Below are 72,089 nucleotides of genomic sequence, written 5' to 3'. Positions count from 1 at the left end.
CAGCCATTGGATTCCCAGTGCTCTTTACCATATGAAAGTAGAAAAAACAAATAGCACCACTGTCAAAAAATACAAGTGGAAACAGCTTACATGTATGAGTAGACTCCATGCATCTTTGAATGTGAAGATTTGTTTCTCCAGAATTAGAGCCTGGTGACAAATGACCACCATGATTAATTGCTCATTTTCAGCTAAGCACAAAATTTTGAGTCATAATTTGTTATAAAGCAATACTCCCACAGAATACTTACTCAACTGTGAAAAGACTGTTTGTCATCACTCAAGACAACAGCCAGAGTAATATAAATGGATTGAAAAGCAAATAGGTATTCAGAATGGTACATTGTCCTCTCATCAGTATCCTCCACATACATCAGTTGGTATTATATCTGATATATTGATGGCAGGGTTATTGTTGCCCACATGTTTATTAGTTTCCACAGGATTCTGTCTTATTAAAATACCAGCGTCAATAACAGTTGATAGGATTTAAAAAGTCTTGCCCTGCCAGTTTACCTTTTAGTCCAGCTCCGACCTTGAATGTTTCGCCATGTATTGTTTTTCAAAACCTAAATGACATTTAGCTATGTTGTGGGCTACCTAATTTTGACTCATCTGTGCTTTTAAGAAATGAGTGCAGTTAATGTTTGCAATAATATCATGTATTAATTTCTCTATTGTGTTTAGAGCAAATAGCCACAGCAAGGCAAAAATTGGAAGGATAATTTCAGAGCTGGGGCAGTAATTACTTTCTAGTCACCTTCTGAAGATGAATGAGTTTTACACAGTTCTGTTGACACAAACAAGCCACAGAAAATATATAAGGCAAATATCAAGCTCCCAGTTGTAGATGTTCCAAATTCAATAACAAAATCTCACATTACTACAGCATCTTTCGGAAGGTACTACATTTGCTTAAAGGCTCTATAGCACTTCTTAAGTATTCCTTTCCTCATAACAAAAAGTCCTCTCTTTGAATAAGCAAACAGACCCTTCTCTGACCTCAAGCTATTACACTGGAAAGCATGAAACAGATACGTGAAAGAAAGAAACTAGTACTTTGGCCTTATTTCAAGCTGACAATAATCCTAAGGCTTTGCTGTAGGCTTGAATTCATTTCAGTCACATTCTTAATGTTTATTCAGACTCTATCCCTTTCCTTTGGTTGTTCATTTTCTGCTTCTTGGTGGCACCTCCTTTTTCTTATGCTTGTCCCACACAAACACGCACAAAAACAATACCGAGAAAAATCTTCTTGATTTAAATGGCTACGGGTGCTTATGTTTAAATTGAAGGCTGCAAACAACTGGTTTGGTTAATGGATTCAAAAGAAGCTTGACTTTTTCTTAAGTTTATCAGCAATGTAGGGAGCAGCTACATTTTCCTCAATAGAGACTAGCTAAACACTACAGTGGTAAGAAGGTGTAGGATGACTGTAGCATACCAGGATCATGCAGTACTGTGTGTCTCATCACAACATGGATTACTCTGGGCTTTCTGCAGATGGATGTGGCCTGCCAGTGTCAAAAGAGAGAAAGGCTTCCTGCAATCCACAGGGCTGGTTAGATGGGAGACATAAATTTCATTTGGATCTTCTAAACATTTGGCATCAATGTTTCCACTCTGTTGGGTGATTATAGCGCACAAAGAGGTTTGTTTCATCTATTATTCATTAATATGGCAATAATCCACTCAGAATAGCCTCAGTTCATTTTTTTTCGTATTTAAATTCTGTTCATCCCAGGTGTGAGTTTAGAGTGGTGCCTAGATTGACATACGACACTTTAAGCTGTCATCTAGGTAAAACAAATTACAAAAGCAGGTGTTACAAGAAGTAAAACTAATAGCATACAGATTTTGCAATTCACTTGTCTGAAACACAAAGGCCACCTTCTGTTACATCAATTTCATCATTCATTGAGACCAGTATTACTGAAGATTTACACAGGTATGACTAGGAACAAAATCAATTCCCTGATTTTTCACATCAGTTCAGGAAAAGTTAATAAAACAAATTTCTTATCTATTCCACTGGTTCCTAGATCACCTTTCTGTTAATGCCAAGCATCCCATTTATTTTAACACAAGTTATAAAATACCTGCACAAAGCTCTGGAGGATGGAAATCCATCACAGTATTTTGTCACCAGAGAATTTAATACTCTCTGATGTGTTTTCCTTGCTCAAATATTTTTTTTGTATACCTTTTGTCCCAGATAACACACAGGAAAGACATTTTTCTTTACTTCTACTGACAAAACCCCCAAATCAGCTTAATTTGTATGCATCATAGCTATGTTTAATGAACTAGTAGATTTCTGTTTCCAGAATCCATCAGAAAGTCTATGCAAACTAGCCATGAAACATTATTCTCTATTTCAATAAAATGGGGACTCCACCTAGACTTCAAATTAGGGTGTCATCAGTCCCTTTCATGACCCTTCAGTTTCTTCAAACAGCTCCACCACATTTTTGCCTTAGTCACTCACATGCCTATGTGCAAGATGGGGTAAGTCTGGGTCCAGATCAGCTGCATGAGTATTTTGAGGATGGGGAGGAAAAGTTATTCAGTAAATGCAACAAATTCCCCCAAATCAAAACTATTAGGCAATAATTGATTCTTTTTTTTTTTTTAATTATTTTGGTTTGGTTTGGTTTGGTTTTAATTTAACAACTTCAGGCAAGCATGCCCTTTGGACAATTTCAAAATGACCTTTTATTGCAAACTTTAAGTTAATATTAGTACTCTAACAAAACAATAATTCACCTTGTTTGAGACATTTGTTAGCTCTCCTGGTTTCAGATTGTTGATTTGTTACTTTTTTAATATCTAGACAGGAAGGGAAAACAAGACAGCACAGCCACTCTATGGTTTCTTCAAACTATTATGAGAGAGACAATACTGAATTCAGTGGGTCAGTTTTCTACTTGATCCCGTATGGCATGTCTGACATTCTTAATAAAACTTTTCCCACCATTATTACTGAGAAGCTCTTTAAAAACTGAAAATTAAAGAAAAACGGCCTCTCCACTATGTTACATTTGAGACAAAGAGCCATCAGCCACAGAGGGACCAGAAAGGGAATGAGTTTAATCTCCATATCCAGAATGAGGAAGAGCATGGTTTCTTGATATCTAGAGATAAAATAGTCATACTTGCTGCAAGCCAGCATGGCCCTCTGTGCTATGGGGTACTTCTAGCAATGGTACAGTCACTGGAGTCTCAAGAACCAGCCTGACTAGGAGACAGACTTTGGGAACCAGCCTGACTTTGGCAATGGTGCTCAGATGTCTGTCACCATGAAGTCCCAAGTGATGAGTTCTCCTTTTAAGCCAAGTAACGGATTCTTTCTCTTCCAAGATGCAGTTAATTAACATTAATGTTGTCTACCTTCATGCTGAGAAAGGGCATACACAAAGTCATGTAAAGACCAAAATATAAAGTGAAGACAGCTTTAAGCTCACATTCAGCAGTCTTTGGGTTTAGATTCACTACATGTTTAGTCACCCAGAGTTCAGAGCCAGCATATTTGCTGCCTTTCAGATGAGGAGAGTGTGGCTTGTCTCCTCCTTGATAAGTTCTGTACTGTTCTCTTCAGCTGGTCATATCTGATCTTTCAGGTTTGGTTTTGTGGGTTGGGTTTTTTTTTTCCTTTTTACCTCCTCAGTCAGAATACTGTAAACATTTTAGAATCTCTGCAGGCATCTGTGTCCAATATGTTGCTTATGCTCATCAAGAAATAATAACGCTGCCTGCACCTTTATTGCTGAAATGCGCCTTATGCACCTTCTTTTTGCAGTTCGATAGTTAGCAAACTAACTATGGCGACTCAGCAGCATGTGCCTAATGATGGAATGAGGATGCTGAGTGGATGAATAACTGGGATAATGTGATACCAGCACTGGAGTAAGTGTCCATAGTCCTCCTCTAACATTCGGCGTTGCCCCTAAATCAAGTTCAGAATAATCTCTGCTTCATATTTCTCTGTGAAACACTTCCAGGATCACAACCTTATGAATAAGGACATACTCAGTGGTCTTACATATGCTATCTATGACCTCACCCATGGCTTTCTCAATCTCAGGCATACTGCCTACTGAGCAACAGTAGAATAAGATAGCAGTGTTTCAGAGTGCAATCAAAGCACTTTTCCCTGTTAGCAAAGCAACTCTTGTCCTGTATCTGTGCTGAAGGGCTGGAGCAAGCTCATCATACAACTTCAAGAATGTGCCTTTCCACATTCGAATGTTCTGCAACCACTTCTTTTTATTTAAATCACCATTACAGTGTGATCCTGCCACTCAGGAGTTTTTTGCTGTTCTCAAAAATGTTGCTCAATGAAATGCAGTAACCTGCCATTCTTCTGACGTGTTTGTCCTATTCATTCATCTCCCTTAAATTTTTTTTGTCTATGCTTCATCACACCCATCATTCGAATTTCTAATCAGGAATAATTTAAGTTTCTGAACACAGAGGGAGAAGATAGCCAATCTACAAGAGAGATGCAGAATTCCCTCAAGGATCCATGAGTAAAACAAGATGTGTGAAGATACTGAAATGTGCGTATCGTCACAGCCAGCTACTGTGATGTAGAAAGCATTATGAGATGTAGAATATAAATTTGGAGAACCTGACCCTGAGATTTAATACTCTCCTGAACTCTCATGATGCTATGCAAAAATGCTCCAGAGGCAGGCATGTAAATAATATAGGTAAGCAAAGGGAAAATGTCAAAATCTGCAACATCAAAATCTAGAGTTCAGAGTTCTGCTATAATCAATAGGAAGTAACAGGTAACTGCAGAAAACCACTGCTTTCAAACTACTGCTCCTACAGAAGACCAGATCTGTCATGCTATAGAAGTGATGTAGGTATGTTAAAGCCTTCCAAAGTTAGGTGATATAAAATTCCACCCACTTGTGATGCAATATGTTATATTTGAGACAGGAACTGACACAGACTTTTGTGGTGAGGACACCTAGGTACTGCAAAAGTAACCAAAAGTATAAGTGCTATGACTGTGGTTGAGTCCTCCTCAGAAGCTGTGACAGAGGCGATAACACGTCTAACCATGGCCTGATTTACACACGCAGTTATTACTTGGTAATAACTATTTTATATTTTCTTAAGCACTGATTGGTTATTTAAAAGTTAAATACACAGTTCTTAATTCATCTGTGATCCTCATACTCCTGGCTATGCATGAGTAATAAGCATACACTGAAAAAAGGATGTATAATAAATTGAGCAGTTGAAGCTTTTTAACCAGCACACATGACAAGCTTCATTTCACTCCCAAAATATTCAAACAAGCAAAGAGAAAGAAGAGCATGAAAAGGCCCTTCCCATCCTTCTGTTCAATAGCCAAATCTACTGAAAATTAAATTTCAGGAAAACCAAAGATTATTTCAGGTTCTGCCTTTCTAACTGCTTTAGGGTATAGTTACCTTCTCTGCACCATTAATATCTATAAACATAACTCAGCCAAAAAAAAACCCAAAACAAAACCTCTTTAAAAATAACCATAAACACAGAAAGAAAATCAGCTATGTTCTGCATCACAAGATGAGGCATGTACTTTCCTTCTGCCTGGAATATCTGTGTTTTCAGGAACACCCAAGCCTCCAGAGGCTCCCAAAGCTCTTGCGTTGCTACATGAACAGTAAAGCAGCCAACATTTGGGGCCAAAGCCTGGTTGCTTTACTCATATACATAATCCCACAGTATCTGAGGGCCGAATTTTCCTTTCGGTGTCTCTGGAACTCCATAGGAAGTTAACTGACTTTTGTTCAGACATATAGATACACTAGGTCATAATTTACCCCTTTGGGAGCATTGAAAAAAGAAGAGCAAGCAATATCCTTATAGTCTGCATAATTAAAAGGCTCCCTTTTTTTCTCTCATCAAATTTAAGGAAAGAGAGTTATCTGATAATGAAAGCAAAAGGAACAACAAGCACATGTGATGATGCTAATTCTTTTTCATTTATTCTGTTTCAGTCTTTCATGGTAATGTTTCCTAAAATAAAGTATATTCCTATTGACTTTCTGCTGTGAATATTCCCTGGCTTAGACAAAACCACAATGTTTCCTCTAGATCTACTTTATTCTGTAAATTCAGTGCACTTGTATCAATCCAGAAAAGGAATTTAGCAAGTTGACTTTGTTTGAATTATATAATTTGATACCTTGTACTTTGTTTAAATTATATAATTTGATAACTTTAAATTTTCAAAATTGATTGAGAATGATTAGTGTAATACCAGGCATTTGACTAACATAACTGAATTTTGCAATAGTAACATTCAAAATCAAAGCAGAGGTACAATATGTGTCATGAATATCAAAAGAATAATGATCAAGTCCTCCATGTGAAGTGTTATGAATTATATTTAATAAACAATGTACTATCTGAGTCCCTAAGTGTCATTTAACTACAGAGTTCAAGTTCTAGTTATGAACTGGATTTTTTTTCCTGTATAATTTCAGGAATTTGCACTTACTGATCGCACTTAACTCATTTTCTGCAACTTTAGGGCAAAGTTCACTGTTTTAACATTAAGTTATGAAAATATCCTTTCCTACCTTTGTCCATTAGAATAATTTAAAACACAGCTTAAGTGTGACTGAAGAGAAAACATATCAGTGTACTGGCACTTGGGTCCAGAGAATAACAGAACTCAATGAATTCTACAATCCACTTTTGTGTTACTCTAAGCCTCGGAGGGATTTAGCTCCTAGCACAGGGAAAAAATCCACAGGCATTTCACACCTGCTCTGGTTAGTTGTAGTACATTTAAGTTATGATCTTGACTTTACCCCAATGTCCATTCTCTATGGAGAAGCTGTGGAAGAGCTGGTACAAACAACACTACTCTCTTTCTGGCAAGCTAAGGGTTCATCCATCAAAGTCTTAATGTTTTCTGCGTTCCTTCATGTTCCAAAGATGTGCCATTAAATCCTGGGCAAATTTGACCTTCAGTTTTGAGCAGATCTTGTGCCACTCTGAAAGTGATAGCAATGAAGCATGGAGCTTTAAGACTTTTGCAATTCATCAGGATCGTGTCAAATCATGTTAACAGTCTGTAAAAACTATTTGCACTGGATGTGTACTCTAGGTTAGCTGCTTGTCTTTCCACAGTGATGATCAGATGCCCAGTGTCGAGTAAAAAACTGTGATTGCAGGTCATGGGGGAAGGGAAACGAGAAAAAAGAAAAAAAAAACAAAACACCAACTCCCACGTCAAAAATTTGGGCTAATCTCTTTTGACAGCATATAAAAAAGATACTGTAATAGTTTCCATTTATTAAATGCTAAGTTAATCCTTTAATAATGTAGTGCAAAGACACCTATCAAAGTGCATGAGTATGTAAGAATGCAGTGACTGTTGGTCTGAGAAAACCCTTCTGTTAAAAAGGAAGGATGTGATCATTGTTTTATTCTCCTGACCGATGGATTGCGCTTTCATGCAGATTGTCGCAAATCATCTTATTAAGTGTGATTATGTTTGACTGCATTGTTCCAGTGTCTCGCCAAGCAGGCCAGTAATTTCCCCAACTAACACAAGCATTTTGTATAATGAAAAGACAGCCCTGTTCCCCAGCAGCCTTAGGGCATGCTGGGAAGCAGCAGGTGCATCCCAATGAAACCCAGGGAACCATTAGGTATCATTAAAACTGTAGAATATCTGCTGACTATATCAGGTCTCTTTGAAGGTGGTTCTTTGTGGATGACTAATACAGCTCATGGTCTGGGTGGACTGACTCCACTTCGTGGATGTCCTGTCCCCATGTGGACGAGGCAAATTGCTCACTATTCATCCTTGACCACTTCTCAGCTGAGCTGTTTTCCTATTGCCAGAATGCTCTGATGTCAGAACTTGCAATGAGCAATGCAGAAAGAACGCATGAGCATCTTTCTCCTTGCTGAAAAGCCTTTGCACAGAATTGCAAAAATGCTGGTATCAAGTTTATTTTTGAACATCTACAATTTTAAATTACCAAGGCTAAAAATCTCTCTAGCACCTACTGCCCTGGAAGGAAAAAAAAAAGACAGCAACAGCCATATGTTATTGGTGCATTCTAATGCTCCCCTCCCACAACAAGTGCTTTGGCATGCAAGTAATGTACTTTTAATATCACTTTCAATAAAAACATTTTCCAGCCCTCTGTCCAATATACTTTGTCATTATTTCTCATAGAGAAGTGATATCCCACTGATTCAAAATGCTATTTCTAAGGCTTCATGATAAAATAAGCCATTTTATGAACTTATCTTGGAAAATATATTTTCACATCATAAAATCATTAAATTGTTTGGGTTGCAACAGACCCTAAAGATCATCTAGTACCAATCCCCCTGCCATGGGCAGGGACACCTTCCAGTAAATCAGGTTGCTCAAAGCCCCACCCCATCTAGCCTTGAAAACTGCCAGGGATGGGGAAGCCACAACTTCTCTGGGCAACCCATTCCACTGTCTCAGCACCCTCACAGTAAAGAACTTCTTCCTAATATCTATATAAATCTACCCTCTGTCAGTTCAAAGCCCTTCCCTCTTGTCCTGCAACTACATGCCCTCATAAAAAGTCCATCTCCAGATTTCATGTAGACCCCCTTTAGGTACTGGGAGACTACTATAAGGTCTCCCTGGAGCCTTCTCTTCTTCAGGCTGAAAAAGCCCAACTCTCTCAGCCTGTCTTCATAGGAGAGGTGCTCCAGACCTCTGATTATCTTTGTGGCCTCCTCTGGACTCACTCCAACAGGTCCATGTCCCTCTTGTGTTGGGAGCCCCAGAGCTGAACACAGTGATTCAGTTAAAGTCTCATGAGAGCAGAGTAGAGGGGAAGAATCACCTCTCTTAGCCTGCTGGCCATGCTTCTTTTCATGCAGCCCAGGATATCGTTGGCTTTCTGGGCTGCAAGTGCATACCGATGGGTCATGCTGAGCTTCTCATCACCACCAAGTCTTTCTCCTCAGGGCTGTTCTCATCATTTGCTGTAGACTGTCAAACAGACAACAAAAATGCTTAAACAGTAAGAAGGTGCTAATCATGAAATAGTTGTACACAGATATCTCATTGCAGCTAGGGTCCAGTTGCTTTAAGATGACCTCCATCTCAAAGAGCTTATATTGTAGAGGTGAACAGAGGGGGAGTGATATTTTTAAAAGTATTTAATTGCAATGATTTGGGGAAAATGCTACACTGATCTTACCTCCCAGGCACATAGTTTGGGAAGTGCTGTTGATTAGCCTTTATGTGGATAACTGGCCTGTGGCGGTCAACCATTCATAGTGACGTCACTTTTTGATCCTTTGACGTCAGCTCTTCCTATCATTGTGAAGCAGAATTCATCAAGTGTTGGCTTGTTCACCCACTAATAGGGAACTTGAGCTGGGATTAGACCGTTGTGAGACAGGTTAGTTTTACCCTACTGATGATGTTGTTGCAATAATAATCCTGCTCAGTACGAGAGGAACCGCAGGTTCAGACCCCTGATGCGTGCACTTGGCTGAGGAGCCACTGGTGTGAGGCTACCATCTGCAGGCTTATGACTGAACACCTCTAAGTCAGAATCCCACCTAGATGCTTGTTGTGCTATTGCATTGTCAGTCGCTTGTGATTGACCCAGGAGATGACAATCTTGTTCAGAATGCGTGAGTAAAGCTCTTCCCGAATCTTCGCTAGCGAAGACAGGCCTTCCTCATAGGAGAAGGAAAACTCCTATCTTCAAACCCGGGCTGATAGAGCTCATCTAGCCTTGTAAGGTCTTCCATCAAAGAGAAAGACACTCTTACAAAACCTACGACTTGTGGACTTTGCTGTCACCGTCCTAGCTAGCTAGGCCGTGGCAGTTAAACCTCAGGTGTAAAGGTGGGGCCAGCTCTGCGCAAGCTGCGCCTCACCTAAAAAATCCACTGCGCAGGCTGGAAGGGCTTACTCTCACTTGTCTGTATGGACAGGTGAGGATCACAACAGTAGGTGACAAGGTGCATGGGAAGCTGCAGATCCAACCTTGCATGCGGACGGACCAGTGCATGGGTAGCTCGAGATCGCTCAGGAGATGACAGTCCTGGTCGGACACTTCCTGTTTGCCTAAGCACCCTCTTTTTCCAATCAGATTTGCATATCTCACTTGCCCTTGGTCATCCTGCTTGTAGTAAGCGTGGTTAAAGCCCTTCCCAAATCTTTGCTCGCGAAGCCAAGCCATCAATCAGTGTGGGTATGTGCGTACAAGTAACAGACACTGGTTTTTGCAGTTATTTGCAGTTGTCTTGTATCAACAAATCAGAAGTGAAGGCAAATAACACAGATGAATGCTTCCTACTTCTTTTTAAGCCAGATGAGAAGTCATGCACAGAACATTTAAAAGCAACTGAGTGACATCTGCCCCTGAGCACAGTTCACAACCTGAGGGTGCAACCATCAAAAACTTCCAGCAATATGTCACAATTGACCCAAGAACATTTCATAGTCTCTTCTTGTTTTAAGCCTTTTGCAAGATGCCAATTAAATATATCTATATTTATAAAGTGCTAAGTGGCCTTAATGCCTCGAAAATAGAAATCTTCTCAGAGAATCTTTCCCAGAGCAGCTATGTGGAGAAGGACTTGGGGGTGTTGGTCAATGAGAAAATGAACATGAGACAGCTTCAGTGTGAGCTCACAGCCAGAGAGCCAAGCATATCCTGGGCAGCATCAAAAGGTGCATGACCAGCAGGTCGAAGGAGGTGATCCTGCCCCTCTACCCTGCTCTTGTGAGACCTCACCTGGAGTATTGTGTGCAGTTCTGGTGTCCTCAACATAAAAAGGACATGGAACTGTTGGAACAAGTCCAGAGGAGGGCCACGAGGATGATCAGGGGACTGGAGCACCTCCCGTATGAAGACAGGCTGAGAAAGCTGGGGCTGTTCAGCCTGGAGAAGAGAAGGCTGCATGGAGACCTCATAGCAGCCTTCCAGTATCTGAAGGGGGGCTATAGGGTTTGCTGGGAATGGACTCTTCATTAGGGACTGTAGTGATAGGACAAGGGGTAACGGGTTAAAACTTAAACAGGGGAAGTTTAGATTGGATATAAAGAAGAAGTTCTTTACTGTAAGGGTGGGGAGGCACTGGAATGGGTTGCCCAAGGAAGTTGTGAATGCTCCATCCCTGGCAGAGTTCAAGGCCAGGCTGGACAGAGCCTTTGGTGACATGGTTTAGTGTGAGGTGTCCCTGCCCATGGCAGGGGGTTTGGAACTTGATGATCTCAAGGTCCTTTCCAACCCTAACTATTCTATGATTCTCCGATTTTACGAATGTCAGTAAGAACTGAAGTGAGATAAACTAGTATTTCCTTCTTTCTTTCGTTTTTTCTTTTTGTTTTTTGTTTTTCTTTGTGTGTGTGAAAAAGCTTGTTCATTTTCATGTATTCATTCCTTTTACCTTACAATCACCAGATTTCATGTCTGTGTATTTCCTTTGCCTGGGTAAATGTTTCCAGCAATGTGTATCTCTGCTATAATTAATTTTGAAAGAAGAGCAGACATGCAAATTGCTATTCGCTCTCAGTGGATTATCTAGACTCAGGCTTGCTACACAATGAAAAGTTGCTTCTGATTCTACCACATATCAAATAAGACAGATGAATCTAACACACAATGAGGATTCGCTGTGTTTGACGTAGGCCTGTAAGGATTTCAAACATATATTTTCTCAGTGAGGATGATTTCTTGTTGTTCATTCCCAGTGCTGCTGTTTTCCTTTGCATTGGTTATCGAACCATCATAAATCATACCAGAGTCTCCACCACTAATCATATCAGAATTTCCCCTGCAATGGGAAACAAACTAACAAACAAAGTATACAGGGCTAAGGTAAGACAAAGCAAACACTTTGAGACCAACGGCTCTTACAACTTTCCTAGCTATTGAATAAGACGAAGCTAGGATTTCCAGCAATAAAGACTCAGGAAACCTTGGCATATAGCACAACATACTGTGAAGCATATGTACAAGATGTACATCAGCTTTTATTTTTATTAATGCAATAAATTAGATAATTAAAAATTGCTAAATAAGCTACAATTAAAATGGGCTTTCAGTCTAGAGCCACTGTTACAACTGAAAGCCAATCTGCTAGCAAGATACAGGTTAAGACGGCAAGGACTCTGATACTTCTGTTACTCTGTGTTTGAGAAATTGTAAAGATAAATCACTGGGAAAAGTCTGAAGCCTGTGCAAAACATTTCTCTCTTATGTTTAACTACTAGTATCAACTACTCCTCTAAGAATCCTTTTCATATTTATCCTTTTAATTTTGTGCTCTGGTTACAAGTATATTGAGTAGGGGCCCTCTCTCTGGTTTTGTTTTGCACGGTCTCTGCACTAAGAACTGTAGGTCCATGGTTGGAACCCATAGAAGCTACAGTATTTCAGATAACTATACCAAGTACTTCAAGCTGTCCTTTGAATTGGTTTTGGACCTTAGGCCTACTGGGGGCTGAGATGTATTAACTTGGCTACACATCTCCTGGATTAAAGCTGACATACCCAGAGCCAGCCTGGGGTGGAACCTACTGAAGTGGGTATACTAAAATTGATGGCATTGTTGTACTGAAGCCATGTCCCAGGAAGGACCACATCAAGGTTACCATCTTATGCTCAAACAACCTAAAAAAAAGCACAGTCTTAAAAATTACTGATTTTTATATAGATAAACAAGAGGGAGAGAGGGAGAAAAGGAGGGAGGGAGAGGAGAGGAAAGGAGAGGAAGAGAGAGAGGAAAGGAGAATGGAAAAAGGGGGAAGAAGGGGAGAAGGGACAGGAAAGGGAAATGGAAAAGGGGATGAGAAAGCAGAAAGGAGAAAGTGGAAAGAAAACCCAGGTCCAATAAGCTCTTTGGATTTCCTAATTAATATTCATGTTCACTACAGTTTAATGATGAATGTACAGCATCATGCAGAAAGTTACACAAACAAAGCAGGAGCTGAGCCTCCTGAGTCAATGCAAACACAGACAGTTACAAATTAACTCAGACAACCATTAAACCAGAACAATAGGAGAGATGCCTTTTGCAACCATTCCACTTCTGGGGACACAAAAATCTGTATAAACTAAAAATAAAATAAATGTTTCACTAAAGCTCCCAATGCATTTGTTAAACAAGACTAATAATCTGTAGCATAAGCAAGGATATTGCAACTCAGCAAGGTAACTTGCTCTGAGGGACTCAGCCTGGCATTGTACAACTGGTCCTTACCACATAAAGCAAATTAAGATTGCACTGCTAGCTACTGTGGAACAACACCTTCAGCAGCTTTTCATCCAAGAACATATTTCTTATCTTCCAGGGTTTGCCCTCACCTACAACACATTTGGCTAAGAGTAATTTGAAAACTCTGAATGTGATAATAGCCTGATCACTCAAAACTTTAGCAATGAAAATTTGGAAAGGCTGTTGTATAAAAAGATAGCTAAATAGAATGGTTTAGTTTGACAGAAATAGAAAATATGACTCAGATAGGGAAAAGAGCTCTTTGCCCTTTAAAAAAAAATCACTTTCATTCTTCCTCTTTCTCTAACACAGGAGCCTTTCAGGGAGAGTCTGGTGATGCTGCATTATTGATGTGATACAGGTCTCCAGTGGAAACAAATGTGGTATGTTTGTTTTCCTCTGAAGTCTGGGCTGAACACAAAGCAAATTACTGAATGTCAGAAGACTTGGGTTCATCAAGACCATTCAAAGCACACTTTTAAAGGAAGTTGTTAAATAATAAAACTTGAATTCCAAGCCTGTTGCATAACCAAAAGTTATATTTGTAGTAAAAGAAATGTGTCCGAAATGATTTTGCCGAGACAAACTGCAAATGACATTAAAATGCATATGTGCAGCTTTAGGATTTGTTTGTTCTCAAACCAGGCATTGGTGAAAGAAACAGAATCGCAGAATTGTTGAGGCTGGAACATATAAAATGTAATCAATTATGCACAATCTCTCTGGCAATTTTCCCAACCTGTGTTGGATCCTTTATTTTTAAAAACAGTTCAACACTATAAATGTTCTCTTTATTGCCCCTTAGTTTCTGGCAAACTGCTTTACACGCAGCATAGCCTTCCCAAGAGATGTCCAGCAGAGGAAGAAAGCTGGTTTGGCCAGGCTAGGTCACACTCCGGCTTCAAGAGGGATCTATGGCCACTGCATAAAAAGACAGGTTTGGTCCATCCAGCCCCCCAAAAACCACACAATGTACGTTAGGAGCAAACCCAAGCCACAGGCTGAGTTTTCTCTATTTACCAAGATACCTGCTTGAGATTTGCCTTTCTAGCTCATGATGGACCTGTGACAAGACTTGACTAGAGCAAACAGCAGTAATCTCCTCTCATGAATAAGAGAGGCAATGTGATAGGACATGCTAGATTTTATCTCACTTAAGTGATAATTTCAATTTAATCAGTTTTTACAGAGCAGCTCAGAAGAGAGCACTGTTTCCCATTTTCTGCTGAAAACAGGAGATCCTGGGTGAAACCACGGACGTATCTCAGCTGCCACTTTCTACTTTTGTCCTTTTTCTTGATGTTTTCACCTGCTTCTTGGCTTGCTTTCTTGGAATTCCTGCAGCCTTGGAGGGAAATAGCCAAAGGTGGGGTGGCTGAGCCTGAAGTTGATGAGACATCACTGCCACTGGTGGAAAGGACGTGGAGGGTCTTCCCGCCATCTCACTACTGAGCTCGCAGACGGCGAGTCCTGGGATGGACTGAGGGAGTCGGGGAGGAACGGCGGATGAGAGGCCGCACCTCGCCCGCGGCCAGACACTTGTCTGACGGGGGGAAGAAAAGGTCAGCGCGCAGGCTGCGGCCGGGCACGGCAGGTCCCAGCACGCACAACATGGCGGGGCGAGGTGAGACCGTGCGGGGCGGTGCCTCGGAGGGCGGTGCCGCCGCGAGGCGGTGCGGGGCGGTGGCGGGCGGGCGCAGGTGCGCAGGTGGCGTTGGCGGGGGGAGGCGGCCGCGGCCATCCTGCCGCAATTTCCCTGTGTCACGGCTCCCGTCTCCTAGCAACCGCGCCGAGTCCGGTCGCAGCCGCGGCAGCCGCGCACCGCCCGCAGCGGCGACACAGGCAGAGGGGCTGGCGGGTGCGCGCTGCCGGGGGGACGGCCCCGCGGCGGAAGGATGCGCTATGGAGAGGGGGCAGCGCTCCCGCGGAGCTCCCTGAGACGGCCAGCGGCGGCGGGGCCGAGGGGGCGCCTAGCGCTCGGCCCAGCCCCGCCGCCCGCCCGCCCGGGGCCGTGAGGGGCGGCGAGGCGGCAGCGGCCGCGGCGGGGCGGGCGCTGCGCGGGGATGCCCGCTCGGGCCGGAAAGTTTCTTCCCCGCGGCGGCTCGGCCGCTTCCCGAGCGGACTTCTCCCCGGTCCTCCTCGGTAAGTGACCGCGTACCCCCGACGCTGCCATCTTGAGCGGCGGCTCCGTTCGCCCGCGACCCCCGACCGACGCCCCGGGGGGGTGTGGTGGGAGCGACTGGGGTTGCCGCCCCGCGGGACTCGGCGCCCTGCCCCGACAGCGGGGAGCTGCGAGGCCAGCCCGGGCGGCTTGGCGCTCCCGGGGGACCCAGCGGCAGCAGCCCCCGGCGGGCGCCCTCGGTCTCGTGCCCGGGCGCGTTTCAGCCGGTGTGCTGGCGGAGGATCCCGACCAGCCCCGTCTGTGGCGGCCGAGGGATGGGAAGGGATTAAACCGAATCTGTTAATACTGTTAAAAATGCATTTGGTCTTTACCGAGCAAGGTCCGGGTAGTGCCTGAGGGCTCGCCGAAGAAGCCGCCGGCGAGGGGTTTCTAGTGGAGGTCGCGGTCAATTCGTGCGAGAGGTGGCTCCAAGCCCCTGCTGCGAACCCCGGGCTGCTTCATTGCGTTGCGGACATTGACAATGGCCGGCTGTCCGGCCGTGCCCTCCTTCCCATGCCCAGCTCCGCGCTCTCCATCGCCAGAACTAAGTGCCAGGCGATGCCGGACTGGGAAGAGCTGATCACCATCTCCCTTCGCCGTGGTAGAGGAGACGGGCTGCTGGCTAGTGGAGCAGCAGAAGGAATGAGACCAGCGAACCGGCAATTAAAGCAAAGGGTGCCCCGATAATTACACTTTTGCGTCAACAAAAAATGTTGTGTGGGTTTTGTTTTTTTTAAATAAATAAATAGTTCAGTGATAGGAAAGAGAAGACAACTCTCTGCTCTTTGTTTTGAGCGTGCAGTACCTTGGAGAGTAATTTAACAATGTCCCCTCTGACAATACCTTTCTTTTTCCGGGGGAAAATACAAATGGAGTAAATGGGACACGAAATTACCGCATACATGGCGAATCTGGGAATGGAATAGAAAAGAAATGAGATTTAGAAGCTGTACGGGGGAAGGGAAGCAAGTTTTTTGGTTTGTTTTTTTTTTTAAGGTGCTTTCTCAATCGACTTTCAGTGCAATTAATTGAACTTTGTAAATCGTGTTATATTCGGTGCTGTCATCTTTTGCTCCCTCAAAGAAAAAATAATAGGACACTCAGAATGGGAAAGCGGAAAGACGGTCCTGCTCCGCGGTAGCATGAATGATATCTTCCAAAAAGAATTGCAACAGTGCAGGAATCGCTCCTACACGCTGTGTTTTGTAGCTGGGATCATTGGAACTGAGAGCTGACTTCTGATGGTCTGGCAGAACAAAAGCCATGAGTGCTGAACGTTTAGCCCCCTGCCAGTTTCCTCCAAGCGATCATTGTCAGTTCCCCGGGTGACTGGAAAGGGTTCACTCTGCCTAGTAAAGATTTGACATGCCATCCCTTACCTGTCAGCCACCATGTCCTCTTTCTGGGGGCGGGGAATTCGCCACCGTTACATAACCGTTACCTGGAGCTTCGCACATGTTCCCAAACCAGGGATGCCTCTGGACCGCAGGCAGGAGATGGATTTCTGTAATATTGCAGATCAAATGCAAGTGGATAGGAAGTAACTTTTGCAGGGCACCGCTTTCCAGTGTACAAATGTTTCCCTTGTGACTTTCCCACTCATTTGAGACAGGCAAGTAATGTATTAACCCTCCCCCCAGTAATATGTTAGTCATGTAATGAAACAAATGGTATCTGTAGATCAAACATGCTGCCTTCGTGCTTTTATTTCCCCCATCCTCTCACATCCTGCATGACACCACTAGCTGCAGTCAGTGTGCAGTGTAACCCCAGACCTTGCTCGGGAGTGGGACTCAGCATGCTCTGAGCTCCAGTGCTTTGCAAGCTCCTTCTGAGACCAACTTTTTGTTTACACTGACAGATACTACTTCCCCTGTCATTTACCTGGAGTGTAAATAAATTAAGTAGCTTTTTGGCAAGAGAATATTGGGGCACATCACTGATTTGATGCTGTCAGTCCTCACACACCAGAGCTGTGTGGGCAAGGGAGATCAGCCTATTTGTGTCAACCCCTCTCCCACTTGTTGAGGGTTTTAATTAGCAGGAGTCTGAATGAGGAACAGAAGAAACACCTTTTGTACTGCACATCTGCCCCTGGTCCTCACCCTTTTCTCTTCTCCTTTTCACTGCAGGAGCTGGAGTGGCCATAGGGAGCAGTGCTCTGGGTAGCCAGCCATGATCGCCACTGGAGGCCTCCTGAGGATCTCAGCTAGGAAACAGGACCCCTTACGACCCCAAAGCCAAGTCCCGAAGCGCAAACGCAAGGCCAAAAAGAAGCGCAAGAATGACGTGGTGGTGGTGAAAGGCAAGCTCAAGCTGTGCTCCCTCTCCGGGCTCATCGCCCTCTGTGGCATCCTCGTTCTGCTGGTGGGCATTGCCTTGGCTGTGGTGGGCTACTGGCCAAAGCCCAGCCAGGTGTACAGAGAAGGCAGCTTCAGCGGAGGCCGGCACCTGGCGCCACAAGGTGGCACCCCCAAGAACCGCTCCCGAAGCCAGGAAGGGGCACAAGCAGGGGGCCATCCAGAGTCATCTCCCAGAATCAACACCTCCACCACTGCTACCACCTGGGGGTCCCCACAGTCTCCCCCCAACTCCTTGTCCCCCCAGGCCTCAGTGGGTTTCCTTTTCCATCTTTTCTCTAGCTACTTGCATTCAGACAAGCTGAAGGTGCTGGGCCCCCTCATCATGGGTATCGGCATCTTCCTGTTCATCTGTGCCAATGCAGTATTGCATGAGAACCGCGACAAGAAGACCAAGATCATCAACCTGCGTGACCTTTACTCCACTGTCATCGATGCCCACAGCCTGCGGACCAAGGATGGAGGCACCCTGGCCTCAGCCCCTCTCAATGGTTTTGTCAACTACGTGCAGTCCCGGAGCCTGGAGCTAAAGCCTGGTGGTGAAGGCCTGGGTGCTGCGGCCATGCTGGCCAAGAGCTCCTGGCCACCAGGGCTGGCTGTCTCGCTTTCCCCACCAGAGCTGGCATCCTCATCACAGTGTTCCTCTTTCTGCACCCCACTGCAGCCGCCCAGCCTCGTCGAGGCTGTGTACAGCATCTACCAGGAGCGCACTGACCTTGCTGGCCATGCTGTCACTAGCCCACCCTGCAGCCCACCGGAGAGCTGGGGCCGGTGCAGCACAGCCAGCTCCATTGTCAGTTCTTCACTGAGTGCTTTTGCCCTCTTGCCCTTGGCACCAAGCAGCAGAGGGGGAGGATGGCGGAGGCCCTCTGGTGAGAGGGGAGCCCAGGAGATACCACGGGGGGAGTTTGAACTGAGCCTGACTGACCTCAGCAGCAGTCACATTAAGGGAGGCTGTGGGATGAGGAGGCACAAGCTGGTTCTCAGGCGGCAGAGTACCAGCTGCTTGCCTGATGCCAGGTGTCCCCTTTCCCCAGAGCCACCTCGGTCCCCTGCTGTCAGCAGGGACCTGGACTCTAGCCTCTTGGTAAAGGCATCTTCTAGCTACTCCAAATCTCTTGATCTGGGGGAGTCGCCCCCCTCATCCCCTCCTGCTATCATCAGGACAGACTCCCAGAGCTCCCAGTCTGAGCCTTCCAGCAACAATAAGGGCTACAGCCACCTGGAGGAGGCAGGCACCTCCTTGGAGTCAGTTGCCAACACCTCAGCCAGTAAAATCCAGGACTGTGAGGAGGAACCACCTGAGAAGACAGACCCCCTCAAGGCTACCAGCAGAGAGCAAACAGCAAAGCAATCCCAGCAAACTCAAAGACAGTACACAAATAAAGAGAAACTGTTTATGATTTCTAGGTCGCATGCTGCATTAGGGCTGGAGGACGGGGAACTGGAGAGTACTGGCATCTAAGAAAAACAGAAGGCACAAGGACACCTTGCAACCCTCCACACCTTCTCCCCCTTCTCCATCTCCTTGTTGACTTAGGAAACCAATCAATATCCAAAGAGCTGCAGTATGTTACCCTTGAAAATTGAATTCCATATAGCCTGTAGATGACTTCAGGAAGAAAAAGAAAATCCTTTCTGTCTGATCGTGATTGTATATTTCATGCAAGCCAAATTGTATTAAATATCCACAGTCCAGAAAGTTCTTTGGATCAGATTAATACAATTTCAGACAGCGTAACTGTGCACTTTACTGTTTTGATTTCCAAGTGCCCCTTCTCCTCTGATTTCTTTCTTGCTGATTTGCCACTGACTGCTTGAAAACTGCAGGCATCTTTTTAAGCTCAAGAGCAGCGTGGTCTTCACATCAAGAAAGATGAGCTCTCTCTTTGTTTTGGTTCAATCACTAAAAAGTTTGCAAGGCCTTAAGGATGACGTACCTTGACAAAGAACGAGTTTGTTTAAATTCTGGGGAAAAAAAGACAATTCAGAAGAGACTGGAGCAGAACAGAGCTCTGATGATTTAGTTAAAACCACTGCATTCCTGAATCCAAAATACCTACTACTATGTGATACTTTATTAAGTATTATTACACATGTATTGACTAATAGCATTAAAAGGTTTTTTTTAATAAAACATTTACAAACAAAACTGCCACACAAAAAAAAAGAAAAGGTGCTTTATTTTGGTAAGTAATTACATAGAAATCTTGTGGTTTTCTAGTGTGAAAGATTATAGAGATGCTACAGGCCAAATGTTTGCTTATGCTTTTAAGTGGGTAATTAATAATTTAGGAGTAATTTTAAAATAAATACTAGTTCAGTCTCTGAGAAACCACACTTCAACCAGAAAATTCTGTCTCCATTTCTAACAGTGTTCTGTGACAGCTGAAGAAATGTGAGATTTTGACACACTAAGAAAAAAAAGAGGTTTGACCTTCTGTTTAAATTTTTTGTAACACATTAATCTCAAGCTGCAGCATATTCTTTCTGAATTTTTCACTTCCCTGATAACTGTTGCATTAAGTCTTTCTGCTGTTATGGTTCCTATTTGTGAATGCATGTGCATAAGTTTAATTTTAAAGCATAATAATAGCCTTGTCAATCTCATAGCAGTTGGCCCTGCTAAAATCAGCGGAGGTTTCTCACCGACTTCAGCGTGGTGAGGATTTCTTCCTGCGTGAGCAAAGCATCAGGTTTCCTGAAGGCTGGAGAACGCCTTGTCTGTAGGCAGATTTTTGGTGAATTGACGAGCTGTTTCATTTTTCTAGCTGCAGCACGGCAGGCACTCTTTTATTTTGCCAAAACAGCTTTGTGTGCTCAGAAGATTTTGTCAATACTTCAGATTTTAAATATAGATATGGCATTTCACTACTATGGGAAAAAAAATCGACATTAAACAAATACAGTATGTAGGCAGGCAAGAGTCTGTTGCAATTAATTTTTTTTCTTACGTTTTCAAGTTTTAAAATGCTTACAAAATACATACTTTACCTACATTACAGTACATGGCAAAATGGAATATATCACTAAATGAAATTGCTGGATTCGTAATCCATCAAAAGCCTTTATTAAATAAGGCTAATCTAAAAGAATAGAGAAAAAATAAAAAATTTGCCATGTTAGAGTCTTGAAACTGGAGAAGCAGAAAGTGCTTATTCTCTCGAGCAACAGAGACATTCAGGTGGCAGTCTCATTCCTCCTGTCAGTGGCAGCCAGTGCATTGACAATATCAACATCAACATGACGTATTTTGCTATCAAACTGCTAGCTGTCAAAAGTACATTGTAAAACTGCCTGGACTGGCACAGGCTGGATTAAGCACCATGTGAAGTGGCAAGCGGGCAGCTCAGCTGGTGCTAGCATTTGCATGGGTCTTTCCTTTCAGTTCCCCATGGGAGGTGGCCCTGCATTTCTGCTCCTCCTCTTGTGACTTCCAGGAATATTTACAAGATGTATCTGAGCAGCATTAGCTGGTGCTGATGGTGGTTACTGGCGCAGCTGAAGACACCCTGTTATTTTCCATGTGAAAACCTTTCGTGGCGATGCAAGGGAAGAGGTGAGTCATAGGGCTACTTGCTGGACCAAGGGGTCCTTGTGAAGATGTGGCAGGGGGTTGTTTTATTCTGAAGGGGGAAGCACTTTTTTATATAGTCTTAGTAAATATTTCTTTAGTCATCGGAAACTGTGTGCTCTGAAACGAAACAACTTTAAGAAAGCCTCTAGGTACTCCTTAGACTGATTTAAAACAAAGCAGCCCAGTAATTCTGAATTCAGCTGAACAGCTTGCTCCTGTGTTGCCAAAAAGGTGTGAAACATGAATTTTCATCAGTCAAGCTGAATTTTTAATAACAGCAATGATTTGTAACATATAGATTAATAAGCAGAGAAAGCTGCCTCTCTCTGTTTACAAGTTACAAAAATAAAAAGCTCTTTTTTTTTCTCTTATTAATTAAAACTATTTATTGAGCTATTTATGTGGCTATGGAGTTTGAGTCAAAACCTTTCGTTTAAAATTCAAGAGTGGCAAGCTTAACACACACATGTTGGAAAACAGCTGAGGAATTGAACTCCTGTGCATGAGCCATGACAGCCCTGGAGAGAAACACAGTGGCTGGTGAGGAGCTGAGGCTTTCCTGGTGATACCAGCAGGTGATGGGAGTGCTGGGGTTCCTGCCTTGACCTGTTCTTGAGTTTCTCCCAGCTGGCCCTGACTGCTGCTCAGCACTGCCAGGCTGCCTCTTGGCTATCTTTTACCCATCCTGTCACATGCTTATGCTTTTTTCTGCAATATAGTCTCTTGCTTATAACCTTCATCCCCAATGTCCCACCATCAAACACTTCTTCCACAGTCCTTGTCAAGAGCCAAGAAGCTGCATCTACTTGCCAGTCTCCACCCGCCTGCCTGTTGCAGAAAGAGATGTGCTCCCACACAAAATGTTTATTAAGGAGTCATTAGGGGTTGTCCCCCCCCCATTTAAAAATTATATCCCTGAAGATATGCTAATACATGGGCATAAATTTTTGTTATAGACAAAACCAGATTTTGGTCCAGAACTGTGTGTTTTGTTTTTTAGCATAGAAGTGCTATGATATTTATATAAAATTTCCAGGGGAAAAGTTAGTTTCTGCCTAAACTCTCAGAATACACCCATCACTATATAGAAGGCTACATCTGATCATACGAGGTGCTGCTTGGACCTACATCTGATCATACGAGATGCTGCTTGGACCAGTCTGAGGACACAGGCGACTGACCTAACAGCACTTAAGTCATGCTGCTGTTTATTACAAAATCCTCAGGACTCTGGAGAAGCTGCTAAAGTAATCATACTGTAACACAGTTCTGGTTCAGGTTTTGCTGGTTAGCAAAGTATGTAAAATCCTTGTATTAACCTGGTTCACTTGGCTGAACTGATTTATCAGACTCGCCAACTGCTGACACATCAGCTGATCTACTACAAAAGGCTACAGCCTGGATTTATTACCCTGTACTGCTTAGATACATTTTTAACAGTCTTTTCAAGAACTGACACTGTCTAACAGTGAGTAGTAGTGCACATACAAACGTCAAATTAGGTAACTGTTAACACATTTGTAAGCCTGCACTCTGAGATAGATAGAACATAGATTTCCATAACATTCAAAATGGTTTACACAAAAGTAGCAACACGACTTCAATTAAGCAATTTTTATTAGAAGTAAGAGATGGCATAATGATAAAGCTTACTGGATTTCAGTAGGAGGAATAGCTTTTGTTAACACTTGTTTTTTTTCTGCCTAAACAAGAATGCATTTATATGGATGCAGTAACACAGGAATGTATTTATAGTGACAAGTGAGAATTACTACACATAGGTCACCAAATAATGCTTTGCCTCTTTAACATATCTCAGTCCCCCAAATTTCTCTCTGCATATCAAAAGAGGGGAAAAGAAGGGATGCAAGAAAACAGAGCAACAACCAAACTCTGGCCATAACCCAGCCAGAAATCAGACCTTGCTACACAAAACCCACACAAAATACAAGTGTTCAGTGGTAGCTGACAATTAAAACCTTAATAATAAAGATATAGATTGGGGGGGTGTGTGTGCACCCACTTTTTTTCTTCTAGAGCAAATACATCGAACTTTCCTCAGAAAAAAATGCAGAGGCGTGATCAGGTGAAACAGCATCAGAGTTTGGATGGGGGAATTAGAGAGGCACTGACTAGATCAGAGAACAACTCAGGAACTGGAGAAGCATGGCCTGTGTTTATCCACCAGTTAGTCTTTTATCTACATTTTAATTAGAGACTATGGAGCCACAATACTACTTTTAAAGTGTTCCTCTCCATTGTTATTCTTTTTTAATTACATTGCAATGAGACAGAAAGCTTGTTTGGTGAAAGTATCAATAGGAATGCAAACTAAACAACTATCATAATCACTATTTAAAACTCAGGCCATGAAGTTTCCTTCACCTTCCTCTGCACAAAGGAGCTTCAGTCTAAGATTTTGAGCATTACTTTTTTCATTTCCCCTTTGTCACCATGACAAATTTGGTTCTGGTAAGGACTGGAAAACAGAAATAGGAAGATTGTTTGGCTTTAGGGAAGCAGCCCCTTCCATGCTAAATTTCATAGCTGAAGTAAAAAATGACAAGTAAAATGTGAATGTTCAGTGTTCAAGTGATTAATATATTATTTTCAGAAAGGTTTAAATGAACTCTAACATGAAAGAAAACATAACCAACAAGGACAGGGTATATTTATTGCCAAACAAAAGTACTGTCATAATATTTACTGAAATAGCTAAATATATTGAGACAAGGTTTTTTATGCTCTGCGAGCTGTAAAGAATAAGAGTTCCAGTACCCACTGTTGCATAAGATGGTACAATGTCATCACATAACCTAGGATTGCTCCTTTTTCATTGCCACTGGTAAGATCTGGCACATGGCTGCCATCCTTCTCAACCTACCTGGAAGGAGGCTGAGGCCACGCTGTACAGCTCTCATTTTGTTGCCATAAACTAAATCAGCCATTTGTGAAGGCGTAGGTGAGGGATACAGTGTGTTTTTACTTCACTGACTTTACAATCAAAACTCATTTTAAAGAAACAAGGTTGGTCTCACTGCCTAATACAACCTATTATTTGAAATGCTTATAGAGTGCCTATTAAAATAGCATCAGATGACCTCACAGTCCTTAATGTATTTCTTTCCAACATGCCTTGGGTACAAAGCATGACTATCTTCCTTTGTGAAAACAAGGCACAGAAATACAGGCAAATCTGTGCACATACCAGGTGTTTTTTTTTTTTAAGGGGAAGAATATAGGCACCAGTATGCAATTATGACAGCATACAAATACCTGCCTGTAAGAGATGTTTCCAAACCACACAAGGAGCCTGAAGCGGAACAGAGCCTTGAACGCTTGTCCTGCAACAGGAGATCCATCCCTTATCTTTAACAGAGCCTCTTTCTGTATGCAAAGCACTGAAGTGCTGACTACTTCCCTGTCTTTCAGGCTCATCACACACAATATTACAAGAAATAACTTTGAAAAAACATAAGGCTTTCGGAAGGTATCCCTGCAGAATATTTAAGGACACAAATGATATTAAGCAGCTGATGCCATTCCATTTCAAATGAGGAACTTAAAATGAGAACAAGTCAAGTCTGATATTGTTTACTAGTTTATTGTGGTAACACTGCATAAGGTGACAATAGTAGCAGCTCCTTGGGTTTTGGAAGTTTAAATCTGTCTGCAGTCCCTGCTAACTTAATACTGCAGACTGCTATGGTGCTTGAAAATGCAAACAGGGCAGTTCTTGTCCTTGTGCCTGTCTTTGCAAGGTGTACAGCATCTGGAGGAGCAGCAGCACAGAAACAAGGGTTGCACCAGTGCTATACCGCTGTATAGCTAGTATAGATACCTTTTTAACAGTCTTTTCAAGAACTGATGCTGTCCAACAGTGAGTAACATGGACCTGGCTGGTCCATGCTTGCAGCTAGCAATCTGGGAGAAGGAAAGTGGCATGTGATGAGGTAAGGAAAGTCAGCAGTTTGTAGCCATCACCAGTTTATAAGTCAGCTGCCAGCATGGCACCTACCGAGCCCCAGGAATTACTCAAAGAGCAAAAGAAGCCAACAAGATCGCAGGTTGCATCATCACTAGCGTTCACCAAAAAGGCACTATTCAAGATGGCAGGCAAAGGAAAACAACAAGTCACTGAAATCTGTTTTACTTGTCCTTGCAGTTTTGGATTGCCAAATGTGGACAAAGAGGAACCACAAATAACTGCAGTTACACCAGCAGTGGTTAGTACCACTCAGCTGCTCCCACCTATAGCTGGCACTGACTTCCTGTAACTCAGACTGCTTAAGAGCCTGTGCAGCTCTATTAACATCATCCTACTGAGACAGAAGCAGGGAAATAAAGGCTTTCCTTTCTTCAAACACGAGAATCTAGTGTAACAGCCAGAATAAACCACCACCTCACTCTCCTGCTATTTTCCCATACATCTGTCCTCTTCCTGAGGAGCTGGACCACAAAAGGGCCATCAAGGCTGCAGCGGATGTATCCTCCTGGCTTGCCACATGCACCCATTCTGTGTAGCTGCCTCTGCCTGATGAACCCAAGGGAGCTGAGGGGCCTAAAGTCAAAGGAAAGTGACACATTCAAAGTAATTACATTTGTAAAGCAATATTAATATATCTTTCATTTCACTGGCAAATTGGTCCAGTTCCCTGCTCAAATGAGCATTTTGTGCTGCCTAATGATTGCCAGCAGGTTGAATTAATTCTCATATAGGCAACAGACTTCTCAATAGCAATGTTTTCCAGCAATCCATATTAGGTATGTATCCAAAATGTTCTGTAGAATATGTTTTAGTATACAGTTGGAAATAAATCTTACTGGCAATTCAGGCAAATAGATTTTAGGTAACTGCTGCCATAGGAAGGATAAAACTATGGTGTTTTTTTTTTTTTTTTCAGAAAAACGGATAAAGAAAGAGACCACAAGTATTTTATTTAATCCCAACCTAGAGAAATGGTTAAGTGGGATACAAAAATCAGACTGGGATCAACAATAGTTCCTTTACTTAAGAATTGCCATTTTACAATTCAGTCTCTTGCTAGAAATGAAATTTTCACTCCAGCAGTGTTCAGAAGTTCCCAGATACTTTGGTAGATTTGAGATGTCAAAACATTAGAAAATTAAGGCATAAATTATTCAAATTATTTAAAAATTAGTTGTAGATTCCTCTGAGCAGTTGGAATGCTTATAAATTGCAGAGAAAATAGATTACACCTAAATACCATTAGATGTTCCTCAAACATTTCTTCTGTAAATGGAATACAAGTAGCAATGCAGGGGATGGAAGAGGTTTCTCCTGTCAGCAGGAGCTCCCAGTAGCCTGCATGACATCCCTAAGTAATAGACCCATTTCAAACACATGCTGATATATGTTCCATACTATGATGCTGGATTGCCTAATCTTTTTTGCTTTTTTCCCTACCACACAAGATTGCAGATTACACATTGGAAATGGGTGCAACATCCAGTATGCAGCCTTCTCTTAAAAAGTCTGTGTTCGATGAAAATAGGGAGTATTTAGTCTTCATGACTGAAATAGTGGTTAATGTACTGTTTTTACTATCTTAAAATATAGAAGTGTTAGCAGGTCATATTTTATCAGGAAGAGTCCTGAGAATTGCTCTTCCTCGTCTATCAAGGGCTATGACTGAATCAGCATTTGTTTAAATTAATAATTCTGTAACAGCACAGAGTGTAAGCAATTGTCACACATGCTCAAATCTGCATACTGCAGCAACGTAACATATATAAATCAGCATGTTTATGCAAAACTAAAATACCTACATTGCCCAGAGAACTAAGCCAAATGCTGAAAACCAAAATTGTGGTACAACACATGGAGTAACATATGCACCCAGCGTAAAACAGGTTTCCTAGTGAGAGAAGGTAATAAGGAAATAGCTGGTCTCATCTCAGCGATTTAAAAGCACAAGCATGGTAATCAGAGCTGTTTGAAACTGAACCTGCCACAAGTTAACTCCTCACCAGTACCAAGTCACATCAGACACATGGAAAAGGGCCCAAGTTAAGGCAGGAACAGTTCCCATGGCAGGGAGATCCTTAGTGTAAGTCACTGCTTTTGGGCTCAGCACCACTGTGGCTGGTGCATCCTTGTATTCTGCATGGATGCCACCCCTCTAGAGACTGGTGAAGCATTTCCTACAATTGCAGGCAGCATTGTAGAGACTGTCCTTCAGTGAGGCACAGCAATACTGGTGGCAGCAGCCTCAGCATCACTCAGCTCACCCTGCAGAGGAGCCCAGCACCTTCAGGAACATGCAGAGACATTCCCTCCTTCTCCATCATTTCCTCCTTCTCCACCCTCATTACACACGCATTAGTACCAGCTGTTGTGTTTACGTATCTAAGGTTGGAGCTAGCCTGAGACAGGACAGCCCATGACACCAAATCCTGCATTTTGCTGCTGCTTCTTTGTGTCATCTGCATATGCTACTCCACATGTTGTACCATAGTTTTGGTTTTTTGTACCACAGGGAGAACTTGTGCCTTTTCTGCCTGATCTTACACCATCGTTTGTAGGTGCTGGTTCTAAGTGCTGCTCTGCAAAACCCCAATGCATGCTTATTGGTACATTTGCTGTAATCCCATTTCGTGCTGTTTCCACTTTCCATTTGCAGTTATGTCAGCATTACACTTGCTCCACCATTCTGAGTAGGATTATAGCCACTCAGAGACTTTGTGATGGCTCAGTGCTCCTATTGCAGCAGGGGCTCTGGAAACCAGAGCAAAATGGGTTTACAAGCAGCAGATTAATAACTGCCAAAGTGAGCTAGAGCAGGGCCTTTACCACCTCATCCTGCCCTCCTGCAGTAGGCCGAGTCATGAAAGCATCCTACAGAAAAAGAACATGGTGCAGCAAGTATTGTCCTTGTTGCAGGGTGCTCACTACCCAGAAAAAGGGAGCAAAGGGTTATAGCTGGAAAACACAGAGACAGAAGCATCCTGGAAAAGACAGAGGTGTGGGACCCCATGCCAAACTAGATGAATGGAGGGAGAAAAAAGCAGGAGTAGCATAGAAAATAAACAGCAGTAGGAAACAGCAGTATTAAAGGAAGATCTAGTGATGGGATAATGAAGAAGCTTTGCAGATTTGTCGTGGTTTAAGCCCAGCTGGTAACTCAGAACCATGCAGCTGCTCACTCACTCCCCCCTCTTCTCCTCCCCACCTCTGGGTGGGATGAGGAGGAGAATCAAAAGAATGTAAACCCCACAGGTTGAGAACAGTCCAGTAACTGAAGCAAAATATAAAACTGCCCTTCCTCCTCCTACTACTGGCAAGGGAAATAACAAAGGGAGAGAATATAAAACTAAACAGGAAAAAATAATTCAAACTAAAAACAACAAACACAAGTGATGCACAATACAACTGCTCACCACCCACTGACCGATACCCAGCCAGACTTGAGCAACAATCTGTGCTTTCAGGGTAACTCACCCCAGTTTATATACTGGGCATGACGTGCTGTGGTCTGGAATACCCTTTTGGCTAGTTTGGGTCAGGTGTCCTGTCTCTGTTTCCTCCCAGCTTCTTGTGCCCCTCCTCACTGGCAGATCATGAGACTGTAAAGTCTTTGATCAGGGTAAGCATTACTTAGCAACAACTAAAAACACCAGTGTGTTATCAGCATTGTTCTCAGACTAATGCCAAAACACAGCACTCACCAGCTACTAGGAAGGAGAAAAATAACTGTTACAGCTGAACCCAGCATAAGATTCTACAAAGATCTGCTTCTGGCGATGGTAAAAGAAACATATTTTCATTTTTGAGAGACATTTTTAACTGTGTAAAAAAGAATTAGGGAGACATGATTTTAAGCACCACCTTCACATGCACTATCACCTGGTTTCTATGCAAAAAAACATTGGTCAGTTAAGCAGTGGCTGTCAATTCATGCTGTTAAAACACCAGAAGAGTGTCACGGCAAGTCCTGCAGGCAAGATGGGTGGCAGCATGGGGGAGGTACACAGGGCAAGGCAAGAGATAAAGTGTGCAGATATACCAAGGAATAGATGGTTGACTCTTGCCCTCAGTTAACGCTAAGACATGGAGAGGGAAAGAAAAAAAGAGTAAGAAAAAACACTACCATGAGGGTGTCCAGCTCTTATTAGGTGAATGGCTTTTCTCAAGGCTTGAAATTATAGAATTACAAGGTAGGTTTCCATCACTTCCTACACATTTCAAGTTCTTCTTGTGCTAGCAAAAAGACAGCTTAAAAATACCCATAAATCCTCAGGATAAAAAAGAAGTCAAAATGTCCTTGGTTATGTCTTAAAAATATGATTTTTTTTTTTTAAGTGAAGTGCAAGCTTTGATGGGCTTTGACCAACAGTGTTATCAACCCTGAAAAAGAAATAGATTTATAAATCCCATCTACTTTGTAAAGGCATTCAGTTATTCAGGCTGAAATTATATTGTCTTCAAATAATCGTTTCTGGTCATTTTATGAGTGTAATTAGTAGACAGAGTCATTTCAAGTATCAGCCTCAGAGGCTGTTCAGCAGATTTCAGTAAAGCCAGTCAAGACCAGGAAGACCTCTTCCACAAAGTTAAACCCGAGAGAAGAAAACCTTGTCACCAGCAGAGCTGCAGAGTCTCCTGGAGCCATCTCATCATCCCAGTGTGCCAGCTAAGGTCCCTGCTTAGGCTGTATTTTCCACCGGTCACCAGACACGAGGAGATAGCACCCCTGGGATAAGAGTCAAGAATCAAGTCCATAGATTTCATAGAGATAAAAGAACCAGTTAGTCTGTGAAGTAGCATGCTCAGATCAAAATAGCGCATATGGAACAAAAAAAAAAAAACAAACCTGTTTTTTGTTTTTACATGTGTAAAACATCCTCACTTAAATTTATTTCAAGCACCATTTCAGTCAATTATCAAGAACAGCCGTTATTGTGCAGCATCAGCAAGGATCCCGATGTCACTGATAGCACTGCCTCAGCTGAAGCCTGAGCAGGATTTAACCTCTTGTCAACTTAATTCTGAAAAATACTGAGGAACCAACCAATATTTAAAGTTTAGCCCTCTTCTGAAAGAGGACTTATCACAGAAAACCATCAATAGGCTTTCAACTTCAGATCACTATCCACAAGTAGAGTTGATCAGTTTCTTTGGCCAAGAATGAGGCAAGTCAAACTTGCCATAAACTTTACATGTGTATTAGGAACACAGTGTAATCACATCTCCCTGGCACATTTACTCAATAAATGTGTCACTATTTTATGCCTATTCAACATTTTATTTCTTATTCAGCATGAACATCAAACTAGATGCCTAACAGCAGATACTAAATACTGGATTTCTGGCAAAAAGGTCTATAAACTACTATCACATACAGGTGATCACCTCTATTCTTTGCATTGAGAAAGTGAAGGCTGAAATGCTAGCAAACAGCCAGGCAGCAATTACTTGGGGTTTCTATTTTGAAGACAGTTAAAAAAAAAAAAAAACACAAAACAACAAAACAAACAAAAAAAAAACACAAAAAAAACAACACAAAAAAACCAGCAATAATAAAAAAAAAGGCAAACAGCCAATTTGCCATTCCACCTCTGATCCAAGAACTGAAATTTAAGATGAGAAACTTAAAATTCCCACATCTTGTAACTTGGAATAAAAAACAACTGAACACTTTTCAGAGCAGTTGACAGAATATTTTCAACTGAATTGAAAAAGTAGCTTTCTAATTGTAAGATTAGAAGCCTATCTCCAGAATGGAAAAGAAAAAGCCTTATAGGTGGACATTCAATGCCTAAATTAATTTGGGTTTTAGAAAGTACCTGATCTCTCTCCCATGAGTGGGGAAAACATGCTCTAATCTAAATATGTAGACTTCTTAGAATCTCTTTATAAGACTTGCTCTGTAATTCGGCTGCAGAGGGCAGTTGCAAAAACCCAGGGTAGGAAGCCAGCTTCAGAGGTGTTAAGCCTGTACAGTACCTTGATTTAAGCCCATCTGGAAGCGGTTTTCAGAAGAAAACTGTAAAATACAATTACATTAAGTTGCTTAGGATTTATGGACCCCCAGATGTGTCCTTCTGGCTTTACCTCTGGATATCCACTTACACAAAAAATGTTTACCAGAGTTTAGATATTACCAGAGAGACAGCTTTTTGAACAGGAATACTCATCAAAAGCAATGTCTTCTGGTCCTGCATCTGCTTTTAGCTTCTTGGCAATATGATGTTGAGAAAGAAATGTGACAACTCTTAACAGAGAAAAATCCATAGCTTTAGTCTGATCCACCCCATCAACACGGAGGAGTGCCCTAAGCAAGCCCCACTCTTAGCTAAGCAATTGAAGTCTTTCAGCTGAGGGGGGGTCAGGGTGATAGTGCAAGATTGTGGGACTGTGCAAGAAACTGCTTCAAGGTCAAGCAGGAGATTTCTCATGGGGTCTTTTTCCTTTTAAATCAGAGGTTATGAGGAACAAGAGCAAATTCTGGTAAATATTTTGAACTGAAGGATTATTCCCTTCCACCTGTAGCAGAGAAACAAGATAGGGCTTTTATTGTTTGGCATACTACCAAGGCAGAAGCCACGGCTAATGACAGCAGAATACACACATGGAAATGGAATGCCCCAAGAAGGTCAAATCACTATTTATCCCTAAAACTACCTGCTCCTAGCTGAAGGATCAAGCAATTAAGATGCCTGCAGCCAACTGACTGTAGGGCTTCGTCCTGACACCACCACCTTTCTGATGGTGCTCAGCAGAAGAGGTTGCCATCTTCCTGAGCTTAAGTGTAGGTAAGCAAGGAGGTATATCTGCTCTCTCCTGCACATGTAGGAAGTATAGGACTATGGGAAGGGAAAGCCAGCTGGACTAACCAGTATAATATGAATTTTAACCTAACCCACAGATACAGGGGTCTTGCTCAGTTGCATCTACACCCTCCTCTCCCAGTCCCCCCATGAAAATGTAACATCCAGAAGCAAGAACTGGCCCATCTGATGTTTAGTGCCTAACAGCAACCAGTAACAGAGTATTCAGGATAAGGTATTTACAGAACACTCTTTTGGCTTTAGCATCCTGTTTATTAGAATAGCTAGTTTAACAAACATCGAATTAAAACCAGCCAAGAAACAGGGAGATGCTCTTGTTGAAGCCTCCTCTCAACTTCCTTGGAAAGCAATCATGATTACAGTGCAGCTCAGCATTTATTTCTTTCCAAAAGAGATCAAAAAGAAAGCTCACAAAGGGGGTAACACTTAACGCAAGTTTTCTCCCACCCCAATGTTGTACCATTGTTTCATTACCTCAAGTTACATTAAAGTCAGTTAGAAGAAATTAGCAGACTGTATTTGTCTTCCATGTAAATTGCTAGTGCTGATAAAGCAGATTACTCAAAGGGAAAAAATAGGCAAGTTAGAGACCCCAAAAGAAAAAAAAAAAAAGAGTAACAGTAAATGTACAGGGATCATAAAGAATGAATCAAACTCTATGCTAGACCTATACTGCAGTGTCATTTCCTTACAGCAAATCCTGTTGTAAGTTGTTCCTTACAGCAAATCCTGTAAGTTGTCCTTTAAGAAAGGACAACTAATCTGCTTCAGCAATACAAAGTTATTTTCACTTCAGAAGCTGTTTCCCACCTTCCCTACTCACATCAGAAGTATCAAATATATTTCAATAACTTTGAATTAAAAACCCACAAAAACATGGAACAAACCCATGGATTCCCATAGCTAAAGCAGAGCATCCACAAAATTCAAGACTTACTATATGTTCTCCATTATACAGCTCAAAATACACAGTTATGATTTAAATGGCATTATAGAAGGTAATTTTGGCTTGCTTATCATTAGAGACTAAAGAGCCAGTTACTGTATTTGGTAGATATTTGGTTTTAAGCACTATTCTAAATTGTCAAGATTAATCACAATGATACATCTTAAGTATTTATTTCAACTTAATGTACCAAAACAAGTATACTATACTCTCAATATAAGTGAAATTAATTACCCTACAATCATCACAATAATCCCAAACCAGAATTAAACTTAATTGGAACCTGCACACATTAAAAACCAACATGTTTTTGAGTGCAAGTTCACCACACATTTGCTACACTCCAGTGCCATCTGTCTATAAAAAGATAATTAACATTTTCAATACAAAGAAATACAGCTTGTTTTAAAGTGTACTTGGTCCTAGGCCGTTGAATCCACTTAAATTCCTAAGATGAATGACAGCGCTGATCCTTTTCTGAATTAAAAAGCTGTTACAAATCGGTTTCCTCACTGTGTGTTTAAAAAGTGAGCTTTTCTGAGAAACAAATTCATGCGGAATGTGCTGATACAGAGATGATCTGTGGAGGTCTCACTCCTAACTACTCCCCCAAATTAACCTTCAGGTCTTTTAGCACTGAGCAGCTGCATTTTGAAGACCCCAGAAAACCTGGGAATAATCACCCTCCAGTCTGCATTTAGAAGACCATTTGAGGACAGCCCTTTGAAAGTCCACAACCTCAGTGGAGTGGCAAAAAATACAAACACTCTGCCAAGCTCTGCAGCACAAGGGAGCTGACACGGACGCTGGTGCTGAGGACAAAGCAGGTTCATTAAATGCAGGGCCTTCCCTTTCCTCCCGCACGGTGGCTGGCCGGGGGAGGTCGTTTTCTCCCCTCCTTGTGAAAAGAGCACAAACAGAGTTTGATTTTTTTCCTAAAGTCTGGTAACAAGCTGAACAGCTTTAAAACAGCCTGATGTGAATTTAACAAAATGTGGCCTAGCCCCTGCGCTCAAGGGTGCATTCCCACACATCACATAGGAAACCAAAACGCTGTACACTTAATGCTACACCGTATTGGGGGGGTGGGAAGTTACTTGCTCACACTTTTTTTGAAGGGCACGCGTTTCAAGGAAATGCTAGAGCTTCTAGAACACTAAATATTGCTTTTCAAGGGGGAATTAGAGCAGAAGGAAGACAGACCTTTTCCAAGGGCCTCCCCCTGCTCCTCACTCCCTGCACCGGCTGTTTTTCCCGTAGCGCCATCTGCTGGTCTCCCGGCCTGAGGCACCGCAGGGAAAATTCCATCCCTATCCCGATCCCTATCCCGCAGGTAGGGCAGGCTTCGTGGGGAGGCACAGCTCACCCGCCCCTTGGCGAGGAGACTTCAAACCCAGCGACGGACTAAAACTCCTAATCTCTTCCCGCCAGAAGTGAGCACTTCTCTGTTCTCTGCCGTTTCCCACTAATTCACATACACATGCGAGACTGCAACATAACAGGTTTAGAAAAAGGCTTGTTCTTCCTCATTTCCTCCTCAAGGCGTTTCACAAAACTAATTCATTATGGATTCCTTTCCTTTATCTAAATAAAATTTAGTGTTGTACCTCATTTAATTCCAAAAATACTATTTCTGTAAGTCGGGTGAAATAATTTTCTCGTTAAGTAGCTACAAGTCAAAGGAAACACACTTTTGTGAAATACGGGCTTAACTAAAATCACCTACCATTTACCAACATGCAGTGAATGATTGTATTGCAATCATAGTTTGGAGCCTTAAGTCAGAGCAGCTGTAGTGATTATGCCAGAAGTGATGTCTTTAGGTATTACCCAGAGAGGGGAAAGCAAGCAGGCAAAGGAAGGAGCAAAGTTGGGGCTGCAGGGCCAGGGCAGTGGGGAAGCAAGGCAGGAAGAAGTGCAGCAAAGGTAGAAACATGTATTTGGGCACCAGAGGTGTCTGGCAACAGGTTTGGCCTGATGCTTTAAATCAGAGTTCATTTTTCTTTACAGTACACATGCTCTACAGTACACACACAGCTATAGTACAGGTTCGTGTTTCATTTCACCATCACAATATTCAGTGATGTTTCCATCATATTTTGTTCTACTTTATTTTTTTTCAGTCTCCTAAAGAGAGCGTTTTTTTACCAAGCTTGAGTTCATCACCCTCCATTTCAGCCTGATGCAGCTCAGCACCACCGTGGCTGTGGGCCTTCACCACCATCACCAAGCATGGGCTCAGTTCACAAATGACTGCAACAGCTTTATCCGGAACTTGTTGGCTCATCAGGTGCATATTCAGTTGCTTCAGTTTTCTGCAAGCTACCATCTGTTATCTCTGCACTTTCTTGTTCCTTTTCCATGCTTTTCAATGCATCTGAACTTGCTGGCAACAGACCAAGTACTGACTCTGAGCAGATCTCTCCAGCTGCAAGAAGAATCCCATCTGCAGCTTCAGGCTGTCCCTCCATCTCATTTTCAGTTTCTTTACTTGCAATCAAAGCCTCAGCAATATTTTCAGGTGGTTTATCATCAGCTACTACTGTTGAGGCAAGCTTATAGCTTGCAGCATTTGCTCCTATTTCAGCCTCTGCAGCACTGTTTGGAAGGTCTTCACTGGTTTCTGCCCCATCTGTCTGCACTTCTTGCTCTTTACTCTCTTCTGTATTGCTGGAGCCCACATTAATCGAACACTCACAATAATAGTAACCAGATTGCTGCTTCTTCTTACGCATGGCACAGAGGTCAATTTGACTGAAGACCTCTGTGCCAAAGTAGCTGTTTTCATACTCCTTATACAGATCTGAACAAATTTTTTTGAAGCCCTGAATATTGAAAGAACAATGTCACATTATATGTTTATTACATATGCACACATAAAATACATGCACTTTAGAAATGTACAAGATGTAAGCATTATTGTATAACTTAAAGATAATACCTCCCTCCTCCTCCCAATTAGGATAGCAGTATTAACTGTATCTGGTAGTATTTAGATTGATCCAAGTGCTGAGAAAAATCAACCATTACAAGTGAAAAAATCATAGGAACTTCAGCTTTTGCTGACTCCTCTACCTACTGCAACTTCCACAAACAAAAAACATTTCTATGAAGATATGGGAATAAAATCAATTTAACTCACTGTTATTCAAATGCAGTCACCTAATTTTAGGTATTTTAAGCAAGTTTGCAGTCACCACGTCCATTGGGATGCCAGTCCCTAGTTTTTTGAATTGCCTTTACATGGAATTTATTTCATTTAAAGTTTACTTTGCTGTTTCATCCTGCTGCTACCCTTTAGCAACTGAAAAATGAATCTTTCTCCTTGGTGTACACATTCCACGACAGTAATTAAATTGCGTGATAGAAACAGGTTAGAAAGAGAGTTCACGCACCTCCTTTCCTGTGAGCAAGAAGTATTCAAAGGAAATTTAACTCACTGACTTATTGTGAAAGTAAGCTCATTTCAGCTAGCCAGAAAAGGAAAAGGAAATCACAGCAACTCTTTTGACAGCTAGCAAGCACTGCTAGTATCCCAATGGCCAAATGCTACAGCAGTCATGCCACATAAATGGAAGGGTTTACACATAGATGTGTTTTCAGGTGTTGACATGCTCTTTTCAGACTAATAAAAAATAGTTTCTACTGCCATAATAAAAGCACATGTTCAGAAACCATTATAGTTTAAGACTGTCAAGATTTAAAATCCACAGTCACCCCAAGTAATTTCTTTGCAGTTTTCCCCCAACAACTTCGGGCACAGCAGCACTGATTCCCCTTTACAGGCGTCAACAGGGATGGGCAAGCAATCCAACAACTCCATGGTCCCCACAGTTTTAATTCAGCCAGCAACAAGTTGCCAATTTAAACGAGGAGCTCCCACTAAGCATTTAACCTATAACAAACCATAGATGCCAAGGGCACGCATGGAGATGAAGTGAAGGATGGATGAATCATTAAGCAAGAGGGGATAGTCCTCACCTTTTCTTAACCTAATGAGCAAACAAACTAACAAGGCTCCAAGGACCTGTTTGCAGCACATTGCTTCAAAGAAGTCTCAATCGGTTTGTTCAGGCCTGCTCACAAATGCACAGGAGTGCATAATTTAAAAACAAAAAACAAAAAAGCAAAAACCAAAAAACCAAAAAGCCTCTTTACATGCTTCTTTCCTTGTAAGAACAGCTTTTTTAGCAGGTGGACATGCATGGTGTGGGGATTGCAGGAGGATGGCCAGTGTCACCTGAACAAAACTAGATGTAAATGGTTTCACAATCAAACATATCAAGCCATTAGGCATCACTGCCCCCAATGACCAAAAAGCTTTGAAGTTTAATTAAACAAATTGCACACCTCTTCCTGTGCTCTGGAGACACCCATGTGTCAGTCAGATCCAGGCTGTCCAGTAGCCAAGAGCTATGTGTTGCTTTAATGCCACCAGGTTCAAGTTCTGCTGAAAGGCAGAGGTAAATGTGCATGGGCTGTTTTCTGGGTAGTTCAGGAGGATAATGGAAATTTGAGTAAGGTCATGTCATTGAAGATAACTCATCAAGCAGCCAGAAGAGGGCAGGATTAGGGTTGTCTTTTCATTAAGAAGCTCCAAATATTTTAACGTAAATATGCAACTCTGGAGGATTGCTGCTCTCTCACTACCTAGGTTAGCCCACAGCTATTTGCAGACCTGTACCAAATAAATCTACTTAAAGCAGCATAAAAATCAAGAACAAGCATTTTCTGCTTTAGCACGAGGCGTCTGATCCGCAGCTTTTCTCTGGCGCAGGCAAGCACAGGCAGCAGCCAGCACTGGAGGCCAACCACCTGCACTGACAGAAGTGCTTCCTTAGTCTGTGTGCTGGAGAAGGCTCTTACTACAGGTACTGAAGTGGATTCTCTTAAAAGGTGAACTGTTCCCTTTTGGCTCGTTAGAAGGAGAGGTCAGAGAACCTGAAGAGCCCATATTTTTTATTCATGCCAGAGGTGCACTTCACATTTTGAACCCGATAAACAGCACATACTGCTCCTTTGGTAGCTATTCCAGCTAAATAGCACACAAACCAAGCTCTCTGACCTCTTGAGATATTTAGAGGCAAAACTAAAGTCAAAGATGCACGATTCCCAAGGAAAAAAGTTAGAGTTTGGAGTAGTTGCTTTAAAGAGAACCAGCTCCTCCTTTCTCACAAATAAGGACAAGGTCTCTAGCTACTCCACCAATCCCATCACGTATCTGTCTTGTTAACAAAGTATTGTTGAGATGTAAACTATATACAGTGACTACCAGTAACTATTTCTCAAACTTCTTATATGAAGCACTGAAGTTGCATGAAGCACTGAAACTGCATCCTTACTACAACTGAACATTTATTGTATAAAGAAAGTAATTACAGCCAGTAGATGGCATCATAATAACTAAGGTAATACTTAGTCTTATTCATACTTTGGCATCTTCTAGTGTTTAGGAAGATTGATTTCTCTCCTGCAGTCTTTAGGAATGGATTATTATAGAAGTAGTCAGTTTTCCTTTTCCCATTACATTTTGGTTTTGAAAGAGATGCAGTAAACTGTCCAGTTTGGTCTTTAAGACTAAATCCTATGTCTAAGGTTGAGACTTACTAACCTCAGGGAGATTTGTTCATGGACATATAAAGTGCACATAGCTCCTGATAACTAACTTAACATACAGCCCTGCCTCGCTTCAGTTTTCACAGACCTGATGTGTAGAATGGTATTGTAGGAGCAACAGTTTTAAGGTGCAAATAAATTTGGACAGGAATGAGCAATGCTTGGTAAACAAGGGAAAAGAAGAGAATATTTTCTACCTGGACTTCAGAAAGTCTTTTGACCCTGTTTTCCCTTAAGATCTTCATAGAGAAGCTGATGAAGCATGGGCTAGATGAACACTGGTAAACTGAAAACTGGCTGAACAACCAGGTCCAGAGGGTAGTGACTGGTGGCACAAAGTCCAGTTGGAGGCTGGTAACTAAAGGCATACCCTGGAGGTCTATACTGGGGTATGCCTCTGGCTCAGCAACTTCGTTAATAGTGTGGATGATGAGGCAGGCGTGCAGCCTCAGCAACTTCACTGACAAAATGACAAAACTGGGAGGAAAGGCTGATTCAGCAGGGGGTTATACTGCCATCCAGAGGTACCTCAACAGGCTGAAAAAATAGGCCAACAGGAGGAACTTCATGAAGTTCAGCAAGGGGAAGTGTAAAGTCTTACTACAGGGAATGAACAACCGCATGCACCAATAAAGGCTGAAAGCTGATAGTAAAGCAGCTTTGCAGAAAAGGGCCTGGAGGTCTCGGCAGATACCAAGTTGACCATAAGCCAGCAGCATTCCCTTGCAACAAAGGTGACCAGTGATATCCTGGGCTGCGTTAGGACAAGTACTGCCAGCAGGTTAAATGGAGGTGATCCTTCCCTCTGCTCAGCAATGGTGAGACTATAGCTGGAGTACTGGGCCCAGCTCTGGGCTCCCCACTTGGTAATCAAGCGTTCAAATCTCTATACATTTACATATTCATATAAGCAAGAAGATTACATACACAAATCATTATACAATAATACATGCCGTATTTGGTGCTAGATATCAAAAGAGAAGAACATGCAATAATTTTTTTTTTTTTTTTTACTTTCAGCTTGGTAGTAAGAACTGTGAAAATACTCTGGACAAAAGTCAACAGTAATTCCTACACACCTGTGGTATATTTTCTTTTGCATTAGACATTGCTGATGATTGTACTCATGAAATTCCCCATAGACAATATAAAAGAAAAAAGCCTCCAGCACAAAACTATCAGTACTATCCAACTTTGATTGTACCGTGTATAGAGAAGGCAAATATCAATTCAATATGAAGCACTTGATGTGCACAAATACAAGGTCATTTTCTTCAGCTATTACAGCATTTTCTGTTTTCTTTGTATATACTCCTTTAGTGTTTCAGGTTTGCAATATATTGACCTCATAAATACAAGTACTATTCCTGGAAATAAGCAGGACAATATACCACTGGGAAATGAGCAATCTAATCAGAGTTGGGTTTTATTTTAATTGCATGTGATAAAACCTCATACAATGCTGCAGTAAAGGTTAGAAAAGCACACCACACATTTCTAGCATAAATCAAGGCACCAGCCTGGCTTCCAACATGACATTAATATTGTTCTCAAATAAATACTGCTCAGAATCCATCCTGCCCTATGGAAACAGATTGACATTGTGTTTTCCGTGCAGACTCAACTAGCCGCAACAGAAGGAAAGGACTGTGTTCTCTACAATACATCCATACACAATATGAGAAAGAGACCTCATCACTTCTAATTGTTTATGAGCAAACAACTCTGCGGGCCAGCCCATATGCAAGCTTTGTTAAATAGAAATATTTTTTCCCTATTTGCAATGATTATTGCAACTAAACCATATATATGCACACTTAAGTATATGCTAGATACTTATATATACTTACATATATAGTCCCCAAGAATTTAATTAGAAGGAAAATAATCACTAGAACAGAACAGATTCCAGTAAGGAAAAACATGTATATTAAAACCCATTACTTACCTTTCTTTTCAACCTTGGTGCTTTGGAGAGCTTTAGGAAAGTAAGATGTGGTTTGAAATCCTTACTCCCTGAAACATCGAGATTCATTTCCACAAAGCATTCTTCTACAGCTTCTGGTAAAGAGATAAAATCAGAAACAATAAAAAAAAAAATAATAACAGTTGTGAGGTAGTTAAAAATATTTGCAATCAGGTTGCTGAAAAGCCATTATGGCTTTCTTGAGCAAGCCACATAGTTAAAACACACACAGCAGATAACCAGCTGCTGTGCCACCACAGACAACAGAAATGAAAAATAAGCAAAACCAAAGTTGTACATGATGTACAGCTATATTTAAAAACCTGAAAGTGGATCCAAACTTTCATGCTTGCAATGCAACTTCTTCTGAACTCACAGGGCTGCTATAACAACAGTGAGTTCAGGGAAGCACATGCCCATGAAAGCCCTGCCCAAACAAGATGCAGCACCAGTGGCCACAACTGGGGAGTGTAATGAAACAGAGTCTCCCTGATTATTGAAAAAAGCAATGAGATAAGCAAAGTGCTTCTAGTAAAAGGTGGCAAGATGCACAGAACTAGTACAACTCTGCAGCACTTAGAGCAGTTCAGAGGGAAACATCACATGCAGTACTCCTTCCCCAGATTATGTAATGTACAGCATTTGTGATGGTGTCAGTATAAATGTTTTGACCACAAAATTATAAAGCAATAAGGTTTTATTTTGCATTGAAAGAAGTGTCTGTAAGCAACTCTAGACTTTATATTTTTCAAGGTCTTTCAGCTAAGGTTGTAACAACAAGTTGAGCCAAGTTGATCTATTGCTGGTTTTTGTGAAGTTTGAATTGTGGGATGCAGAGTCCTGCAAGACTAGTGAGGTGAAGCTTACATGAGGTAGACCCCTGCCAAGTCTAGCAAATGTAGAAGATCAAGTGTTGGTCAACAGTTGCCCTTGAACAGTTAAAAACTCTTCCCAGCCATTTTTCTTACTGCCAGAGGTATTTTATCCCCATTATACAACTGGGAGGGAGGGGGGGAAGAGGGGGTGGGAGGAAGAAAAATCAACATCTGCCCTGGAAACCTGTAAATTCATATGGCTCTCCCAGACCACCCCCAACCTTGCCACCCATCCTTGTTACTCCTTAACTGCTTAGGCAGTGAGAGAAGCAGGTTCAGTGTTCACATTTGTATTAAAAATAGCATATCACATATGTGATTTTCAACAAGGCACTAATCACGCTACTTCCATTTTATGTTTCCCTCTATCAGGAATTTTGGATACATGTATGTTTACTAGTTTATCACATGCTTTTATATCAAGGCCAAGTATCTGGCTTGGAGTTTGGCTAATTAATACATTAGAATGTTTCATCTCAGTATTTGTGAGGGAACAGCAGCTGAGGCTGTCTGGTCACTTTGCCAAGACAGCTACTTTGTTTTCCATCTGGAAAACGTATAAATAATAGGAACCAATTGCCCAAAAAAAAGTATTTAGTGCCCTTCTAGATACCCTACAGGAAGCCCACCTGGCCTCCATCTGCTGCTACAGAAGGGTGCAGTCTGGCTGTATGTCCGGTGTGGACATTGCAGATAATTTAGGGCATCTAAAAATGGTACTAGGTGATTATGGCTAGGTATCAAATAAGCCCTAAAGCACCTCTGGTACTTTGTCAAATAAAGCACACTAACAAAGTTTCTGCATAGAATCATAGGGTGGTTTGGGTTGGAAGTTGTCTTAAAGATCATCTAGTTCCAACCCCCCTACCACTGGCAGGGGCACCTTCCACTAGACCAGGTTGCTCAAAGCCCCATGTCATGTTGTCAATACGTCAAAGCACAGCAAGCCCCAAGGAACACATGCAGCAGCAAAGTATCTAAGCTCCTGCTAGGAAAAAGCCCTTCTCCACACATCATCTTGATAAATAACATCATCCAGATGCACAAGAAGAAGCAGCCTAAATCTTAACTGTGGCTGGTCTCTTCTCCCAAGTATGAAGTGACAGAACAAAAGGTAACAGCCTCAAGCTGCACCACATGAGGTTTAGATAGGATATGAGGAAAAATATCTCCACTGAAAGGTTAGTCATATATTGGAACAGGCTGCCCAGGGAATCACCAAACCTGGAAAAAAAAAAAAAAAAAAAAACATGTAGATGAGGCCCTTGATGACATGGTTTAATGGTGGTCTTGACAGTCCTGCAGCTGTTGGACTTGGTCTTTTCCAACCTAGTGATTCTGTGATTAACCTAACAAAAAGCTGTAAGTAGCATCTCCTCATGTTCACCACCCAACACCAATCCTACCAAACAGCAGGAAGAGGTTGCTACTGCAAAGTGAAGGTCTTACTGCCATGAGCAGTTCCATCAGAAAAGTTGATGATAGGTCAAGGGTAGGAATCATCTTCAAGAAGTCTATTTAGGACCAGTGTTAATAGCTGATGTCCTGCCATGTCAGAATGGCACTCAATTTTCCAGACACCATCATCCCTAGCTTATTTGAGAAATAGCCTAAGACAATTCAAAGACATCTTAAGCAGTACCTCTTTTTCAAAGCAGATGGAGTCACTAGCAGCAAAAGAAGCCCAGTTATGCACAGTATTTACCAATTAACTGCTGCTAATTGATCAAGAGTCAGGATAACTCTCCACTTTGAAACCAAAGCCCATGATGTAGGAACAAAAGCAAATGAAGAGCCAAGACCCACCTATTTTATTTTTTTATATATATATATTTTCTGATGCCAGGAACACTTTAGAGGTTCAGAAACTTCATTAGAACAGCTGGACTGTTAAACTGTTGCTGACAAATTAAAAAGGTCACAACAAGGCAGAGGCAGCTGGCAGGAGGAGTTTGAGCTTTGCCAAATTATTCACCCATCATGCTGCTTGGAAAGACAGCATTTGAAAATCCTCACCTACCCCATAAGCAACTAAAAATATTGACTAAAGGGTAAGACCCCCCCCCCCAAACCAGCCCTATTCATTGTTTAACAATTCAATCAATATGCTCAGAGAGAGGGGGAGGAGAAAAAACAAGAAAATATTTCTTCAGACATATCATTAAAAGAATAGATTTTGATACATATTTGCATAATCCTCAGACTCATTAAGTTCTAGAAATGGTCAGAAGTTATGCAGAAAGGAGAACACCACTGGAAGTTACATCTCTCTGAACAGCAAAGCCACAGAGTTAACAGCACGAAAACTGGAAGCTTGTCTCACAGTCAAGGAAGCATTTCAGGCAATCAGTGAAAAATCATACTGCATTAAAACCACATGAGTACTGACAGAATATTCCTGGGGTTTGCAATCAAAACTTTTCTTCTCCATCTCATTAAGGGGTTCAGATCAAAAGCTAGACACTAGGTTTCTGGAACCCTGAAGATAAATGTTATCCAGACAGAGAACACAAAAGGATCTGCCACCCACTACTGTAATGGTTTTTAGAGTTAAAACAGCCCAAATGCCATTTCAAAAAAAAAAAAAAAAAAAAAAGGATTGACCTTGTATGCTGTGATTCATAGGAATAAAATTCCCAGTTAAGGAAAAAAAAAGGAAAAAAAACCAAAACACAACAAATAAATGGGAAAAGAGCAGTAGTCAGACAAGAGAAAGGAGGTATTCACTTCCGCATCTTTCAGAAGTGAAGGAAAGAGCTATAGTTGGGAGGGGGCATCACAGTGAAGCAGGCCTTCTTTCAGTGGCACTTGAGTATACATGTTGTGGACAGCTATGTACCATATATGATCTGAAGAAAAATTGCATCCTATGTCTTCTACTTAGTCATCTTCCAGCCAAGATTATTTTGTGGTAAACTTAAAGACATTAGAAGAAACAATTTGAGCATGAGCAAGTTTGTTGAGTCTCTAATGCCAATATGTATGGACAACAGAGTACTTTCAAACAAAAACATATCTGGTTTGAGTTAAAATTACTTCATCCATGGTAAAGATAATAAGAGAAATGAAGGCTAGAGGCAGGCAAAAAACATAACAGTGAAGTGGCCAATTTTATTAAGCTGACAATTACAGCACAGCATCTGTACATATTGAGGCATCTTCTGTCTAGTTGTAACACTGACTACTTAAGATGGAAAATAAACAGAAGAGCAAGATTGTTATATCAAAGCTAAAAACTGGAGAAGGTAGGAAGCAGCTACAAAAAAAAAAAAAACAACAAAAACAGACTGTTCTAAAAAGTCATATCCTTTGAGGATAACACAGTATCTGTACTGCATGCCTTTTGAGAAGCATTAGTTGTACTATGCTTCCTTTTTGCTTAGGATGAAAATAGCAGAGAAAAATAATGTATATCGATTGTTTCTGCTCTGTTGGAAGTGGATGCCCAGGACACAAATTAGGTTCTGCATTGCAGGCTAAGGCAGCAACTAAAACCAGAACAGGCTGGGGCAGGAAGAGCCCTTATGAAATTGTGCTCAGATGCAGGTAAGCAAGTCAAAGATCTGGAACACCTTCATGAACCCATCAGTGCTTTGGGAAGTTAGAGCAGACACAAGATACTTGTTCCATCTTCTACAGTAGAAGCAAAAGACTGGTTTGCTGGTGCTACACGTATATGTATGCAATTGCTGCTATTTGTCACCTCCTTTTCTAGAGATTTCATGAGCTCTTCCATTTAAAGGAAATGCTTGCAAATTCGACTGGGCAAACACTTTAAGAAGTTTCCAGTTTATTAGAAGGAATGGAACCCAAGTTTTGAGGTGCCACTTTGAAGACCCTATGTACTCTATACAGGCCTGAGAGATCCTGACTGCAGGGCAGGGTAGTATAGCCTTGCTGTGCGATCTTGACATGTCAAATGTCTGTGCGTCTCACTTGTCCCAAGTTAGTATAGATAATTTATTTTCACTCTAACGCCCAGTTGCAAGCTTCATATTTAACAATCAAGAAAAACAAGGAAACCAGGAAAGGCACATCATGGCCATGCACAGCAACTCATGCCGGCACTTACAGCTGATGGATTCTACAAGCTGGTTTACCACAAGTGTTAAAGAGTCAGGTTAGATACTCACCTGCAATTCTGCTCAGTGTTTTCTGGTCTTCCTCCAACATTTTCACATATATGACTTGATTGTTAAACTGTCCAATCCCATGAAACATCATATTAAGTTCTTTACCCTGCAAGATGGCTTCCACTTTAGTCTTGCTTTGCTTCAGTGCCAGCACAGCCCTTCAAAAATAATATATATACACACATTGAAAGAAGATTATTTGATTACATATGAAAATATTGATCCTTTTAATACCAGCAAATACACCTAATTTTGTCCACTTTGCAGCATTAAATGGTGTGACAAGCACACTGTATTTCAGAGCTAATGCCTTTGTAACAGAAGATGCAGAGGCATTTTAAACACATTATGTCTTTCAATAACTTTAACCTTAATTTATATAGCAAAAGTGAGTTTCACTAGCAAAGTGAATGTTGAAGTCATTAACATGCCAGGAACAGCTATGTGACTATATGCTGCTAAAGAGTCAAAAAGAGTAAAACTGAACTTATGTTTGTGTCACGTAGTTTAAAGCTTTATCATTGCCATTTTCAACTTGTTCACTAGTTTTGTTCTTAAGCCAAAATTAATTTATTCTCCCACCTGAAGCACATTTAGCATTTGTCTCCTATTCCAGCACAGCTAAGAAAATATCAAATTTATGCTTATGTTAGGAGCTCTATGTCCCATTTCAATAAAGTTTACATGTGCACCTTGCTGTGCAGATACATCTCCAAAAAAGTGAATTACCCGATGACATTAATACTTCAAACTCAACCATTTTTTCTGAAAAACATGGGGGAAAGAACTATAACTAATAGGTTTCTAAATGTAGACACCAAGTCTTTCAGCAGCTTAACACCCACTGAAGTTTCACAGGTGTCCCTTTTTACCCTTGGTGTCTCAGAAAGGGGGATCCTCTCAGTCCCCAGAATTGAGCAGAAACCTTCTACTAATGCTTCTTACTTCTAACCAAATACTTCATAACTAAGGACTGCAAGACACCAGCCAATGGGTTGCCATGGCTCCTGTAGCCACATTTACTTTATCATTTCACCTACAGCAAGTTGTACAACCCACATAGCACAAACTAATTCCTTTAGGAAAACATGCTGCATGCATACAAAGGCCACTTCAGCCAATCAGAGTCAACATTATGAGTAATCCTCACTACTACATTTGAGCTATTTCAGCTACAGCAACATAGGGACTACTTCCTTCTGAAACTTCTGGGGCCTCTGCAGGTGAAGATTTGGTGAGGACAGGACTGAAGGTGGAAAGTGAAGGAATTCTTTGCAGAGGATTTTGCTTCTTCCACCTTAATAACAAGCAAGGCTAATCTAGCCTTTTATTTCCATTATGTCCAAGCTACCATTAAATGCTGCTAGAACAACTTCTCACAGAATCATAGAATGTTTTGGGTTGGAAGGGACCTTAAAAGTCATCTAGTTCTAACCCTCCTGCCATGGGCAGGGACACCTTCAACTAGATCAGGTTGCTCAAAGCCCCATCCAACCTGTCCAGGGATGGGGCAGCCACAGATTCTCTGGACAACCTGTGCCAGCGTCTCACCACCCTCACAGTAAAATATTTCTTCCTAATCTAATATAAATCTACCCTCCTTCATCTCAAAGTCATTCTGGCTTGTCCTGCGACTACCTCCCCTTGTAAAGTCTCTCCAGATTTCAAAAAAGTTCCTTTCCAGCTTCCGTCATGAGATTTGACGATGCCTGCCTGCCTCCCTCTGTGAAGGGCTGGGCCAGCTCTTTCAACAGTGCTATTAGCTTGACAAGTGAGAAATACTTGGCCTAACACTTTAAGGCAGTCTTTCATGTGAGCAGTAGCCACTGAACTACAGCCTCATTTAGTAGAGCTGTGTAGGTAGATAGAAGATAAAGGCTGAAAAGCATTTGGCAAGAAAGATCTGCTTTTCGTTAGGTATGCCCATTATTTTTGTATTACAGGCACATATCTAGTTTTAAGTTCATTAACACTACTTAGCTCCACTCACCTCCCTAACCAATTGATTCCCATTTTGATTGCTGCTCTCTGCTAGCTTTCCAGGTTCTTGGAAGATAGCCTGCCTAGTCAGCAGCACTGACACAGGGTTTTATTACTAAATTACCGTACATGGTGTCTTCTGCATGCAGGCAGTTTAGCCATGTAATGATCCTCCCATCTTTTTTCCCCTCAGGTCCTCCAAAAAGGCCTCTAGAATGTACAATAAGGCAGGTAATTTTAAAGGCAGGCACATACAACCCTGTAATTTCCAATTTAATCCTGCTTAACGGTTACTGCCTGTGTGCGCAAAAGTGTTTCTCTGCTCATATTGGTTGACATCTCTTCAGCTAGACATTCTGCTGTATACCCAAGCGTATCCTATGTCACGTTTACATGGTGTTGAGGCCTCACTATTTTTTCATTCCCTTGCTGAGGTAAGCCAAGGCCCTGGAGAAAGGGCTGCTTCCACCAGATTTCCACCTCTATCACACAGTGTCTTCCAAGAAACATAAAGGCCTTCCCTCCCTGCCTCTTCACGCCAAGAGTCTCAAGTTTCCCATTGTGGAACAGGCTTAGGATAAGGCTTAGAGAAAGGAGATCTATAGCATACTGGTTCTATTTGCTAGATCTTTCTAGCAGCTCTAGCCTTCCTGACTACAGGGTACCTTTTCTTAGTCACCTTTTAATATCCCCATCTTAATCCACAGTGCCCCATTGATAGCCCACAGCTTGAATCAGACAAGTAAGCAGCTTGGAAAGGAGCTAAGCAATTTTTGTTTTCTTCTACAAGTAACATCCTACCAGCTAACATTTCCCAGCTGATACAAGCACAGCTGATCTGAAAAGCTGTGGTTTCTCAAAAGGCAGCAGCTCAGAGAACTTTACATCCATGGAGTTAATTTATAGCAGTAATACAGTAACACAGTAGTAATAGTCACCCATGGCACATACACAAAATTTCAACCTCTAAAGCATCACACCTAGGTTTCATAAAGATCTTTCCCCTCAGGTACTGAGAACAAGACAGAAACTGATAACAAGATAAATTGCATGTAAGCTATGCCAAAACACTTACAATAGCAGAAGTAAGGCTGGCTACCGCATTTACAGAAAAAATAGCTGCACCTGTATTTTGCAGAATTCTTACTTTTTTATTTCTTCTTCTGTTCCCAGGTGAGCTACTATTATAGTCAAGTGCATAGTTTGAACAGGAAGAAGAGCTCTCAACAGATCAGGTTCTTTAGTGAATATGAGCTCTTGGACATCTTCAATTCGGTCCAAAATCTGCAATGGAGTAAACAGGAGACAGCAAAATATATCTTCATTTTAGAATGCCCAAGTATTACTTGAACTCAGAATGAAACCTTACACATCCAAAACTCCAACTCCAAAGTTAAGCCAGGAATCTGCAAAGTAAAACTCCCCAGATCTATCATATAACAACTTTCAGATTCAATTTCAAAGTTAATTTTTCAGGAATTGATTGATCTGGCTCTCTTTTTAAAGCCTACTGGCTAAAGTCATAGCTCTCATGTAAGAAAGCACTGCTAGATCTAAAAGTAGGTCTGAATCTGACCCTAAGCATGTTAGAATAATGCTTGCAGCACTGTGTAAATATTAACGGGATCCTCATGCAGTTGTCAGTTGTTAATAGACCATGGAAATTGAATAACATTTCCATAATTAATCTTATGCCATTTTCTGATTACAAGTTTGATCACAGATTAAACTAATGTCTCTCCCCAAAAAGAAACTAACACCAGGCAAAGATCATCTCGGTAAGCACACTGTTTTCCAAGTTGGTATTTTCTAGAGCCATTTGGCCATTTTCTGGTTCTTCTGAGTCTGTGCCTTTACTCCAAAGAAAGATACTTTCAGAATGATCTGTTAAGGTTTATAAGCTAGTCACAGGAACAAGGTAGGAGGGAGAAGAATTCAATAACACAGGGACTGAGCACCTGGTGGAAGCCTTTCTTAAAGCCAAGTCACTTATAGATTTTCAGATTATTTCACTCAGCAAATTCTGGCTTAAATGTCTAGGTGCTCACACATGTTAGAGCTCCACTTTATTCTTACACAGGTTGAAACAGCTGGGTCAATATGTTTTTGTTTTGCAGTCTTTCTACATAATGCCTTGGCAGTCGTTGTACAGTGCAGTCAATAGTCCTACAACCTGCACAGCAGAAGAGATTAGTCTAACAAGTTTCTGATAAATGTCGTGATAAACCCACACACAATTAAGAGAATCCATTTGAAGATATGAACAGTGAACTCTCTAAATGCACAGACTCTTACAGTACATTTGTCACTGGAAAACACATCAGTGAAGTGACTTTTACATTAAGGTAATTTTTACTGCAACTGAGGCACAGTTTATTATGGTCTGCTACTTACAGCTCATTTGCTTAGATCATGAAAACAGGGCAGGAATTAAGCCATCAAGTTGTCTGACCACAGGAACTAAATCTTTGCTTCTACAAGACTAGGTTATGTGTTGACAGCAATTCCACAAAACAGCCTTGTGTTCTCCTTTGCCCAATCTTTTTAAGAATACTCTTGAAATAAACTAGATGATTCCTTTGCCTCTTCAGTTGGAGGCTTAGCCAGCTGGGAAGCCAAGTTTGAGCAGAATTTCTTCATGTAGACATCTAACTACTGTAGAGGCAATTTTAATGTCTTTCCTGACCCTTTCTTGTCAGCTTCACAAATGTATCTTCAGAACATTCTGCTTCTCCTGTGGGCACAGCCCACCTTATCTCTAATTTTTTTTTATTTTTTTTTTTTCTGTGGCTCAGTCTGTAGCACTTTTCTAAAAAATGCTGGGTTTTTTATAGGAAGGCTGATTTTTGAGGGTAAGGGACAGGGAGTAAGCACTTATAATGGACTACTAAAAGCCCAAAACCTCCATTGCCTGAGGCTGGTGTCCCCACTAGACACAAAGGGGAAAGGACTGTTGCACCAGGAATGCAACAGGTTTTTTTCCCGTTTCCTCAACAGGTTTTTGTCCTGTTGAAAGGGTGAAAAATGAAGACAACTCTCAAAAGTCATCTCAGGATGTCTCAAAAATATGATTAAGGGAAATTAATTCTACCAAAAATACTAACAGCATCTTTAAAACACTTCTGTAATAGGCTACAAGGCCTACAGTATAACAAGCAGCTGTGCTCTACATTCAGTCAGGTTAGCAACATCTGCTTTAGCAGTAAAAAACATTTGAAATTGTTGATAAAACACGTTATATATGCATGTATATGTATATATATATACATACACACACACACATTTATTTACTCACCTTTCACATATACCAGGCCTAAAGTACTGTGCCCTTCAGTGTTCCTATCACAGAGCTTAACCTAGGGCTGCCACCCTTAAAAGATAACACTCAAGAGGAGCATCCAGCCAGGGATCAGATAAATTACAAGATCTGCTAATCTGGCTAGTGGGAGCAGGGAAATCTGAAAGGGCGGAATTGAGAGAGAATAAAAGCAGAAAGAAGGGAAGGACATTCATAGAGGTGTACCAAATGTGATCACGAGCTGTAATATTAGGACACTCAAATCTCATTAAAATAGCAAAATAAGTTAAGCATTCATGTCCCCTCAAGCTGTTCCATGATCTCACTCCTTAAATGGCAGGAAACTTTCCAGTTTCCAGCCTAGATTTATTCTTTGCCCACTTCATACCTATTTGCTTGTCTGCCAACATTGTCTTCCAGCTTACAGTTATTTTCCCTTCCTGGCATTTATCTTCCTGATGTGCTCTGCACTTTTGTTCACCTCTCTGAAGCCAGTCATATGTAGAAATCACCAAAAGTTATAGAAGGCCATCCTCCAGATAACCTTCAGAGACTATTCCACTCAAGATGAAGCCAGAGCAAATAATTGCCTACCAAGAGGAAGGCACCTTTGACATCTCCATTTAACACATACATAAGACTTTCTGCACTTAACTCAGGTAGAAACAAGAACTCAAAAGCCTGCCAAAGAAAGCTGCTATACTGCAGCTTCTTGTCACACTGGGGAAAAGAAAAAAAAAAAGTACAACAGATACTACCTTTCTAGTTAATTATTACCTTTCAGCAGCATAAATACAGTCATGGCAGATACTGCATGGAAACCTAGCCTAGGAAAAAATAGGACTCAAGTTATATATTGCAACAAGCAGTATCCACTTGGCTCACTGGAAAAAACACCATAAACTAACAGCAGAAGCTGGTAGCAGAGAGTTATATTTTCACTACATTCACACAAGTTAACACTCAGTTTTTGCTTGGTAAGAAGAGATCCCAAGATGCATACATATTATAAATATTAATTAACACAATTTATATGCTGTTTCTCAGTTCTGCCCATGGTAGCTGGGACACAGCAATTACTGATATAAATTAAGACTTCCCCCTGCCTGCCTCTGTCAGATGGAAGAGACTGATTCTTGTCTTTGCACCCCAAAGCCTTTCTCTCTTCTCTGCATTTGAGTGCTCAGTCACCTGTTGCCCCTACAAAGTCCACAGCATGGGGCATGCCTAACCTCAACACTCCTGTTCACCAGCCAAGTGACCAGCGTCCCAGGCAAGAGGAATGCAGCAGGTACAAGTACAAAGCGAGGGCCCTGTTTGCTTTTGCATACCCTAAGCAGCTGCTAACAAATCATTGTCATGAGCAAGCCAATTGTCTATAGGAGGCTAAAGTGAGAAAATAAATCCCTGTTCATAAAGGTACTGACAGCAATGCTTTGGGAACAAAACTGTGTTCTTTAGAAACTTTGGGGGGGGGGTGGTGTTCAAGACTTATTCCATCAGAATGGGAATAAGTAGCTCAAGGTGGGCAAATATAGTCTCTCTTACTTTACAAAGGGACATACAGTTATGCCAAAGTTAGGGGCTTCAAACCAATCGTACATGAGTAGTTAAAGAACAAAGTGTGAAATCTGTCCCTCCAGCTTTTGTATTATTTTTGGAATTTTTTTCCATGTTTCCTAAGACAGTGCCTGTAGTACACTACAGGGCTGTCTTGACATATTTAAGAACATTTACTGTGGTAACTGAAATGCTTTAGGTCCCTCACAAAGGCTATAGAAGAAAATACATCTGTTTGTATTTCTGCTGTTTGCTGTCTTTTGGTTTAATAATATGAAGGTGAAAGACTATTGCTTTTTCAACACTTCTTCAAACTTGGATGAAGTGTGCAGACTCCACACACAGCCTTCATGGAATTAACCATCTACCTAAGATGTCAGGGTACGTTTGTTGGGTAAAAGATTGAAAAGAGAATAAAGACATGATAAAATCTTCCATAGAAGCAAAGGAAGCTCTCACCCTCTGCTGTGACCTTCAGTAGGGAAGGAAGTGAACAAGCAAGTCAATATCATTGCACTAAATATGGCTGTAAGACATCATAGAATGAGACAGTGCAAGATGGTGAAAGCCACTGCTTCATTTAGAAAAATGATTATAGAACAGAAGATAATATTGAGGGCAGACCTTATGGAAAGGGCACTGGCAATCCTCAATGTGTTGTTTGGGTTTTTTAATTCCTAGTAGTAACTAAAATATTGGTGTGTTATTGACAGTGTCCTAGCTACAGATACAAAGCACAGCACCTACAAGGGCTGCTATGGGTAAGTTGACTCCATCCCAACCAGACACTACTTCAGGAGCAGCCAATTCCTGCTCCACTGCCTGGCTTCTTAACAAGATTTGAAACCAAAGTAACTAAAATTATGCTTAGCTTACTTAAGGTTTTCATGAAACTGCTACTTCGAAATACCTGATCATCTGTTATTGGAATCGCAACAAAATAATTTGGAGTCTCTCGTGGACGTTTCTTTGACATGTCATGCCCCAGGTCTTCCTTCTGGTCTTTCACCTTCCCCTTAGGCCATTCTTGGACTTTTCCTTGCTCCTGCTTTCTCTCTGGAGCTCTTTGACCTTCCTCTTCTGGAGGTAGATCTGCTTTTAGCTGTTCCTGCTCTTGGCTCTGATCCTCAGTCTGATCCTCTGTCACCATCCCATCCTGCTCTATATTGTCTTCAACCTGCAGCTCCACCACTTCTACTCTTCCCTCTTCTTGGCTCTGGTCCTGCTGGGGTTTTGTCGCCTCTCCTCCTTGATCCTGCCTTTGGCTCGGAGCCCCCTGTGGCACCCGCTCCATCACAGCCAGTCCACTCTCACCTTCAGATTTTGCTTTTGTCTCTCCCCAATTTTGCTTTGGAACAAGCTGCTTTCCATTCCCTAACACTTCCTCACCTTGGTCCTGGAGGCAGATTGCCTCTTCCTGGTCATGTCCCAACTGCAGCTGCACAGTGACCTTGATGCCAGCCATACCCTGTCCCTGCTCCTGTGGCTGTACCTGTACAGTTACTTGCGGGAGAGCTGGCCCTCGGCCACTCTGCTGTAACTGCACCTGCACGGTAACTGATGGGGCCTCCCATCTTGGGCTTGGCTTCCGAGGTCGCACATTCACATTCACCTCTGGAGACTCCAGACCTTGGCTCATCTTCTGTGGGCACACCTGCACGGTCACCTCCGTGGCCTCCCACCCCTGGTCTGTTTCTTGTGGTCCCATATTTGGGGCAATGCCTCCTCGTGTTGTCTGCTTCCGCAGCTGCACATGGACATTGTCCCTTCCCTGGGGCTGCTGATCAAGGGGTTGCAGCTGTGCTGATGAGAGATCTTCTCGTCCTTGCCTTATCTGTACTGGTGAGCAGAGTTGCTGAGCTCCCTCTGGACTTTGATCCACATGAACCTGCTGCTGGACTGTCTCTTGATGCCTACTCCTACACAAGTCCCCTTTTACAACCTCCATCCTATGGCAACAGAATTTTCTTATCCAAAGCTGGGGATTCTTCAAGATCCTCCTCTTTGGCTCTTCAAAGAATTTTTTAAAGCAACTGGAAAACAAAGAAAAAAGCTCAATAGCTATCAAAAGAAAGAATTGCTTACAATAGTTCAGTCAGGGTTCAGCTCTGCAGTTACACTCACTACAGGGAGCACCAACCAGGACAAATAGCTCAATCTAAAAACCTCTGGAGACTCCAGTTCAATATTAAACCACTGTGGTAGTTTAAAAATGTACAATAGTCTTGACTTCTACCCTTGCCCTGCTTAGGTCTCACATATGTTAAGGTACAAGTATGCCATTTCATAGCATGCAGCAGTATAGATGTAGGTTTTATCAAGGGACTACAAGTACATTACCTAAGGTAAAGAAATCCAGATTAGAAGAATAACCTGAGCCAAAGACTCAAACACTGACTATATCCAAAATCAATTTTGCCAGTGAAGCTTTGGTTTCCTGTGACAGCAACATGTTCTCATCTAATCAGACTAGCATGCACTTTTTTCCTCCCAAGTACACATTACTGCTTTTCTACTCCAAAATCCTGCCATGTGTTCCTTTATCTGAAGATCTTCAATTCATCCTATCTTATATCATTGAAAGCCAAAAGGGATTTCTTTTTTCCCTACTAATTGTTTCAGAGGCAAACTCCACAGAACCCCAGAGAACCAAAACATATTTCCTCATCAATCAGTACAGCTCCTCAGTGCAGCTGGATCTACTGCATCCAGACACAAGTGTCACTATTTAAGGAAGACAGCTAAGCAAATAAATCCTGTTTGGTCTGTAGAATTTATCCGTTTCTGGAAAAATGGTTCAGACCCCAGATTATGACCCGCCTTAACTTTAAGTCCTTTTAAGTCATGGCAGCACTGAGTTTTTCTGAAGCTATAAAAAAAAAAATGTAGGCAGATATATTTTTCACAAATCTGCTCTCCAAGACAACCAAAACATTTGTTCAGAATTTGGAAGAAAACTAGATCCCTCCCCACCCCCACAAAACCCACATCCATGAAAAAGTCACAATTGAATAGACAAAGCCTAACAAACCCACACAACCTAAATATTTTAATACTGGGCAGTCTGAGCCACCGGTAATACAGCTCTCTCCCTATATGGAAAAAAAACCAAACAAACAAACAAAAAAACAAACAAAAAACCCCAAACCAAAACAAAAAAATGCAAGTTTTTTTTTTTCGCAGTGGGCTAAAGGTGAGAAGCTTAAGAAACTCACCCTGAGTTCATATTGAGCTAATACACTTTCAAGAATCCAGGTGTTGTTCCATACAAAGAGCTAGTTTTAGAAAGTGGATTTGAATGCTTGCATATCCTTCATGTGTAATTTCACTAAGCACTTAGCTCCATGTCTTGTATTCAATTACAATTTAGGAATTTTGTTGCCTGTATGTCAAATCCACTGCCTTAAAAAGAGACTAATGAAGACTTTTTAAAATGCAAGAGACCAAATGCTTATGGAAATAGACCCTTCCTCTGGAGATGAAGCACTGTGGTCATAAACTAATTATAAAATCAGCTATTACTCATGATATTTGTGCCTGGGCTCCAATGAAAGATTCTGTCCTTCTTGAAGAGTGTTTAATCAGGGATATGCCAAGTCCCTGATCAGCTAGTAGATGATCCTTAAGGAAAGGCAGAATCCAGCATAATACTTTATCCTGAAACAGCATGGAACTTACCTTCAAGTATCTAACATCAGCTTTGACAGAATGAAGCTCTACCATTGCTGTCAAGCAATGAAAATGGAAGAAAAATATTGAAGTCTCACACCCCAACCAAGTAACTGCTATAGATCACAGGTGCATTTTTAAAGTACTTGAAATGGAATATCAGCTGCTGAGACACTATTACACTCTCTTCCTCACAGTCAAGCTACCTGAGAAAGTAAACCCCTTTTTCTCCTTCAGAAATCAAGTTAAGTCTCAAGGATGTGCAAAGCCTTGGTAAGTTGTCGTGGTTTAAACCCAGTCAGGTAACTCATTCACTCACTCCCCCCCCTTCTTTCCCTCCCCCTACTCCCAGAGGGATGGAGAGGAGAATTGAAAAGAATGCAACTCCCACGGGTTGAGATAAGAACAGTTTAGTAACTAAGGTATAACACAAATCACTGCTGCTACCACCAATGATAATAATGATAAAGGAAATAACAAGGGAAGAGAATACAACACCTCACCACCAGCCAACCGATAACTCGTGCCCCCCCAGCACAACCAAGCTCTGACCGATACCTCATCCAACCCCCCATCTACCAGCCCTTCCGGCTCACTCCCAGTTGCATCCTGGGCATGACGTGCTGTGGTATGGAATACCTCTTTGGCTAGCTTGGGTCAGGTGTCCTGCCTCTGCTTCCTCCTGGCTTCCCCTCCTCCCTGGCAGAGCATGAGGCTCACAAAGTCCTTGGCCAAACCAAAATATCCTTGTTATCAGCTCTGTTCCCGAGCTGAAAGTCAAAACACTGCACTGCACCAGCTACCAAGGAGGAGAAAAATGACTGCTACTGCTGAACCCAGGACATAAGTACATACTATGATAGTTCAGCAAGATTCAGAGAATGCAGCATCTGAGTAAAATAGTAAACTCAGTTTACTCTGTAAACAAGTATTTATATGCATGTCACTCAGTCAGAAATGATGTTTAATGCACTTAGAGTGACAGCAGGATTCATGCCACTAAAACTTCATAAACCCCACTGAAGTCTTTGTCTTACGAGATGTACAGCCGAGGCATGATGCAACAGATTTAGACAAACCCTTGTACACAGCCTAAGTTGCTCTGGGAGAAATTGTTAAAATGCATAACAACTTGTTAAAACAAGTAGCAAGTGCCAAGGTGGTGGGCATTTGTTGGTTTCTGTTGGGTTTTTTCCCTTACCAAGCTAACACTTACAAGCTTGTCATCTCTTGCATTTGTGCCTGCGCAGTAGCTTTCCGTGAGGATTTTGCAGACTGTCACCAACGTAGGATAGAAAAACATGACAGCTCAGGCTGAGTATAAAAGTAGTGCATGGAAAGAAGCTGTGGTGTTCTTTATAAACTAATGGACATCTTTCATGGTTTTCAATATGTAACATCCAAGTAGTCTTGTCAATATTACACAGTTCTTTCCCTATACTATTTTACTCTTAAACCTGTGTTGCTTCATAGGTGCAAATCTACCATAAAATCTTCTGTTGACATCCCGACCACCTAAAAGAACTAGAGCTGCAACTGTTACTCAGCCACCGCTACACTATTCACAAGTCCAGAGAGTCCTTGCAGCCATTTCATGGCTATCACCAAGTCAGGAATTAAGGGCTCAAGATTTTTTTGCCTTTTGTTGTACAACCTGAATTCCTCCGAGGTTGACAAAGTGGTAGCATTTTGATCTTTTAACCACTTCAGCACCTGTATGAAATAAAATGTGGCTATAGACCCCAGAAGGCTCCAAGCTTCCCCCAAACTTCTTCCACTGCTGCCCAGAGCCCTGCCAAGCCATTGCAGGTGACAATATCAAATACTCATCCATCTACAGTAAGCTCCAGTGCAAGGCAGACAGCCAAAAGCCAAGTGCCACAGACTGCGTTCTATACAAATAAAGGTTCCTTCTCCTATAGGGCTTAAAAAGCCCTGAAATATATTTTTTTGGAGCCCCTGAAAAAAAAACTAGACCACCTACTCACATCCAAAACATGTAAAATATGAGAACTCTTTCTTCAAATAAGTTGCTTACTCCACTTTAGCCTTTCAGCAGATCTTCTGCAGATACCTGCATCCCAACCAGGAGCTCTGAAACAGCAAAAGCATGAACTCCAAAGGCAAGCTCCTCCCACCTTTAGCCCCATGCCTAAATCTGGAAACAGCTAGTAACTCTGCCTAGCTAGCACCACCCTTGATCAAAAGGGTCTATAAACATCCAGAAGGAAAGTTGACCTATCCTACATAGATGTAGGCAGCATTTAGCCAAAGGCCTTAGTTTGCCCTCTGCTGCTTCTCACCTCCTCAGTCTTACAGTAATAGGATGCTCGAAGTAAATGACAATACATAATTCTCCGCTGCTCTAAGCTTTAACTCATCTAGTGTGAGACAATTTCCCATCGCCAGTGATAAACTACCATACCATACAGAAACCCTGGAAGCTAGGCAATGTTTGCTTCTACGCAGAAAGTTTTTGCACTGCAGGGAAGCCCCACAGGAAACTGCTGACTGGGTAACACTGCCTCAATACTTCTAAAGGACAGTGTTGAAATCTGCTACAGCCACCCCGCCTCATGTGAGCCAGTCTCCCTGAGCAGAAAATAAGCCATGACAACAGCTTTTACACAGTTGTCCTTCATCAGGTAAGTCAAACTCCTCAGCTGTGACAGTAACATGCAAGTTTTCTGCCACTGGTCTGGGAAACCCAAATAAAAGTCAAGGGCCTTGCTTTCTGACCCAAGTCCTCTCCCTCACTCCTCAACTACAGGACAGCAGGATGCAGATCAGCAGCTAAGGAGAGGGCTTGGCAAAGTTCAGAGGGGCTGCTTAGACTGCTGGGAATAAAGGGAAGACTTGCCAAGGTACTGGCCAAGCATAAGCACCTGCTCACTGTAGTAATTCACTTCTCATGCTTTACCCAACATGTGAACAGCTGCCTGGGGCCTCAGTACCCTCCATGCTCCCCCTCTGCCTCTCCTTTTCCCTGCCCCATTCTTCTTCCCAATAAAGCTATCAGTTTGGTGAAATAATCTGATGTGCAGGAGGCAAAGTGCATTCGGGGCAAGCAGACCTAGGTGCAGCAGGAGTCTCTCTAAACAATACTGCCTTCTGGCAACCTATGCTTAAAACATGCAACTTGTCCAGCCATTCTAGAAAGCTGTAGTTACACAAGTCACTTCCCTCAGTCTTCTGATATATTTGTGTGGTCATCAGGCCTTATTCTCCCCAGAAATAACTGCATGCTTTGCAGCACTGACATCTGATACTTGTATATTTTTCTTGTTAAACTGCCTTTTCAGGATTCTGCTCCCATGTTATTGAGTAGAAGAGGAAGCAGCAGGTCAATGAGCTTACCATAAATACTCTTAGAAACAATATTTCCATATAAATTGCATCATCTTCTAAGTCACCATAGTGTGCCACAAAATCTGTTCATTCCCTATCAATGAAATCTAAATCAAGTTAGGTTAGGAGAAAGCACATACAATTTATTGGGCCTGAGTTTCTTCCCAGTTTATTGCACCTTCATAAGTGTGAAATTTTGTTGCAGTTGACAAGAAATGGTAGCAGGAAGAACTGAGGAACCAAGATTAAATTCAGTAAGCAAGTCATCTGTACAACACAACTTTAGCTAGAGAACTTGCTTCACATAAACATTTTATCCTGTCTCACCTTTTGCTAGAGGTCTAATATAGGGGGAGGAGGAAGGTCAAAGGTGGGAGGGAATACAGAACAGCTGTTAACACAGAAACAGTGACTAAGTGATCAAAAAACATCAGTGTTCCCAGGTCTTTACATAGTAGTGTTCACAGTCCAAACCTAACAAATTCAGAATGAAGAAAACTCATTGGCTGGTTGCTTTGTGTGTAACATTATCTGTTACTAAAGAAGGGCCCAGGTTCAAGAGTTTCATTTTCATTTTTTAGCCTATTTTTGTTGTACAAAAGTGGCAAAATGAGGCAACTCACCTCTCTCAAAACTGATACTGTTTTTCATCATGTCTATTTTTGCCCGACTAGTAGCCCAAATAACAAATGAGTAGGGTATTCCAAGCTGCTATTTAACAGAAGACCACTAATTCCTCACCAACACTAAGTTTACAGTGTTTGTTCACCTACATAGGTGAGGCCAAGAGACAGGGATGGAGGATGAAAATAGGAGGAGTGGGAGCTATGAACCAAACGATATTTATGCTTGGTGAAAAGACATTACAGCAGAAAGACCCACACTTCATAGAGGCAACATGTACTTCACAAAGATACTTTTTTCCTTAGTGGCTCATTATGATTCAACACTTTGTCAGACTACACTGAATGAATTGTTCCCAGAGTACAGATGAAAGATAAAAAAGGCTTGGCTTGTATTTAATGATCCACCATATCTGCATGTGGTTACAGTTTCAGCATTTAGCATGTGCTATGTATATAATAGTGACTACAGTGTCTTACAAAGACCACCACTATCTGGTAGAGAAGGAAAGCCAACACCATTCCTCTGAAGTGGAAAGCAGTTATTAGCTTTTAAATGACAGCATGTAACTTGCTTTATTAGCCATTGTTTAAAACACTATAATTAGAAAAAAATGTTAGATATGCAAGATAAACCGTCCTCCCTCAAATAATACACGCTCCCCTGAGAGTTACTGTGTTAAAGAGAGTTTTGTAGAAGTTTTTTTTATACTAAGATAAAGAAATTGTGTCACGCTCCCATAGCAGCAAGAACTGATTCACCCATAAAACATGTCCCAGTCATTGCTTTTCTGTATAAAAATCTCCAAGCAGCCATTAAACAGCAATTATCCTTGATGCTGTACTGATCCTTTAGGTATAATAGAGGAAGGTATTCTGTACCTTTTCAGCTGGTTTAAATGATCATCCCTGCTGACCCCCACCCCATCTTGACTGAAGTAAAACTCAGTTAAGGTACAATTCATTTAACCATGTTAGTCTGCACTTCAAAATGCACCTTCACACTTCCTAGAATAAACAAAAGTGTTACTCCTGTAGTAAGACACAACAAACTTGAGATCATCTACATATGATAATCAGATAGCACACACTTGAGATTACTTTGATTTTTGATAGGCATATCATTTATGCAAGCAAACATCATTCTTTAAAAAAGCAAGAGTCAATTCATCCTGGAGAAGAGAAGGCTGCGTGGAGACCTCATAGGCCCCCTTCCGATACTGGAAGGCTGCTATAGGGATGCTGGGGAGGGACTCTTCATTAGGGACTGTAGCAATAGGACAAGGGGTAATGGGTTAAAATTCAAACAGGGGAAGTTTAGATTGAATATAAGGAAGAAATTCTTTACTGTGAGGGTGATGAGGCACTGGAATGGGCTGCCCAGGGAAGTTGTGAATGCTCCATCCCTGGCAGTGTTAAAGGCCAGGTTGGACAAAGCCTTGGGTGAGACGGTTTAGTGCATGACTGCTACTGCTGAACCCAGGACACCATGGCAGGGGAGCTGGAACTTGATGATCTTAAGGTCCTTTCCAACCCTAACTATTCTATGATTCTAATCACTTCTGATACATGGGAAACTAAAATACCAGGACTGAAGTAATAATTAAAAGGATGAGGATACACACAATCATCTGCTCAGAAGCAGACCTTGCAGGTATGTGCTGACTTTGTTACTCCTTCACAAAGGCAGCTCCTAAACCCTCACTAAACAGATTGGTTAGAAGGCTAAGCCTAAGACTGATCCAGGAAACCCCTGTTCTGGTAAACAAGGTTTCTTTCTCACTCAGGCAGGAGCTTCAAGTCTAGCTCTCCATGCCTGCACACTCCCAGCCACCATCAGCTCAGAGCTGGCACTCCCATCACCCATTGACACCAGAACTTCTGGAACACCCATGAACTAAGCCAGCTTTACACAGGATGGACACCTCTTCCCCAACTGCTTCTGTCCATTTCAAAACACTTTGAGTGCAAAAGCATTGTTTACACTGTTAGAATTAGACCAACACCTGTGTATTTGAGACAGCACAGTCCAGGTACTGACCACCTACTCTCACAGACCATTTCTTAATGTACTTCTATAGATTCCACTATTTCAGCAACATTTCACAAGTCAGAATACTTCAAGTGTCCACTTTCCAGCTATAAATTAAGGAGATAATCTTTAATCAGAAATACAATACGTTACATCACTTAAGCCTCTGCTTACGACTGTCTCCAATAATACCCAGCCACAATGATCGTCCGCAATCCAAAGGATTTACACAGTAAACTATGGCTCTCCTTAAGTACCTCATATCCACTTGAAAAAGCAAATATAGATTTTCTCTTTTAAAATAATTATTCTTTAAGTACACAAGGATATCTGTAAGTTTCCATCTTAAGTGCCTGAGTACACAACCTTGGCAAAAGAGAATACCATATCTGTACATCTAAGCCTTTACTAGAAGTTTTAATTATGCATATTTGCAAACCCCATATGAGCATCCAAACCACTTACTGTCAGGTCCTTAGCTCACGCCTGCCTGAAGCCTTTCTAATCAGCCAATTACACAAACACTATTCAAGCAAGAAGCGTGAAAGGACTGAGGCTAACACACTCTTTAGACTAGAAGTGTACATGGCAGAGCACAGTACAGCCAGGGCATGCCAACTGTGCAGCAAGTGCTGCAGGAGAACATCTGGCCAGCATCCAGCCCCCCTTCAGCCACAGCAGCATAGGATGCGAGCCGAGATGGAGGCAGGCACAGAGCTGCTGAAGGTCAGCATGTTTCTCTCCCCAGAGAAGTGTACCTGAGGGACCAGAGAAAGCATCTCTCAAACACATTAAAGAAAAAAAACACCAAAAAAAAAAACAAGCAACCAACAAAACCCAAACCCACTGAAAAAAAAGGAAACCCATCTCATCATATTTCTTCTTACTTGCATAAGGACTGAAGATTTCAGGGAAACCAAACTGCCCCCATTTCATAAGCATCCTTAAGAAACAAAAGATAAATTCTTCTTTACATAAAGAATAAGAAATTACTTTTAACTCAGCTGCTAGTCTGCTAATTGAGCAAAGGACATAGTAAAAGCCACTGGTTTTGACAACACACATTATTCATAATAAGGTCTGGTTTGCACCTATAGCGCAAGACGGAACAAATATTAGCTAGAAATGCATTTTAGTAATGCAGAATTCAAGTTACACTTTTGCTAATTAAACAAGAGTTTAAAGTCAGTAGCTTAAATCTTTCTTTGCAAAGCAACTTCTAATGACTATTTTTTGTTTCTGTGTTGAAGCACTTGAAACGGCATTTTCCATTCTTCAGTTGGAGCAAGGTCACAACATGTACCTTACTGCAAACCTGAATATTTTTCAATAATGTTTAAGAATCTATTACATACACCTTCTTGAGGATTTTTGAGGCATGATTAATAAAAATGATCTTGTGTACTGATGTGTGTAAACAGAACAAACCCCTGTGTCACAGCTGGGATGGTTTTTCTGCTATGTAAACATACACTTCTGCATAGTCATGCTCCTGTTGCAGTTTACTCTGCACCAAGGGACTGCAGACCTGCTCAGGTATGAAAGGTAATGCTATTTATTCCCAGCCTTCCTACCTGTATTCTCAAAGGAGAGCTCAGTAAAATCAAAGTATATGTACGGTCCAAGAAAATGCTCCTCTTTCAATAAGAAGCTCACATTATGCATGCCTTCTGCTAGAGGAACACAGATCCTTCTTCTAAAGAGGATATAAAAGCATCTGAGCCGGGGGATGGAAACTGTGACGCAAGAGGCAGCCACTGGAAAGACATATGGAGGCAGAGAAATAAGAGAGATATCAGGAGTTGGCAAATCTCCTCTTACGTTTCACATTCATATGCTCACCACATTTAGACACAAAGACTGTACCTAACACTCCAGCACAGGGCTTGTGGTTTGGATTTTTTGCATTCTCCAGAGCACATGTTATTATAGACGTAGCCCTGTACAGCACAATAATCCTGCATTGCTAATCTGCATTTTGTATTAAAGCCAGAAATAGTGGCAACACACCGGACTGTAGTGAAATTACAAAGTACATTACTATTATACCATCTTGCAAGTATGAGCTGTCAACTACCATTCAGTAGTACGCAGCCTTTTTGTCCTGCGCACATACAGCGGAGGAAATTGAACAAAGCAAAGAGCATTTGTGATTCTTGACTGTTATCAAGAAAGTAATTTTCTTCTCAAATTGAAGAATAGTTGCAGGGTATAAAGAAAACAGTTATCCCTGAAACACCTTTATCTACTCTGGCAAGATGATGTCCATTAAGTTCTCCAAGTTTCTCCTGTTTTTCTGTTTTGGTTTGTTGGTTGAGGTTTTTTTGCTGTTGTTGTTGGGTTTGGGTTTTTTGGTTGGTTGATTTTGTTGTTTGAGTGGTGGCCTTTTTGGGGGCTGGGGTGGATAAGACATATTTCCACCTGCATTACTGCAATATGGCCAATGGAGAGAGGCAAGAACTAATGCTTTTCTGCCACATAGTACATACTGTAACATGCTTCTGTCAAACTCTCCTTGTGATGCTTATGCCTTTTTGTCTGGGGTACCAAAAAAGCTTTCTTCAATGACAACAACAACTCACAGTTATCACCATGAAAGCTGTTACTTAGACAGCAAGTCTAAAAAAAACTAAAACCTCTACCAACTTTTTCCTGGTTTCTATTAGCAGGATGTGTTGTTAGGGAATGATCCTCAGTGTATTCAGAGGACTAACTACCTACAGCATTTGAGCCAGCTTTCTTGGGGTGGGTTAGGAAAGAGCTTGTGGCAGAACAGAGGGGAAGGTTACCTCCGACAGCCTCCTGGCAAGCTGCCACAAGGAAATTAAAGTTTGATGAACAAATTTAGTCTCATACTACGCAATGTTTTACTAAACCACATAATATACCCAAAGTTACAAGTTGTAGGATGACACAGCTAAATTACAGGCATGATTTTGGACAAAGCTCAGCTCTGCATCTGTTATCCAACTTACTGGCCTTCAGAAGCAGCAGATCAAACTAAATGCAGAACTTGTCTCCTTCCCATCCCCCAACTTGTTTTAAAAATCAGCATCACATTGGGGCATCTCTGGTGAAAGATCTCTCTGACAATGAATCCTCAAATGTGACAGCTAAAAACTGACCTCTCACTGCAGCCTATTAACCCTATTACCTAAAACCGTGTGCAATTATCAACCCTAATGTGTTGAGAGCCTTCTGCTTGCTACAGTTATGAACACATAACTTCTTAAGCACCTATTAGGAAGCTGTTAAGGCACACCGTTGCCAACACTTGAGTAAAACAGGAACAAATTAACTGCTTTGATATATTTTGAGATTGTTGTTGAGTCTTCAAAGACAAGACAACCCTGAAAAATAGTTTTTTCCATAAATGAAATCTTAATTTGCTAGGATCCTCCTGGGGATGAATAACAGGTCTGGGTGTATGTTATGCAAAAAATTCTTACATGCTGTGGCTTGTAACTTATTTTTGTGGCTGAAATTCTCTTGTGCACTTAAAGGTGGGTCTGATACCTGCAGCAGAAGAGGCCTTTTTTCGTCAATCATCTCCACCTCAAATGCGATGCTACACATATCCATTCCAACACAGAAGAAAACAGCAGGAGCTGAAAGGAAATTCATGACACTCACTAGATTAAATAATCTAGGAAACAAAGAAATAGAAGCTTTTCAAAGGCAAGCTTGTTTCCGTAGATGTTTTAATAAGGCTATTACTCAGAAGCATCCACAGGAAAAGAAAATATTACCTAATGCTACTAGATAAGTAAGCATTACATATTTGTTGAATACACCTTCAGCATGTGTATAGACTCATGTTCTTCAGAAATTGCTTTGAGTTTTACTCAGCCTCTGAAAAGAGAAACAATACCATATTTAACTGCTCAAAAAAACTACAAAAAAGTTATTTACAGAAGTTATTTTGTCTTTATTATGGATTTTTAGGAAACAGCAAGTCACCTTTCTATATTAAGAAGGCAGAAGAGAGACTACATAAAGCTATAAATACTATTAATTGCAGAGTAAAGCACAATATTATTAAGAGCTATGGAAACTGTCCCATCTCCTTTATTCCTTTTGCTTCTGACAATCAAGCTTAAGAGAAAGGGTAATTGAACCTCTCCATTGAAACCCTTGTGTGGATTAAATCCTTTCCAAGAATGAACTAGCATTGATTACTTGTAAGAACTAGCAATTTTACAGCCACTTTAGAGGCATGGAACCATCCCAGAACTTCAGAAGCTGGGCCTTCAATGAGCAAGCAGCTGCACCACCAGCATGGCGATGAAAGCATATGATCAGTTGCTTCAGAAGCAACTCAAATAGATCAAGAAGAGACATCAACTGTAGTTGATCTATTTAAATTCCTAAGATTATATGGAAACATGGAAGAGAGGTGCAGGAATATAGAGCTCTTTGAATTAAGCTTACAGAAATTTTTTTTGATAACCCACTCAACATTTCAGAGCAGTTCAACAGCATCATGTGCAACATTAGTATGAGGAATAAGGAACACCAAAAAACTAACAATTAATAAAGGAGCCCTGAAAAAATGCTCCTGGTTGGGGATGGTTTTTTTCAGTATTAAAATAGGCAAAAAGAGTCTTAAGTTACAGTTTGTATACATATATATACACACATATTGTATGCATATATATGCATGCACATATTTATATAACCTAAACATGCATTTTAGTTATACAAACTGTTGATATGTATCAACATTAGATTATAAATCAGCTCTCTCACTTCCTAATTGTGGAAACCCTTTACACTGCATAACTATTTGTTCCTTTCTGCAGTAAAAGGACCCCAAAAGAAAGACTACCTAACAGAGACCAACAAGCACTTCACCTTCATAGCAATCTTCGGAGGGCCCACCAATCCACTCTGCAGATCAGAACAAATAACTTCAGGTAGCATTTTTCCCCTCCCAGTGTCCCCCTTTTGGTTTCCCAGATGAAGACATCTCCCAGGGCCATGCTCTTATTAAAGTGGTAGGAGAGCCTAAGTAGGCTTACCCCATAGCCAAGAGGAAGAGGCAAATTGGACTCAAGAAGTCATTCTATAGGTGACAAGGAACAGCAGCCACAGATATGCTCTCAGGGCAGCAAGACAGAACAGGCAGCCAGAGGTCAGTGAGAGACAAGGGCAAAGGGCTCATTACATCTTACCCAAACATCACTCCCTAGTTCCTCAACAGGGCTGTAAAGCCGTAAGATATCTCTCCTGATTTGATGAAATGCTCTCAGCTACAGGCTAGCCTCCCCCAGGCATGCTACTGAGTACTCTCTGGGCTAGGTAGACCTGCATTAACAGTGCTCATCTGCACATATTGAGCAAAAAGAACAGATTTGCACTTCAAAGCTACTGACTTGGCATTGTTCCAGTAAATACCAAGTTCATCTTGAAGTTGTTGTCAGATCACATGCCAAACCTATAGGACAACCTTAATGTTGAGATGAAAGAGGAGGACAGAAAAGTTTTTCTTAAAACCATCATAAAAGCAAATGCTAAAGCATAAACAAAACCAAAATACATTACAAATAAGTGGGACACTATTGTCATTAGCTATCCCCAGTGTCAGTAGCTTATTAGGCCTACAGTCAGTTGTTAACAACCTCAGATTTAGATTATTATTCAAGCTGCATATCTTTGAAGGCCTATTAAAGACAACAACAAAATACCCTAAGTAAGCATATCTTTAGAGGGTCAGGTTTCTACAAACATGTATTAACTCGTAACTTAGTGTTCAAGGCCAAATTACTCCAAGGACAGACATTAGTTAAAATAAAAAACAAATCAAAGGAAAAATAGAATTATTTTTATAATATTTTTCCCCAGACCCTCCCACATAAAAGAAGTGGAACTTAGGTTCAGTTTAAGTAGTTTTGGGTTTTGCTCCTCTTGAGTTCTCTAATCACATTAGCATCACAAGTAAACACAGTCAAAAATATTAAAGCTTAAAATAGGAAAGATATAAATTCATAATCTAGATTCACAACAGACTGCTACCTCCTGCTATAGAAGCCCATGCTAATGGGCATCACTACAATACCTCAAGGATCACATTTCAAAGGGCAATTCCCTCAGAAGTAAAAACAGGATCATAAGGTACAACGCAGAGCCATAATAAAAAGCCACAATAAGCACACTGAGCAATTTAGTTTTCCACGTACAGCAGTTGCATTTTACCCCAATATCAAATTACCTTAACCACACCATTCTCTGCCTCCTCTCTCCCAACCCAGAAAGTTCTATTACCTTTAACCATTTTTCAAGTTCATTAACAATAGTCATAACTCATCACCCTCTGTGAGCAGCATGTTTGCTTAACCAATAGCAACTCTTTAAAGAGCAAAGCTATAACACAATAACACTTACAAAGTAAAGTTTAAATAACTACTCACATAACTACCAGCTAGTAGCAACACTGACAACTTACCTAAAAATCCTTTAAACACTTTAGCTACAAATACCCAAACACACACACACTTTTTAACTAAAACTCACCCTATCAACAGAGAATTGGATGGCTTTTTATATCAAATAAAATTCACATGACTGGGCCTATCTCATGAATGTGACCCACCTGCACCTGCGCTAAATAAAGTGGTCACTTAGGAGAAAAATACTGCAGTCTAACTACTACAAGTTGCTGCTTATCTGATAGATTGGGAAGACAGCAGAACAAGCATTGATACAGCTGAAACACCAAATATTTTCTTTAAAGTTTTACTGTTTTAGCCTGTTTTCTTACACAGAACACCTGAGGATCTTGGACACACTCAGTTAAGTGTTAATGAATAAATGCCTAGGGCTGGTTGTGACCTACTTGTATAAAAGCTTCTCCTTCACTATGTTCTTTCCTTTTTTTTTTTTTTTTTCTTTTCCTCCCCCCTTTTTCCCCCTTTCCTCCCCTGTATATGCTTTGCAATTTGCTGAGAAGACACTCTTGGTGGTATTTAGTGATTAAGTCAAGCTAAGAAGGTGCGAGATAAAGCTTTGTGGTTCTTTAGGTGTTGTTTCTAAAGGAAGGGATCCAACGGATTTGAGTTGATGCTTTTCCAGCATTTTGAAATTAATAAATTGACTAGTGTTAAATATGTGCCCCTAAGAAAGCAATTTGATTAAGCAGAAGAGTGAGTGTTTAGGTAATGATTCTTAGGCTAACCTTTGAGAAGGTAATGAAGATAAGGCAGTAAATAATGGTGTTGCATAACTTGGTCATGTAACCAAATATTGTTGTCTCCAGCCATGCTTCAAAGAAAGAATGTTCATTACACTGCAGGTACTTCTGAGGCTTTTATTATAATTCCTGTTGATAAATCTCTCCATAATATGATAGTGCCTCCTATTTTTTTAATCATAAAATAATAGATTGCATTGCATTAGGTCACAATAACTAATGCTGTCTTTATACAGTGCTGACAAGTATCTTACAAAAAACATTTAATTCAAGCTTTGTTACAGGTCAAATGAAAGATAGGTTGACCAGTAAAACAGGAAGATCCTGATCTTCTTACACATTATATCCAAAAAACAAGTCTATATTCTTAAGTAAATACAGTTATTAAGGGATTTTATCTGTACTAGTGGGCCAGCTGATTTATGGTGGCCAGAGCTGGGTTGTTTTTTCTCTTTACCCTGACTCCTTAACCAGATTTCCCTGCCCTTGAAATATTGATGCAAAGGATGTATGTTGTGGTGTGGAGGAATCTGCGCCATCATCCCTAGGCACTCTACTCCTTACCAGAGAAAAGAGATGATGCCTGGATGAAACTATTAAAATCAACTGGATGACCTATGTAAAGTTCATCACAGGCACTGATGATAATGAACCTTACATGGTGAAGTAAATCTTGTGGGAGAAGATCTTCATGGGAGGGCACACTGGACCCTCTTTGCTGGACCTGAGATGAAGCTAGCTGTGTTACTGCCATTTAGCCTGTGGTTGCCATGACATTATCCCTACCCTACTAATCTAAGCAAAACAGGGCATCCTCCCCTGGTTCCCTGTGTGGCCAGTGCATGGCACCCTGACCTCTCTGGGGCTGTACATGGGCTGTAGCTAGAATGGCTCATTGTGCAAGTGAGATGCATCTGTGTGATGGGCTGTGAGTACTATCAGAAGTCATTGAAGTAAATGTTTAGTATTATTGCTTTGTGAAGTTTGGTTATTATTGTTTTACTAATTTTGTAGGTAAAATGACTATTTGAATCAAGCAAAGGTTCATCTATGTCCCTAGATCAGTCACAGCCCTGCTAATTGCTTTCATGTTGGAGCATGCTAATGAAATCTGGTGCCTGCTGTGTGGGCAGTAGGCACTCATAGCTTCAAGAAGTCTGAAGGGACAGCCTGGTGGGCAGTGAAAGGCTGTCCTGTGACAAATTTCTGTCTCAGAAGTAGTCTACAATTTTCAAATGCTCCCAAGAAAGTATGAATTTATTGTAAAGAAGGCTTATATTAATTTTTAATTTTCTTCTTTAATTCTTCTTTTGTCCTATGACACGAACATATTCCTGGATTTGGACTAGATCTGCAATAAAGTATTTTTATGGTTGTCTAAATGGCTTGCTCCAGAACGTAGTTACTCACTGAAGACTCATCCTTCCCCCGTTGTGAATGCTGTCACTTGAACAGCTGACTCAATTAGATTTTCAGAAAGGTAGTTTAAAAAAATAAAGCAACTGTGCTGGAATAAAGTACTTCTCCTCTGTGATTTAGGTTTTAATTGACTATGTAGGGTGTCCTCCAGAAGCCTACAATGATTAGCAAGTTTGCTGTGTTATCTTTTGAAAATATTATCAGAGAAATCCTTGCCTGGAGAGAGTATTTCCAGAGGAATCCTTTGCTTTTGTGTGAAAATTGCGTGCCCTTTACAGATTCGATACCGTTCTCTACCATTTACAGATGCTGTGGTGAGCATTTAATCTCAGGGATGTTAACCTTTTAAAACCTTGAAGTCTAAAAATCTTATATTTGCAGGCTGGTCTCTCCTTAACAGAAATCTAGTTTTTGCACATCTGGTGCCTGAACTGACACTTTTCTGTCCAAATCAGCCTCTGATGGGCCCTGGATATTGGGATGTCAGCACTTTATTTAGGTGAGCCTCAACTACTTGTCTTGGTCCTCACACCATGCATACAGAAACAGTGGCAAATGGGCAGTTAGCTGTGACCCACAAGTCTCTTCGTGCTGCATATTGGAGATAGGCTTGATTGGTTCTCTACTAGCAGACACAGGGATGGAATACATTTGGTGGTCTGTGCTCAGGGATTTCTGTGTATAAAGTATGCATGTTTGAGCATGATCTGGACTACACCAGCACCAGAGGCACAATACAAACTAGCCTTTGTAAGGTGCCATATGGAGACACAGTGATGTTGATGCTGAATCTGCTATATATTTTCCCACTGAGTGCTTGTGCAGCATGTGTAAAATTGCAATCAAATTAGATGTCTCTTACCCGTAGCTGGTCTTGATTTAAGCAGCTGTGCAAGGAATGAAAGGATCTTTTTTGCTTTCAAACTTTCAGAAGTGGCAAGGGCCTACATAATAAAATACTCTGGGGATATTACAAAGCTAATGTAATGGCCAAGAAAGAGTGAGGAAAAAAAATTTGTCTAGACCTCAGTCCTCAACTTAAAAGCATATTAATTTCTTAATTACAGTATTGTGAGGTTATCCTTTAACAAACAGCTGGTTCGAAACTGGCAGCCAGTAGTACCTGGTATCTTTTCCTTTCCACTGCGAGTCCATACTCATGGTGCTCTTAATAACACGTCCTCTTGGAGCATATTTCTCTGCTTTGACCACATAGAGTGACACCTTCAAGTCCCTGTGTGCAGATCAGTTAGCCACCTCCTGCCCAATGCAAT

At 41.4% G+C, this 72,089-nt stretch overlaps 2 protein-coding genes across 5 annotated transcripts; one reads left to right on the top strand and one right to left on the bottom strand.

Moving 5' to 3' along the window:
* Positions 1–15,139: 15,139 nt before the first annotated feature.
* TMEM200C (transmembrane protein 200C) lies at positions 15,140–20,112 on the top strand. Its single transcript, XM_062632924.1, has 2 exons — positions 15,140–15,393; positions 17,545–20,112. The coding sequence occupies exon 2, from the start codon at positions 17,588–17,590 to the stop codon at positions 19,235–19,237; it is 1,650 nt and encodes a 549-aa protein (XP_062488908.1). The 5' UTR covers positions 15,140–15,393; positions 17,545–17,587; the 3' UTR covers positions 19,238–20,112.
* A 15,159-nt stretch (positions 20,113–35,271) lies between these two features.
* On the bottom strand, positions 35,272–54,532 carry LOC134171033 (bromodomain-containing protein DDB_G0280777-like). Of its 4 annotated transcripts, none has more exons than XM_062632920.1 (5): positions 53,446–54,532; positions 48,825–48,961; positions 45,698–45,855; positions 40,672–40,784; positions 35,272–35,932 (listed from the first exon to the last, which is right to left on the bottom strand). In XM_062632920.1, the coding sequence occupies exons 1-5, from the start codon at positions 54,481–54,483 to the stop codon at positions 35,372–35,374; spliced, it is 2,007 nt and encodes a 668-aa protein (XP_062488904.1). In that variant the 5' UTR covers positions 54,484–54,532; the 3' UTR covers positions 35,272–35,371. The 4 variants fall into 4 exon arrangements, with proteins under 4 accessions (XP_062488904.1, XP_062488905.1, XP_062488907.1 ...); XM_062632921.1 differs by having other exon boundaries at positions 40,672–40,781; XM_062632923.1 differs by lacking the exon at positions 35,272–35,932 and adding an exon at positions 39,719–40,090.
* Positions 54,533–72,089: the final 17,557 nt, after the last annotated feature.

The sequence above is a fragment of the Pezoporus occidentalis genome, unplaced genomic scaffold (genome assembly GCF_034315485.1).
Source record: "Pezoporus occidentalis ecotype Australia unplaced genomic scaffold, CSIRO_AGI_Poc_V1 ctg4, whole genome shotgun sequence".
Lineage (NCBI taxonomy): Eukaryota > Metazoa > Chordata > Aves > Psittaciformes > Psittacidae > Pezoporus > Pezoporus occidentalis.
This window is presented reverse-complemented; position numbering and strand designations above follow the sequence as displayed.

What these genes read in the sequence shown, in the direction of transcription:
- TMEM200C (XM_062632924.1), top strand. Translation starts at nt 17,588, where the DNA reads ATGATCGCCACTGGAGGCCTCCTGAGGATCTCAGCTAGGAAACAGGAC.
- LOC134171033 (XM_062632920.1), bottom strand. Translation starts at nt 54,483, where the DNA reads ATGGAGGTTGTAAAAGGGGACTTGTGTAGGAGTAGGCATCAAGAGACA. An exon ending in TTCCAATAACAGATGATCAG is followed by an intron (nt 48,962 to 53,445) that starts GTATTTCGAAGT and finishes ACTCCATTGCAG; the next exon opens with ATTTTGGACCGAATTGAAGA. An exon ending in AACACTGAGCAGAATTGCAG is followed by an intron (nt 40,785 to 45,697) that starts GTGAGTATCTAA and finishes TCTCTTTACCAG; the next exon opens with AAGCTGTAGAAGAATGCTTT.